At 67.2% G+C, this 67,294-nt stretch overlaps 2 protein-coding genes across 2 annotated transcripts; both read left to right on the top strand.

Moving 5' to 3' along the window:
* Positions 1 to 16,170: 16,170 nt before the first annotated feature.
* Positions 16,171 to 33,689, top strand: SIGLEC1 (sialic acid binding Ig like lectin 1). Its single transcript, XM_086464880.1, has 22 exons — positions 16,171 to 16,306; positions 17,051 to 17,407; positions 17,494 to 17,790; positions 18,223 to 18,486; positions 19,282 to 19,536; positions 20,060 to 20,359; positions 21,057 to 21,311; positions 22,085 to 22,387; positions 23,005 to 23,259; positions 23,622 to 23,915; positions 24,621 to 24,875; positions 25,976 to 26,278; positions 26,823 to 27,077; positions 27,782 to 28,087; positions 29,378 to 29,629; positions 29,928 to 30,272; positions 30,397 to 30,651; positions 31,247 to 31,543; positions 32,326 to 32,425; positions 32,530 to 32,676; positions 33,043 to 33,242; positions 33,367 to 33,689. The coding sequence occupies exons 1-22, from the start codon at positions 16,171 to 16,173 to the stop codon at positions 33,687 to 33,689; spliced, it is 5,754 nt and encodes a 1,917-aa protein (XP_086321006.1).
* Positions 33,690 to 44,577: 10,888 nt separating this feature from the next.
* Positions 44,578 to 66,221, top strand: VAX2 (ventral anterior homeobox 2). The gene is made up of 3 exons (XM_086464595.1): positions 44,578 to 44,890; positions 49,673 to 49,860; positions 65,730 to 66,221. The coding sequence occupies exons 1-3, from the start codon at positions 44,578 to 44,580 to the stop codon at positions 66,219 to 66,221; spliced, it is 993 nt and encodes a 330-aa protein (XP_086320721.1).
* The last annotated feature ends 1,073 nt before the right edge of the window (positions 66,222 to 67,294 follow it).

The following is a 67,294-nucleotide window of genomic DNA, read 5'->3' as shown; positions in this document are numbered from 1 at the left end:
AGCATGCACCCCCTCGGCACCGGCCAGGCTCTGGCGCAGCCGCCGGCACGGGGTCTGCGGGAGGGGGGGACGGGGCTCCTTCGCTGACGCGGGTGGGCCAGCTGCGCGAGGGGCAGGCGTGGGGTGCAGAACGCCCTTCCGCCCGCGTGGGGTCCACGCTGCAGATTTTCGGGCTCGATGGGAGAAATAAACCGGGGGCAGGCGACCATCTAAAGCCATTTTCTTCATCAGGGCAGCCGCTGCCCAGGGCCAGCGCGGTGGCCACACTGGTAGGAGCAGGAATGGCCGAAGGGGTCCCTGCCCGTCCTAGGGGCTGAGACCCAGCACCGACCAGTTCCAGAGCTGCTTCCTCAGCTCATCCACCGGCTCCTGGCTCTCTGCCTGACGGGAGAGCATCCCACCGCCTCCGAGGCTGCCGGCCCCGCACCGGCCGCGTTCACCCCGCGGAGCTGCGGGCTCAGGACAAGGCTGAGCTCATCGGGGAGAGGCTTTGCCCCGAGCCAAACCCACCCCCGCGCTGCCGGCCAGACCCTGCTCTCCAGCCTCCCGAGAAGAAGCCTTGTGCTAAAAATGGCCGGTGGGGAGCCTTTCCCTTCCCCTTCCCTTCTGCCCCGGCCACCCCGGCGGAGGGGACGGCGAGGGGCTGAGCGAGGAGGGGCTGCGGCCGGCGCACGCTGTGGGGCAAACCGCGGGGGTGCTGGTGGTGCCGGGGGGTACCCGGCAGGCTGAGGCTCTCAGAGGAGCTTCTCCACCAAAACGGGGCTTTCTCCGCGGTGGCGAGAGCGCCCTGCAAGGACGTGCCCAGGGGATGGCCCCTCCAGCGCTGGGAACGCGCGTCTCCTTCGGCACAAGCTCTGCCCGGGGCTTCAACCTGCATTTTTGGTGGCCGTTTGTCCCGGCTGCGGGTCGGACACCCCCCCGTGCTGCTCCGGGGCGAGGTGGGGGGTAACCCCGAGTCTGTCACCCTGGCATCCAGCCCGATGGGGGCTGTGCAGGGACGTCCTCTGCATCCCGGTCCCTGGGGTCTGAGCTCCCGGGGGGGCAGGCTGCCCCCATCCCGGAGCTGTCGGCCTGAGCAGGAGGGACAAGCAAGACCTTGGGCTCTGGGGACTCAGCGGTGTCGTTCCCTGCCCCTCCGTGGCCGTGCGGCGAGCGGGGTGGTCGGCCCAGAGCCTGTGCAGACCCTCGGGCTCCGGGTGGATGAAATCCTCCGTCTCAGCCGACCGAACGGACAGCAGGTCTCGCCGGGGCAGGGCGGGGGGTCGTCTGGCGGTCCCCTTTGTCCCCAAACCCCTACCTGGGGTCCCGGCGAGGAAGGTGGGTGGGCTCAACCCACCCTGGCTGCTGACGGTGGCAGCCCAAGGGCCCGAGGTGCCCTCCAGCCCCCCGAGGGGGTTGGTCCGGCCGTGCCTCCCCTCGTGCAGCGCTGGACCCCCAACCTCTGCACCCCTGAGGGTTTAGGGCACCCAGCGAGCCCGGCACCCCCACAATCCCATCTGGGGGACGCCAGCGGATCCCCCCCTTCCCTCGCACATGCGTGTGAGCGGGGCACACACCCGTGTCGAGCGCAGCCGTGCGGGGACCTCGCGTCCTCCAGCGCCGTCCCCGTGCGGACCCCAGGCCATGGCCACCCTGCCTGCACACGGAGCTGCACCCACGCCCCCTCCCAGGGACACGGGCTGAAGCCCCCGGCGCTGGGGGGACCCTGCCGGGACCCACGGCGAGGCTCCCGGCAGCTCCCGGTGCTCGCTCCGGCGGCTCGGGCAGGAGCAGTGTTTTTGAGGATTTTCCACCATTTCCGCCTCCGCCCGGGAAATGGGGAGAGGAAACGGGTTTGGGACGGCGTCGGGGCGGCCGAGGCGGGCAGGCGGCCGGGCAGGGCACCGGGCCCTCGGCACGGCATCGCCGAGCGTGCCACGGGGACGCCGGCTGCGCTGGGCACGGTGCCCCCGCGGCTCAGGCTGCCCCAGCCGGGGGTAAGGGGGGGTTTGGGGCAGCTGTGGGGCTGGGCTCCAGATGTGCGGGGAGCAGGGGGTGGTGTTTGTCCCCACAAGCCTCTTGTGGTGGGAGCGAGCGCGTCGGCGGAGCCCCCAAACCCTCGGGGTTCCGTGGCCGTTTGTGGGAGCGCTCCCCTTCCCGCCGCCGTCGCTCGGCCGTGGCTGGGACGGGGCAGCCGGCGGGATGTCCCCGGCACGGCTTGCCCCAGCGTGGCGGTGCTGGCACCTGGTTCACGGGGGTATCACCGCCGGTCACAGCGGTCTCCCCCCAGGATGGGGTGTGGGGAGGACGGCGCCCACAGAATCTCAGGAGGGGCTCAACGCAGCCATCCCCACTCCCACCCCTGCCCGCAGCCCGCACCCTCACTGGGGAGAGGCCCCGGGAGTCCTGACACCCCCCCAGTGCCAGTGTGCTCGTTCACCAGTGCCCCCAAACTGGGGAGACACCCCAGATGCCCCATCCGGCTGGGGAGGCGACACCCTCGCCCTGGCCGAGGGAAGAGCCGGGCGACGCCGCGTCCCCGCTGTCCCCACGCCTCGGGTAGAGCCTGTGCTGGTCTCCCACGAAGCCCCGCGGCCGCTTACCTCTGCGGGGTGGGACACAGCTTGGGGACCCCTCCGGCCAGCCAACGCCTTCTCGCTCCAGCTGTGCCACCACCGGCGATGCCCCCCTGCCCGCGGCTGCCGGCGATGGCCAGCGGCTCCGGCCCCCGCCTGCCCGCGCAGCCCCCTGCTCTCCGGCTTCCTCTGGCTTCCCCCAGCGCCTTCCTCCCACTCCCACTCCCGGCCGGCGCCCAGCCCAGCCAGCGCCTCAAATTGCAATTCCAGCTGCAGATGTGGGAGCGGGAGGAGGAGGAGGCAGGGCCAGCGCCTCCGGGAATGAAACCTAAACTCCCCGCTCGGCCCCGGGGCTCGCCGCAGCCTCCCCAAGCTGGGGGTCCACGGGCTGACGAGGGGGGGACACGGACACCCGAGGGGCACGAGGTTCCCAAACCAGCCAGGGATGGGGTTGCTGGGGGGAAGGACAGCAGCGATCCCCCACCTCCGCTGGCGCTGCCGCCCCGTTAATTTGTCTTTTCTCTGTCCCCACGCGCGTTTCTCGCCCAGTTTTTGTCGCTCTGCTCGTCCTGGCTGACACATCAGACGGAGCCCCACGGCTCTCTGCCCCCGTCCTGCCCGTCTGTCCATCTGTCCAGACACCCAGCCACCTCCTGACTTCCGAGCCCCGTTTCCCCCAGCCCCGCAGCCCCCCCGAGCCGTGCTGCTCTCCAGAGGGGGCTGCTGGCTGGGGCTGGGCGGTCCCGAGAGCAGGAGGCCGGCGAGGGCTCCGTCCTGCGGCTCCTGAAGGTCTCTGGGCCAAGAAGAAATCATTTATGGAGGACTCGCAGGCACAGGCAGACTGTTGGGATCGTTGAGGTGGTTGGGGTTGTTGAGACCATTGGGATCATTGGGATTACTGGGATCATTGGGACCATTGGGATCATTGGGGTCATGGAGACCATTGAGATCATTGCGACTGTTGGGATCATTGGGAGTGTGGAGATCATTGGGATCATTGAGGTGGTGGAGATCACTGGGATCACGGAGATCATTGGGATCATGGAGATAACTGGGATCATGGAGATCATTGGGACCACTGAGATGGTTGAGATCACTGGGGTCACTGGGATAACTGGGATCGTGGAGTTCATTGGGATCATTGGGATCACGCATGGAGACCAAGAAGCCCCTGACCTGCAGATCACCGCGGGGTGGAGGGGTGCTCTTATTAACACCCTGCGAAGGTATATAGAATTAAGGGATCCAGAACTAACACAGTCCAGGTAAACTGGATCCCAAAGGGATTATCCAGCGGGTCCTGGACTGTCCCAGGGGACACCCGGGCGGGAGCAGGGGGGCCACCGCGGCAGCACCGCCCTGTGCCAGCGCCTGCCCTGCCGCGGGGACGTCCAACGCTCTCTGCGCCCAGCCCGGGTCCCTCCCGGGTCTCCGAAGCGGAGGTGAAGCCGCTGGGCCGTTGCTCTCCTCCCTGGGCAGCCCAGACGCCCCGGTGACGGGCCCGGCGGGGTGAGGGCAGCCCGAGGGCCACGCTCCCCGCTTGCCTCCCCCGAGCGACCAGGGGACTCTTCCTCGTGGGTGTGGAAGAGGGCTGGCGTGCCGGGGGGTGCCCGCGATGAGCTGGCTGTCCGTCCATCCCCCGGCTCGCGGCACCTCCTGCCCGCACACACGCGCGTTTACCTGCCCGTTTGCTGCCCGCCTCTTGCTGTAGCAGTCTCTGAGTCACTGGTCCCAGTTGGGGAACTGGGAAGCGCCTAGAAGGGCGTGCAGGGCGTGCAGGCCCCCAGCTGCTGCACTGGGGGGGTCGAGGTGGCGGGGTGGGTGGCAGTAGCCGGGTGGTCTCAGTGTGTCCCCCCCCGCCCTGCGTGGCAGCCCCGGAGCTGGGGAAGCTTCTGGAGGGAGAGGAGGAGGAGGAGGAGGGGAAGCGAGGGGCGGAGGGGGCTACGCCTGTGTTTTCTTCCCTGGCGCCCGGTCAGGGGATGAGGTAGCGCTTTCCGGTAATTGAGGCAAGGCCCGTGGAAATGCCGCGGTGCCGCAGGAAGCCCGGCAGGAGAACGGGGAACCGGAGCTGGGAAGTGAGCGCTGGAGTCCGACCGGGACGCGGAGCCCCTGCTCTGCTGGGGAGGGGGGAAAACAAACCAGGGGCCAGGCCAGGCTGGCATGTCCCCCCCCCCCATGCCAGCACCCCATGCTGCTCCCGGGGGCATCGGTGCCCCCTCCCCGGGAGCTGGGGTGGCTGCCAGCCGGGCACAGCCCTGCGGGTGTACGGGCAGCCGCTCCCCTCCTTCCCAGTTGACCCAGTTGGCTCCTCCAAAGGCAGGAGGCATCTCCCAGTGCGAGCAAAGCAGAGCGGGTCCTTCCTGCGCCGGGACCTGCAGCGTGGGGAGGGCAATCTCCGCCATCGTCACCGCCACCACCATCCTCATCCTCTCCCATCGCCGGGCGTCCCGGCGTGGGGCTGGGATGGAGAAGCAGGCGATGGTGGGGGCTGGTGCAAACTGGGGTGAAGGAAGGCGCCGCCAACCAGACCAAGGTCCTTGTGACCTTGATGCCACCAAGGTGCCACCAACCAGACCAAGGAACCAGAGACCTTGATGCCAGGGGGATCCCACGGGGAGGGGGTGCTGTCGCTTGCAGCCCCCCCTGTCCCCACGCCGGGCGCAGGGGGGAGCACGGCCACCCTGGGGAGGGCCAGCTCGCCTCCCTCGCACGGCAGCCCCCGCTGCAGCCGCCCTGGTGGGTACCGGCCCCGGGTGGGTACCGGCCCCGGGTGGGTACCGGCCCCGTTACGACATTTCCCGCCGCTGGCCGTCCCGCCCGTCCCCGCTGCTCCTCTTTCGGGTCCCTCTGAGGTCCTGCCCCGGCCGGTGTCCCCCCCCCCTGCACCCCAGCTCACCACACGCTCGGGGGGTTTGGGGTTGGCGACCACGGGCTCCGGCTTCCCGGGGAAACCGCGGGGACAGAAAGCACCGGGGCGCGGGGCCACCTGCGGGTGTGTCACACGCGGCGTGGGACGGGCCATCGGCAAAGGGCCCCTGCCTCAGTTTCCCCCTGCCCTGTCCCACGCTGGAGGTGTCGGGGGGCTGCGCTGGGTGGGGGGCAGAGACCTGGGGCCCAGTCGGCTGAGCCTGCGGGTGCCCCCGGCGCCTCCCTGCCCGCGGGGACCCTCGGCGCTGCCGAGCGGGGCCGGGGCGCGGCGGGGACCCGGCGGTGGGTGGCGGGGGCGCCTGGCTGGGGGCACGCACAGGGGCTCTTGCACGCGCGCGCACACATGATTTTACACACACACACACACGGGCTCTTGCATTCATGCACACGCATGCTCTTGCACACACACACACGCTCTTACACACCCACACACAGAGGTTCTTGCACACGCACACACACATGCTCTTACACACACACGTCCTTGCACACACGCGCGCACACGCTTTTACACACATGGGCTCTTGCACACGTGCACACACATGCTCTTACACACACACGTGCTCTTGCATTCACGCACACACATGATCTGACACACACACACATGGGCTCTTGCACACGTGCACACACATATGCTCTTGCACACACACACACATGCTCCTTCACACACACACACGTGTTCTTGCATACACACATGCTGTCACACACATATGACCTTGCACACACACGTTCTTGAACACATGCTCTTGCACACACATATGTTCTTACACACGTATGCTCTTGCATACACACATACGCAAATATATGCTCTTGCACACACGTACATGATCCTTCACACACATATATATTCTTGCACACACACATGCTCCTGCACACACGCATGCTCTTGCACACACACATCCACCCCCACCAAGTGAGCCCCCGCTGCGGGCAGCCCTGCACCCCCGCCCTGCCCTGCCAGACGTGCCCCGCACACACCCACGCACACACCCGCGCACACACCCACACACACCCCCACGCACACACGCGTGTGCACCCGCGGCCCCGACTTCCCCAGCGCACGGCGGCAGCTCTCGGCGCCTCGGCGGGGCTCCCCGGGCCTTCCGCGCCCCCCGGGCTCCGGCCACGCCAGCTCCCGTCCCAGCCTCTCCCCTTCCCCTGCCCAGCCCCGGCTCGGGGGGTCAGGGCTCCTGGGCCCCCTCCCGGTGCCCAGCTGTGCCCTCGCCTCCGCCTCCGTCACTCTCTAGTGACAGTCCCCATCTCCGTGGCCCTAATTCGCTGGTAAAGTCACCATGGACGGTGTGTTCGGCCCCCAGGGACCCCCACCCAAGAGCCAGTGGCCGCGGGCGCGTGGGGACGAAGGAGCCAGGACGGCCGCCGTGCAGTGGGGCTGCATCAGGGAGCTGCTATATCCCGGGGGTTTTGCCACCCCTTGGGGCTCCGGGGGCTTAAACCCAGAAAAATCCCATCACATGGTCGTGTCCGTGGAGGAAACGTTTCTCCCTCCGTGTTTCCAGGACCTGCCTAGAGCCCCACCACGGCATCGCGCCACCACGGCACCACCTTCCATGGCATCGCCTTCCATGGCATCCCTCCACCGCGGCATCCCTCCACCGTGGCATCGCCCCACCGTGGCATCACCCCACCGTGGCATCACCCCACCGTGGCATCACCCCACCATGGCATTGCCCCACCAGGGCATCACCTTCCTTGGCATCACCCCACCAGGGCATCACCCCATGGCATCGCCCATGCCACGGCCGCTGCCCAGATTTCCCAGCTCTCCGATGTCCCGGGGAAGACCCCGTCCCCCACCAACCCACCCTGCACTTGAGTGCTGTGCCGTGCCCCATGGCAGGGCTGGAAACCGGGGCAGAGCCGACGGCTGGGGCTGGGGCTGGCAGACCCTTCCCCGGGAAGGGAAACGGAGAATTCGAAATGAAAATGAGTTTTTCCACCCTCTTGCACCCCGGGGACCCCGCGACCCTGCCCTGCTCAGCACAGACCCAGCAGCCGCGGCAGCGCGGTGGGAAGACGGGTGAGGGGGTGTGTGTGTGGGGGGGTCCCGCAGACCAACTCCAGCTCCCGAGGTTGATGTTTCAGGTCCTGATAACCGTGAGCGGTGAAAATCGGGTGAGCAAAATGCAAAACGATGTAGCAAAGCGGCTGCAGCCAGGAACAAGGGAGCCGAGCGGCGCAGGGAGGATCCTTCGCCTGTTCGCCGCCGTCTCGGCCGCTGTTCGGAACGCGACGCAGGCGAGAGCCGTGTTGGGGACATCGCCTTGACAGCCGCCGTCCCCGAGCGCCCTTCAACACGTCCTGAGCTTCGGGCTCAGCGTCCTGCCCGGGCGCGGTGGGAGGGAGGGGCGGCCGGGAGAGGGTCGGGAGCCTCTCGTACCCCTGCGGCGGCCAAATGCGGCCCCCACCAGTTCAGCTTCAAGAGGGGGCTTGGGCGAGGGGGGATGGTGCCTAGATGGGGGGTCCCCATCTCCCGGGTGGTGACAGCCCGGGGGTGTCAGGCCCCTGGCCCCCCCCGGGGGATGGGCAGCATTGGGAGGAGGGGAGCCTTAGCGGGAAAAACCCTCTCGTGGGAGGACGCCTCAAAAATTCCCCGTGAAGCTGCTTTCTCTTAACTCCCCCTGCAAATGTTTGAATTTTCAAGCCGGTGTTTTACTGCCAGCAGTTTTTGGCAGAAACTGCTTTTTCCCTGCCAGAAAGCTGAGCAGAAACCCCGAATCAGAGTATTTCCACCCAAAGCTGCTGCTGCTGCTCTTCACAAAACCTCTCGCGAATGGGAAAGCCGTGTCTTGCCCCGCGGTGTCTCTCTCGGCAGGCACCGCTCTGTCCCTCGGCCGCCGGCACCGCCGGCAGCAGCATCTCCTGGCGCTGAGGGGCTCACCCCGCAGCTCCCGGGGGTCCGGTGAGGGGACGGGAGGCAGGGACACCCCCACAGCCCTGGGGGAAACAGGTCCCGTGGCAGGTCCGGCTCGTGGTGCGATGGCTCCTGAAAAGCGATGGCTCACGCCAGGCTGGAGAGCCGAGTGTAACGTTCACCTTGAAAAGGGGTGTAAGGGGGGGACTTGGGGGGCACAATGCCAGGGGGGAGCTGCGGCCTCGGGAATTGCTCCGGGAGAGGAGGGCAGGAGCAGGGCTGGCGCTCCCCTCGTCATTCCTGATCCTGCCCGGCTGCCGTCTGCTCGTGTCCCCCCCTCCCCAGCCCCGTGTCCCCCCCTCCCCAGCCCCGTGTCCCCCAGGAGCGGTGCCCTCCGTCCCCCCGCCGCCTTACAGCCCTTCAGAAGTGCAGCGGCTCCGGTGCTGACAGCGAGCAGGGCGCCTCGTCCGCCGCTGACAAGAAAGCTTTTAGCCCGGGACGTGGGGGCTGCGGGGACATTAGCGGGGACGTGTCCCCCCCCGCCCCGGCCGGGGGCAGGCGAGGCTTCGGCTGGCGGCAGTGAAACCCTCCCCGGGTCTGACACCGGGCAGACGCTCTCAGCCCGTCCCAGCATCGCCGCGGGTGGGAGCGAGGGGGTATTCTGTACGTGCCAGGGGTGCCAGGCAGCCTCTGGGCGTGGGAAGGTGGTCCCAGCGTGGGGGCACGGCTGCCTGCGGCTGGAGGAGCCGAGGAGCGAGGGTTTGACCCCTCTCCTCATCGCTGGCTCAGCCCAGTGCTGGTCTGTGTCTTGTGGAGCCCCCAGACCCGGAGCTGGGCTGGCCCCCGTGGCCGGGAAGGCAAAAGCAACCTCAGGGTCCTGGTCAGGATGGGGCGAGGGTGGCCGGGCCCCTCTGTGGCTTTGCACCGTCCTGGGGGACGCTCGAGCATCCGTGTGCCCTCATCTCATTGTGCTCGAGCATCCCCCGTGGCCAGGGGGACGCTCGAGTGGTTGGGAAGAGGGAGGGGAGGCGAGAGCCGAGCTGGACCTGGGCTGCCCACGGCGGGGGGCCGCGGCAGCGTGGGCACAGTCGAGCCCCCCAGCAGCACCCCCGGGGGCTTGAAAGGCGGCTTCTGCCTCCACGGAGGAGCTCTGCAGCCTGCCCCCTGCCCGGCCCTGCAGCAAAGGGGTGCCGGGGGGGTCCCTCTCCCCGCCACCAGCCCTGCGGGAGCGATGCCGCGGGTGACCCGCGGTCCCCAGGGCGCCCCTCACCCGGCCTCGGGGCTGCGGCGGCTCGCGGCCCACCTCGCCGGGCGGGCACCGCCGTGGCGAGCGCTGCCGTGCCATATCACGTTGCATCGCACTTTATTGCTCATTGTGTCGCAGGAATAATTTAAGTCGCTTTTCTCGTCTGGGACTGCAGCAAACGCTGTCTCGCTCCCGAACTAATGAAGCGGCTGGGATCAGTGACTCGAAATGCTTAAAACACTTCAGCCCAGCGTTTCCTAAATTTAAAAGTCAGATTTGTGCATTCGAAATTGATTTTTCACTTGAAAGCTTACTTTGCTTCTACATATGTGAACGTTAAAATCTCCCGGAGATGTTGAGTCTGACCCAACACATTTCCTTCGAGTCGAGCAACAGCTCAGCCTGAAACTTCTGCTCTCACGAGCACCGACACCAGCACAGACACCAGCACCGACACCAGCACCAACACCAGCCGTACCTTCCAGGGCCACCCCGAGCCGGGCTTCTCAGTCTAGCTGGGTGCTCGTGCACACCGGGACCCACGGGGGGCCGGGCGGGTGGGCAATGCTCTGCCCGTAGGCACGAGCAGAGGTCGGAACCGGCGGGGCAGCCCCGGTGCTCAGTCCCGCAGCGGCCCCTCGCCCCGGCAGGTCACTCCTGCCCTTCCTGCGCTGCCCCCCCGGCTCCTGCCCCCGCCTCTGCCTGAGCCCCGCGGCCCCTGGCTCTGCACCTCGCCAGCAGCCCCATGCCGTGCCATGCCATGCCATGCCATCCATCTCACCATGCCATGCCATTCCATCCCATCCATCTCACCATGCCATGCCATTCCATCCCATCCATCTCACCATGCCATGCCATGCCATCCTATCCAATCCCATCCTATCTATCTCATGCCAGGCCATCTCGTCCCATCCCATCCATCTCATGCCATCCCATCCAATCCCATCCCACCTATCTCATGCCATGCCATGTCATCCCATCCATCTTATGCCATCCCATCCCATGCCATGCCATCCATCTCATGTCATGCCATGCCATGCCATGCCATCTATCTCATGCCATGCCATCCCATCCCATCCCATCCACCCCAGGGCCCCCTAAACCAGCCCCTGGGTAATGGATTATCACCCCTTCCATGTTCCATCCACGCGGTTGGGGTGAGGACAAGCCACCCCAGATCCGGAGGGGGACCCCCCACCAGCGGGGCTGGGGCAGCCCCCGGGCCGGGCTGCCGTGCCGCAGACCCCCTTACCAGCGCCCCCCCCGCTCCCGCCGCAGTCCCCCCCCAACCCCACCGGCTCCGCCGAGCCCAGCCCGCAGCCAGAGCCCGGGGGGAGCCGGGGGGAACCCGGGGGCCTCGCACCTCCCCGCCTGCCAAAGAAAATATTTACCCAGCGCTGAAGTGAGCTGGGACGGGTTCCCAGGGCTGGGTGACCCTTGGCAGCCCGCCGGCACTGGGGACCGGGGAGGGGGGACAGTGGGAAGCTGGCTCTCGCTGCTAAATCCCCGCCAGCCCCCCTCGGCACCCCCAGCACGGTGCAGATGGAGGGGATCCACGTGTGCCTGGCTCTGCCGACGCCGGCGGGGTGTGCTGCTGCTGCCGGGGGTGTCTGGGCTCGGGGCGACGCCGGGGGGGCTCGGAGAGGTGCGAGGTGTGCGCCCGGCCCACCGTGCAGGAGGTCCCCAACGTCCGTCCGACCCCGAGCAAGGGGGAACAGGGTCCCGGGGGCAGCCCCGGTGCTCCCGGAGCAGCCCCAGCTGGACCACAGACCCCCGGGAGCCCCCCTGGCTGGGACAGGACTTCCCAGTCTCCCCTCCCAAAGAAAAATAGTCTCTGTTGACTCAGGTGCCAGCGCTGAGCGTGGTGACGCCGGGGCTTGGCCGCGGTTTTACAGCCCGCCTGCCAGCGGAGCGGCTATTTATTTTATTTGTCCTTTTCTTGCAGCCTTTCACCCCAGGAAGCTTAAGGTGAGGCTTTGGGGCGGGGGAGCTGCAGGGAGATTTGGCCCCTTATTCCAGTGTGGCCGCCTCTCCCAGTAAGAGAAAGCCAAAAGGCAAATTTCGCGGGGAGGGGTGCAGGGTTCTGCCCCAATTCCCACTGCGGGGCTGGGCTTTGGGGGTGCTCGCTGCGGGGAGCTGGGGGAGGACCCCTGGGACAGCCCCGCCAGCCAGGGCGGGACGGCTGATTTATGCTCGCTCTTCCCACTGATGTTTTCCTCTCCCCTCCCTCCCACAGCCCACACCTCGAATTCCTGGGATGCCCCCTTTCCCCCCCCGGCAGCCCCTTATCGCTCCAGCACGCCGGGCCAGCCCGCATTCCTCCCGGGCAAGGAGCAAGCTGCCTCCCACTGACCTCCCCACGCCTCCCCTTGGCTTTTGCCATCCCTCCGCCAGCCCTGGCCACGCGGTGTGCTCAGGACCCCGCCAGCAGACACGATGGGGAGCAGGGGGAGCCCCACGGGACAAGGTGGGGAGAGCTTTGTCCCCAAGAAGACGCTCGTCCCAGGCTGCAGCTGCGGCCACCCCTCCGTCCCGGGGCGCGGGGCACGGGTTGAGGTTGGCGTGTTGCACACTTTCACTGATTTCCCCCGTTTTCTGCACGTGTTTCGGCTTCCCCAGAAGGTTCCCCTTCGCAGATGGCCACCACCCGGGGGGAACGTGTCTTGGGACCTGGAAAGAGGAACTGGACGGGGCTCAGCTCTGGATGCTGCCCAGGGCCTCGATGAAGGCGGGGGGCGAAGGGCTAGGGGGCAGGCACCTCTGCTGCTGCCCCTGTCACTGGTTTGGGGGTCCCTGAGGCTTGGCTGGCTGGGGGCGGGGGGGGACGAGCAGATGGGGATGCTGAGCGGGCGAGGGAGTCCCTGCCAACACCTCGCTTCGGACCCGTCTGCCGAGCTCCTGGGCTTCTGCGGGGCTTGGGGACCTGGGGACAAGGCTCTTGACGCCGAGGACATGCCCAGAGGGTGGGACGAGGCCCCGCGGGGGCTGCCCCAGCCTGGCTGTCCTGGAGATGGGAGCGGGATTCCAATGGCTCTTTGAAAGGGACTGGACAAGACCCATCGTCTCGGGCACTGGCAAGCCTGGGCTGGGTCTGCCCCCCGCGCTTGAGGAGAGCTTCTGGGCTCTGCTCGCAAGCCCGACCTGACTCTGTCCTTCCCGAGACCCCCGGGCAAGAAGCCCACCCCATCCTGGCAGGAGCAGGCTCCGCTCCGGCGGAGGGCTCGCCACGCTGTGGAGCTGGGGTGCCGCTCTACCCCCGACTCCCCACCTTTGGGCTCACGCTGCTGCCCACCGTGGGGACACATTCCCACCAGCGCCGCAGAGGGGGTCCCTGCACAGCGAAGGGCCACCTCCAGGCTCGGCAGCCCCCAAACCTGGAGCGGGGACGGCGGCACCCAGCACCGTGCTGTGCAAGGGCGCTGCGGAGGCGGCGCCCGCTCCGGCAAAAGTGGCGCAAAGGGACCGAAAGGGAAGAGGAAGCTGAGGAAGCTGATGCAGAACCAGGGCTGGAGCTGGGTCGAGCTGCCTCAGGCTTTCCTGCCTCGGGGCCAGATGGCCGCTCCGGCCCTTTGCAGAAGCCCTGGCACGGGCCACGCTGAGCCCAGATGCCGTACGGCCGCGTTTGCCAAAGTCAGGGTTTCCTCACTCGGCGCAGTGTCGGGAAACGCAGCTCAGCAGCTTCCCAAATCGAGCTGGCAACGCGCGGTGCCCCCGCCGCAGGCTTGGCACAGCCTCCCCGCACCGGCAGCCCGGTTCCCCGCTCACCAGCAGCCCGGTTCCCCGCTCACCGGCGGGGGTCTGGGACCAGTCTTCCACCAGAGCTGCTTGGCGGCGGGCGGCACAGCCCGAGGGGCTCGCCGGGGCTGCCGGCAGCTGCCGCTCCTGCCTTGCTGGCTCAGCACCCGACGCGGCTGAGTCAAGCCTGGCACGGACACGGAGCAGCTGGGGGGGGGGACGGTGGGACGCGGCGCAGCTGCGCCAGGTCCCGGAGGGCAGTTTCCCACGCTCGGACACGCGGTGGAGCGTTGACCCCGGGGCATCGAATCCGAGCTGCCGGCGCTGCCCAGGGCACAGCCGGGCTCGTGCCACGGCGCCGGGTCCCTTTCCTTCAGACACAGGCCCCGGCGGCAGAGGCTGGGTCTGGATCCTGCCCCAAACCGGCCACCGATCAGCTCAGCCCCTGCCCCATGGCCACGCCGCAGGGCCAGGCTCGGGGCAGCCAAGCTCCTGGGATGGTTTTGCTCCTGGTTGCTCCTCGTGTGGGTTCTCCCAGGCCCCTCTGGGTCCTCCTCCTGAAAACCCAGGCGGATGGTGCCCCAGGCTCCGTGCAAACCCCCTGGGCTCGGCCAGGCGGCCCCCGCAGCCCCTGCATCCCCCCGGAGCTGGGAAGCCCCTTCGGGAGGGCTAGAGGAGACCTCTCCTCACTTTGAGCAGAAAAAACACGCAGAATGACCCGCGAGAATGAAGTCTGCGGGTGACGGGTGGCCCCAGGGAGGACTTGGGTAGGTGGCACGGCGGCTGCAGTGGCATCGCCATCCCCACAGGCACCTGCACCCCATTGCGGGCTCAGCAGCCCTGGGCAGGGGGATCCCAGCAGAGCCCTAAGCCCGGAGACCCTCTGGGGGTGCTGGGTGGGTGGGTGGGTGGCCCTGGGGCTGGGGTATTGCCCCGCTCTGGCACAGCACGGGGCCGAGGATGCCCCGAGGGGCTCTGGGGTGCTGGGAGAGCGATGCTGCTCGGGCATCCCCATGGCCCTCGCATCCTGGGGTGCTGGGGTGTGCAAAAAGCCTTCCTGGGGGTACCCTGCCCCAAAACTGCCCCAAATCAGTCAAAGGCAAGAAATAACCGATGATGTCAGCCACTTCCCAAAAAGCAGCGTCAGGGACAAACCCCTGAACGGGGAAGTGATGAGGTTTTGGGCTCCTCACCCCCCGCAACTGGATAAATAGCCGTCCCTGGGCCAGCCCCGATGCCACGGCTCGGGAGCCCGCACCGCCGGAGGCACAGGCACCCCCAGGTAACGCCACTGCTCCCCGGGGACACCCTGGGATGGGGACACCCGGGGCAGAGGCTGGGACGAGGCGCCCGCGGGACGCTGTGCGGGGCTGGCAGGGTGGCACCAGCTCCTCCCGGGCACCTCGCCGTGGGGCGGGTGGCCGCGGAGGGGAGGGCAGCCGGGGGCAAAAGCACCGCGGTGGGGTGGCTGCCGCGCACGGGAGCCCTCGCGGGGACCTCGCTGGCTGTCCCGCGCACCGGCCGGCGGCAGCTCAGGCCGTGGGTGCGGAGGAGGGTGTTACAGGGTCCTTCCCTGCGTAACTGCCCCTTCCCCCCCCTGTTTCCCAGTGCGTGACATCTAAATAGTCTCGCCTGGGCGCTGTGAGGTGACAACGCATCCCACGTCCTGCTCTGGCGCGGGCAGCGTGCCGGGCCCAGCCCGCCGCCGCCTCGCGCACGTGCGCGCGCATGCAGAGGCTGTCGCACGTGTTTTTGGGGAGAAATCTTAGCAAATGCTCTCATTCCCGTGAGCTGACCAGCAGCGGGGCGCTGGCGTGTTCCCCGGCCGCAGCACGGGGCGGGTGGGAGCTGAGGTCCCCGTCCTACAGTGAGGGTCCCCATCCTGCAATGAGGGTCCCCATCCTGCACTGAGGGTCCCCATCCTGCACCGAGGGTCCCCATCCTGCAATGAGGGTCCCCATCCTGCACCGAGGGTCCCCATCCTGCACCGAGGGTCCCCATCCTGCACCGAGGGTCCCCGTCCTGCAGTGAGGGTCCCCACCAAGGATGGGGCACCCAGAAACCGAAACCCGGGGAAGTGGCAGAAGAAACGAAACTCGGTGTCGGCGCCCGCCGGGGAGCTGGGGAGTGGACCCCGGTGCTGAGCCGATGTTTCCTTCCTCCTTCGCCCCCATCCCACGGTTATTTCTGTCTCCTGCAGGGTCCCCAGCTCCCCCCCTGCAGCCCTGCCACACCGGGGGGGCCGGGGCAGTGGTACCCGCCACGTGCATGGTCACCCAGGGGCCATTCCGTTTGCTCTGGGTGCTTTGGTTTGGCCAGGAAAGATCCCAGGCAAAACTGAAGTGCTTTGGAGTCTGAAATACCTCCCCAAGCCGAATCAGCAGCGAGGAAATTCAAAGCATGTGTTGGAGGGAAAGGTGTCAGCAAAGCGACAGAGCCCTGAAGGAGGCGAAGGTTGGCTCAGGGAGGGAAGAGCTGCCTCGCTCAGGCTGGAAGGGTTGCGAGGTTGTTCGATAAAGATCTGAACTGAAATCAAGCAATTAATTCATTTCCATCATAATGAAAAAAAAATGGAGAAAAGGTCTTGTTCATCACAGAATAATTTTTAAAATGTAAAAATAATTTCGTCAGTTTGCTTCGCAAAAAGCCATTAAGCCTACCAAAAGCGGACAACCCCCTCGTTAAAGCCGTCCCAATCCCACCCAAAAGCGGAGGCAGACGCTGGGGAGGGGTCCTGTCGCTGCCGGCAGGATTTACCCTCCGTGGAGGTGTGAAGCGTTTCAAAGCCTTTGGCCACCGTTTCTCCTTGTCAGGGTCCCCTCTGCCGAACGCCGACCATGAGAAGGGGCCACCTCCCGCCCTCGTGGCCTCAGCCCGCCCTGCCTCTGCCCCCAGGGACCCCCGGCAGCGCCCGGGGTGCTGCCACACACCGGCCCCTGTGGCTCGTCCTCTTGGCCGGCCTCGTCACCCCAGGTACGGTGTCACCGAGAGACCCGCCGCCTCCTGCCCCCTGCGGGGGGCTGGTGGCCTGGATTTGCACCAGGATGGGTGGGAGCGGGAGCGCTGATGGCCTGGTCCTGCCAGGACACCCGAGGGACGGGCAGGATGGGTGCTGGGGACCCGCTCCTGGCTTTCCCGCAGGCCGTGGTGCAGCAGATGCTCGGGGTGGGGTGGGATTTGCCGGCACGTGCCGAATCGTGCCGTGCTCAGCTCTGCCCGCGCCCCCCCCTCCCGACGGGCAGGTCCCCATGGGCAGGGATGGGGTGGGCACGGGGTGGCAGGGGGACAGCCAGGGCGTGACAGAAAGGACAAGGAGCCAGAGGTGGTGGTGGGGGAACAAGGAAATAATCTTTTGGAGGGCCAGGAGGCCAAATGTTCTTGGGTTTAGTAGTCATCGAGGTTTTGGTTTTCGAACCCAGCCGGTGCCCAAGAGCACCGCCCGCAGAGCCGGCTTTCCCCCGCCATCTCCCCCTTCTCCACCTCGAAATTGTCTCCTGGGGGGGGGGTTGCCTCCCCCCCCTCATTCTCCCACCCCCCAGAGTCCCTCCCTGCCTGCCACGACCCCTTCAGGCAGCTGAGGGGATGGGGGGCAGCCCCGGTGGGTCCCAGGAGGGGAGCAGGGGGCTGCGGACCACGCGGCTGGGCCAGCCGGCAGCGGCCCACCGGCACGGCTGGCACCCTGACCCCCTCCTTCCCGCTGCCTCCCCTCCCACCCAGCCCTCAGCTCGTGGGGGGTCACCTACCCCGAGTCCCTGCGGGGCGTCACGGGCTCCTGCGTGGTGGTTCCCTGCGCCCTGAGCTACCCCGAGGACGTGACGGCCGCCGACGGCATCGTGGCCATCTGGTACAAGGACTACGACAGCGCCAAGACGCTGGTGTACCACTCGGCAGCCCAGGAGGGGGATGCTCGGTTCAGGGGCCGTGCCCAGCTCCTGGGGGACCCCGCCGCTCGCAACTGCACCCTGCTGCTGCGGGGGGTGACGCCGGAGGACAGCGGGCCCTACAGGTTCCGCTTCGAGATCGTCAACGGCGACCGGTGGTCTGCGGCGCGGGACGTGATGCTGAGCGTTTCGGGTGGGTACGGCGGTGAGATATCCCCACCCCCCCGCCCCGCCCCTAGCTCCCTGCCTGCCTGCCCACCCTCTGCTTCCCATCCCCAGACGACCTGGAGCACCCGAGCACTGCCACCAGCGAGGAGCACGCCGAGGGGCAAACGTCCACCCTGGAGTGCTCCACACCCTACGTCTGCCCGCTGGGCACCGTCACCCTGCGCTGGGCGGGCTACGACCCCCAGGTCTCGACGGTGTCCGGCCGGGTCCAGCTGGACACGAGCGGGGTCGGCCACCGCCTGACCCTCACCACCACCTTCTCCTGGAAGGACCACTCCAAAAAGCTGCTCTGCGAAGTTTCTGACGGCTCCAGGAAGGCGACCGGGGAGGTTGTCCTGCGGGTGAGACGTACGTGGGGCGGCTCTGCACGGCGGCTGGCTGAGCGGTGCGGGGAGGGGAGGGGACACACACACACAGAGGCACCTCTGCCACGGCCACACCACCCAGGTCCCCATCCTGCCACCCATCGTGCCTCCTCCCTTGCCTCCTTCCCGGGGCCCCTTGCAAAAACCCAGAGCAGAGTTTCCCCCTGCTTCTCCGTCCCTCTCCTCGCCCCCCACGACTCTCCACGGCCAGAGCCAGCGCCGGTGCCACAAACGCTGCTCAAGCGCCAGCTCCAGCCCCGTGGCACGCCCTGGCAAGCCCACCGCAGCTTTGCCCCCCCCTTTCCAGCTCCCCCTTTTCCCCACGCCTGACCCACGTGTATAAACAGCAGGACGGGCTACGGCAGCGTCCCCTGGGTCCTGCCCAGCCGTGTCTGTCTGTCTGTCCTCCCCGCAGACGCCCCTAAGGACACCCAGGTGTCGGTCAACCCCTCCGTGCAGAACATCCGCGTGGGCGACACGGTGTCCCTCGCCTGCGAGGCGAGCAGCAGCTACCCCCCCATCTCGGGGTACCGCTGGTACAAGGACGGGGTGGCCGTGGGCACCGAGCGGATCCTGACGCTCCGGGGCGTTCGCCGCGAGGACTACGGGCAGTACCGCTGCGAGGCCGAGAACGCCGCCGGGGCTGGTGCCGCGCCCGCCGTGACGCTCTACGTCTTCTGTAAGTGCCAGGGGAGCTTCCCCGAGGCTGGGGCACTGCTGGAGGAGGAGTGGGGCCGTGGGAGGGGGTTTATCCAGTAAGTCCAGGCTCAGGGGGGCAGGGGCGAGGTGACCAGTACTGGTGAGAGGTCCAGGAGCTGGGGGGTCCATGGTGGAGGACGGCGATGCCTCCATCGTGCCACACCTGCACCCTTCACCCCTCACGGCGAGCCCCAAAGACGGGGCAGGGAGGGATTTCCAGCCAAGCCTGGGGAGCGGAGCTGGCTGCGAGGCTTCGCTGCCGCTGCTGGGACGGAGGTGGTCAGAGCTCGTGGGGATTCGGAGCCGGGGTGGTCTGCGGGGAGGGGGAGCCAGGACCCTCCCTCAGATCCCGCAGTAGAGACAAGCCCCAGATCACCGCGTCACCCAGGAGGAGCCTGCCCCTGTCAGACCCCCCCCGGGGAGCATCGCCCCACTGGGGGAGCATCACCCCCCCCGCCCCAGGCTGGAGCTGGTGGGGCCGGTCTGCTCCCCCCCGAGCCCCCCCGTGCAGACCGTGAGAGGCGAAGGACGCCGCTGCGCCCCCCAGGAGTCCTGCCCCTGGGGCTTCGCACGGAAGCCAGGACTTGAGCCCCAGCTGGCAAGTCGGTGGCCAAGAGCAAGCCCAAACGCCTCCATCGCTGCCCCTGGGGGGAGGCCAGCGGGGCTCCTGCCCGTCCCCAGCCTCCACGCTGCGCTGCAGGGGTGGGGGGCTGGGTGGTGGGGGGCTGCTCTCCCGCCCCTGAGGCCGTCCCGAACGTGGTCCCGTCTCCATCAGCTGCAGAGATCTCGGTGAGCCCCGCGGCCGAGGTGCGGGAGGGGACGGCCACCACCTTGTCCTGCGACGTCCCTGGCGGGGAGGGCCTGGAGCTCAACTACACCTGGTACAAGAACAGCGCCTGGCTCGGGGAGGGCGCGGCGCACACCCTGCTCTTCCACCGCGTGGCCACCGGCGACGCCGGCTCTTACTCCTGCAAAGTGACCAACGACCGGGGCAGCGACACGTCCCGGGCCGTCGGCCTGAGCGTGACATGTGAGTGCCCACGGCTCCTGCCAGGGTCCCTGCCAGGCGAGGGTCCCTTCGTGCCAGGGGCTGTGCAAATCCCCCCGAAGCCAAAGCAAAGTCTTTGCCCCAAACACCCCGGGTCCGGTTGAAAGGAGGGTTCCAGCCCTCCTGGGTGGAAGCTCCTGCGAATGCAACCGCTCCCGCTCACGCCCCGCATTTGGAGGCACCGTGAAGTGCTCTTTGCAGCAGCAGGGACCCGTCCGGTCGCTGCAGCGTCTCCCACTCCCCCACTAATCCGTCACGTCAGCTGCTGGGAGGTTACTAACCGAGGAGCCAGCTATGATAATAACAGCTCAGGAGCTTTTTCTGCAAGTCAAGGGAAAAATGAAACAGCCCTGGGTTTGGCTTTGACGTTTCTGTGAGTAAATATAACCCGCTGACGGGAGGGGGGAAGCAGCTCGGAGGAGCAGCCGCGCGGGTCGGGGCTGGCCGTGCCCCGTGTGCCGGTAACGGGACCTCCCGAGCTGCAGCATCCTCTCTCCTCCCGCAGACCCCCCCCGGACCCCCACCATCACCCTCCTCCAGGAGACGCAGGGCGGCAGGCTGGCCATCGTCCGCTGCGCCGTGGACAGCCACCCCCCGGCCACCATGGCCCTTTACCGCGACGGCGCCTTGGTGGCGGCCAGCGGGTCGCAAGCGGCCCCGCGCCAGCGGCTGGGGGTCACCGCCTCCCGCAACGCCCTGCGGCTGGAGATCCGCGGCGCGGGGCCGCAGGACAGCGGGGAGTACCGCTGCGTGGCCAGCAACCCCTACGGCAACGCCAGCGCCGCCAAGCCCTTCGTCGCCCGCGGTGAGCTTGTCCAAACTCTTTCTTCCCCGTCCCCGCAAGAGCCCAGCGGTGGCCGGCGCCCGGGCAGGCGGCGGGGACCGGCTCCTCCTGCTCGATCCCCGAACCCCCTGCACCCTGCGGCTCCCCCAGCCTTGATGGTTTGGGGTGACCGAGGCAGCAGCTACGGAAAAGGAGGAGAGAAAAGCCCCCCAAAACCACGTCCAGGAGGAACCTCACCCTCAGGGTGCCCAAGGAAACCAAAGCGGACCTCAGGGTCCAATTCCAGAGAAACCAAACCCGAGTTTGGGTGCCACAGTGCTCAGCCAGGGCCCATTTCAGGTTGGCTGCGGTGGCCGCCCGGCGGTGCCGGGCAGAGGGGACCGAGCCTGTCCTGGGAGCAGCTCTCCCGGCCGAGCGCGGGCACTCGGAGAGAGCAGGCGAAGGCTCGGGAAAGGCCCCGTTTGTCTCCACTGGTGGCCGAGAGCCGGGGCGAACAGCTCGGGCGGAGACAGCCCAGCTGATGGCCAGTGTCCCCAGGGAACGTCACCCACCGAAGACGCAGCCGCCGGGGGCTCCTGCGCGGGAGGGGGCTGCGGGGGTCCTGCCTTAGAGGCAAGGCGAGCGCGGGGCCTTGGCCGGACGGAGCCAGGGGAAGGGCGAAGGCTTGGGCAGAGGTTTCCTCTCCTTCCCTGACGTCCCTCTCCCATCCCTCCTCCAGCGACGGAGGTCCTGATCCAGCCCGCGGCGGAGGTGCGGGAAGGGGCGGCCGTGACCCTGACGTGCCTGGGGGCTGGGGGGGCGGCGGGGGAGACCCTCTACACCTGGTACAGGAACAGCAGGCGGCTGCGGGAGAGCTCGGCCCCGACGCTGCGCTTCCCCTCCGTCCGCGGCGAGGACGCAGGAGCTTTCCAGTGCAGAGTCCGGAGCAGCAATGGCAGCGACGTGTCAGCGGCCGTCCCGCTCCGTGTGCTCTGTAAGTGCTGCCGGGGGGGGGGGGGGGGCTGCCCCCCTGCTCACACCCCAGCCAGCGAGGGGGGTGCTGGGGCTGGGCTGGGTGGTCCTGCTGGGAAGCCCCTGACTGCTCCCACCCCACCGCCAAGCACGGCCAAGGAGGTCTTGGGCAGAAATGTGGAGAGGGTGGAAAATTCCCTTTTGCAGGGAAAATCCGCGAGTTTGGGGGAGGAGAAATTTGGAGGGTCTCAAGATTCCCGAGAACCAAAGAGTTTTAAAACGTCCCACAAAATTAAATTTGTTTTCTCAGAACAATAAATGATCCCAGTGAAAATTATTTCCCAGTTGGATTTTGCCCTCCAAATATTTTCTGTGCCGTAAAATAAAAATCTTCCCTGATACCAACCCAGAAAAAGTACAATTAGGATGTTTCAGTCCTGACAAAACGGCATTTTTCTGTAGTCGCGGTAGGAGGTGTGGGTCACAACTGGACCCCAGGTGCCCGAACCACTGGGGTCTCTGCAGATCTGCCGCAGGGTTTGGGGCAGGGCTGGACACCCGGACCCCGAGCTCAAGCCAGGTGACAGCAGAGGTGCCATCAGAGGCGCCCGGCGCACGCAGGTCCCTTGCAGGGAGCTGGCAGATGCGGGACCCTGGGGTCTGGCAGCTGGAGGGAGGGTGGGATGCCCAAGAGCTGCTGGGGTGGCACTGGAAAGCAGCGATCCCTCAGGCCCCTGGGCTTCTCCCGGCCTCCGGAACCCGTAATATCCTCACCGGAGTGTTCTAACCCTGCAGTCCCACCGAGGCAACCGGCGATGAGCTCCTTCCTGGAGACCCAAGGCGGGAGCCTGGGCATCATCCAGTGCACCGTCGAGAGCGACCCAGAGGCCAACCTGACCCTGTGGAGAGGAGAAGAAGCGATAGCCTGCACGTGGGGCTGCCCCACAGCCCCCAACCCCAGGGTCCACGCCACCTTGTCCTACAACAGCTTGAAGGTGGAGATCCGGGAGGTGGTGCTGGAGGACGAGGGGACCTACGTGTGCCGGGCCGGGAACACGCAGGGCAACGCCAGCGCTGCCGTGGACTTCAGGGCTGAGAGTGAGTGTGGTGGCGGTGGTGGGGGTGGTGGGTAGGACAGAGCCAGCTGCCACACGTCCCCGCGGTGTCTGGGAAAATCCTGGGAGAGGGGAGGGAATGGCAGGGAAGGAGACAAGCTCAGGAGACCAAGGGTGACGGTGGCAGAAGGACAGAAGGAGCAGGAATAGGCCACATACCTGAGAAATCCAGGGTATCGGCAGCATCCACCCCGGAAGAGCTGGGGTGCACAAGTCACCCGTGCCAGCCCCTCCAGCTAATCCTGGGGGTTTCGGAGGGTTCCCCCAGGGCCATAGCGAGGGCTCCAGCTCCTGGCGGGGATTCACTGCTGAGCCCTGCCTGTGTGCGACCGGGGATGCTGAGCAAAGCGCTGCTGGGCGAGTCCCCACGGGTCCCCTCCTGCCGGGACATCATCTCTGGGCTGACATGGCCCCGGGTGGCCGGTACCTCACCCCAGAGGGTGCTGCTCCAGCTCGGCATTGCAGGATTAACCATCCCTTCCATCTCCTGGAAGAGCTGCAAAGCCACTCGCCGGGCTCTGGAGGGGTTGTGCACCCTGACGCCGGCCGTCGCGGCTGACTTCGTGCCTGTTTGCCTCCTGCCCCTGCCCCTGCCCGCAGCTGCCAGCATCGCAGTGGCTCCATCCTCCCGCGTGCTGGAAGGCCACGCCGCCAACCTGACCTGCCGGCTGAGCAGCCTCTCCCCGGCTCTGCCCAACTTCACCTGGTACCGAAACGGGCAGCGGCTCGCCGAGGCCTCGGCCGCCTCCCTGGTGTTTCGGCAAGTGGCCAGCACGGACGCGGGTCTCTACCGCTGCCAGGCCACCACCGGCGGCAGCAGCCGGAGCTCGCCCGCCGTCGCCCTGGACGTGCTGTGTACGTACGGGCTGCTGGGGGACGCTTGTGCCGGTGCTGGGCAGAGGTGGGAGCGCGTGGGGGTCTTTGAGCACGTCCTGGGGCGTCCTCCCGCCGGCGTCCGCCCTCCCGTGCCACCGGCTGCCGCGTCCTTACCGTCCCGCTGAGCGCGGGCGCGCGGCCCTGCGGGTGCAAAGCTCGGGTGGTGCAGCGCAGCCCCCAAAACCACCCGTGAGGGCGGCTGCTGGGCGTGGGGACAGCGTGGTCACCCTGGGGGTGGTGCGGTCCCCGCTGGGTCCTGTGCCAGCAGAGACCTTCCCCTTCCCAGAGATCTGGTGGTGGGGAGCGATAGCTGCTCAGCCGCCCTTCTCCGTCCTGCCCAGACCCGCCGCGGGACCCCCGCCTGACGGCATTCCTGGAGACGGAGAGGGGCCGCCTGGCCATCTTCCAGTGCTCGGTGGCAAGCAACCCTCCCGCCCGGCTGGCCCTGCACCGGGGCGAGGAGCTGGTGGCCACCAGCGAGGCAGGGAGCAGCCCGCGGGTCAGCGTCTCGGCCGCCCCCAACACCCTCAGGGTGGAGATCCGGGAGGTGACGCCGGCGGACGAAGGCAGCTACCGCTGCACGGCCACCACCGCGCACGGCACCGCGGCCCGGCGCCTGTACTTCCGCGTGCAGAGTGAGTACCGCGTGCCGGCCGACCCGAAACCACCGGGCCGCGGTGGCCGGCTGTGGTCCTGCCCGTCCCCGGGCCACCGCAGGGACACGGCTTTGGGCTAAGCCACGGCAGACGTGGCAGCGGCCGGCACCGGCTGCGCCGCGGGGAGGTTTCTTCAGCCGCTCCTCCGCCCGCCTCCCCAGCAGCTCGCCAGCGGGGGGGATGGGGTGGCGCCATCCCTGCTGGGGGCTTGGGGGGTGTCCCCGGGCAGGGGCTGGGGTGTGATGAGCGGGGACCCGGTGGTGCCCAACCAGCACCCAGATCCCCTCGCCTCTGCACCCAGACGCCGGCGTGAGGCGGCACCCCGGTTACCCGGGGGGTCAGCGGGGATCCTGGGCTGAATCCATTTCTTGGGTTGGGATCCGGCCCTTTGACCGAGCGATCCAAACGTGATCCGCAGGGGAGCTGGTGTCTGCGCTCCCGCTCGGTGCCACTGGATCCCACCCAGTGCTGCTGGATCCCACCCAGTGCCGCTGGATCCCACCCAGGCTCCGGCTGCCGCTCCGGAGGTGCCGGCTCACAGCCCGCCCCCGGCGCCAGGCACCTGAATTCAAACCCTTGGGCACCGCCAGTGACGGAGCTGGGTGGGGGTCAGCTAACGGGGACAGGGAGCCACAAATTCTCTCCAGCATGGATACCCAGTGCCGTTGTCTCTCCGTGCTCCAGCCGCCCGAGTCGTCGTCTCGCCGGCGGCGGAGGTGCGGGAAGGAGACGACGTCTCCCTGACGTGCCAAGTGGCGGGTGAGCCCCAGGACGACACCTTCTACTCCTGGTACAAGAACAGCGAGCGGCTCCAGGAGAGCCCCGACAACCTCCTCGCGTTGCCCAGCGTCACCAGCGCCGCCGCCGGCTCCTACCACTGCCGGGCCCGCAGCCCCTCGGGGACCAGCGTCTCGCCGGCTGTCGCCCTGCGCGTCTCCTGTGAGTGGGACCCTCCTGGGAACAGAGGCGGGGGGAGCGGGGTGCTGGGCGTGGGGTGGTGCTGGTGGTGGGATGGTACCAGGGATGAGATGGTGCCTGGGATGGTGCTGGCAGCGGGACGGTGCTGGTGGTGGGATCGTGCTGGTGGTGGGATGGTGCCAGAGATGGGATTGTGCCAGGGGTGGGATGGTGCTGGGGATGGGATGATGCCTAGGATGCTGCCGGTGCTGGGATGATGCTGGTGGTGGGACGGTGTTGAGGATGGGATAGTGCCTGGAATGGTGCTGGGCGCGGGAAGGTGCTGGGTGTGGGATGGTGCCAGGGGTGGGATGGTGCCAGGGGTGGGATGGTGCCGGGGGTGGGACGGTGCCAGGGGTGGGATGGTGCTGGGGGTGGGATGGTGCCGGGGGTGGGATGCTGAGCAGGGCCGCTGGGCCGCGCAGGGCTGCGGCTGGCACACAGCAGGCGCCTCGCACGGCCCTGGCTGCCGGCACCGTCCCCAAACGCTGCGTGTCCCACGCGCAGGGGGCGGCTGGGTTTGAGCGAGAGCGCCGCACGCTTCGTAGCGAAACACCCTCTGCCCTTAGTAAATACCAAAGAGCTAAAGGTGGGAAGTTTGTGGGGGCGTAGCTCCTCAATAAACCCCCGGTCTGAATCAAAACCAGTCGAACACGGCCCCTTTCAAGCCGCACTTCCCGATGAGAAGCACTGTGGCCGCCCCAGCTCTCACCTGCCTGCTGCGTCACAGAAAAAGGGGGGAAAAAAATGCAGTGAGAAGTATTTTGGTTCTGTTGAAACAACATGTTTCAACCGACCTGAAGTCACCCAAGTTTTTCAAGCCTTCAGCTGAGGAGAAATGTCTTTCTGGGCTGGAGGGGAAAACCGTGGGAAGAGAAAGGGTTTTGCTTTGCTGCAAGTGTGGGTGCTGCTGCCCCAGGAGCTGCTGCAAACCCCTCGGGGTGTCCGAGGAGCCTGGGGGAGGCGACGCCACCCAGGACCTGGGAGGGACGGGACCCCTCCCGGGCCGGAGCTGGAGCCAAGCAGCCCAGCCTCGGGGGGCCGTGGGGACAGACTCAGGCTTCGCTCACCCTCCTGGGCAGATCCTCCGCGGGTGCCGGTGCTGACCTCCTTCCTGGAGACCCCCGAGGGGCAGCGGGGGGTCCTGCAGTGCACGGTGGACAGCAGCCCGCGGGCAGAGCTGGCTCTCTACAAGGACCAGGCGCTGGTGGCCGCCACGGCGCTGCCCCAGCCCACCGCCCTGCCGCGGCTCGGCGTCGCCTCGGCCTTCAACGCGCTGCGGGTCAGCATCCACCCCGTGCTGCTGGAGGACGAGGGGGAGTACGTGTGCTCTGCCAGCAACGCCTACGGCAACGCCAGCGCGGCGGCCAACTTCACGGCGGGCAGTGAGTCCCGGGACCGGGGCGGGATGGGGCCCCTGGAACTGGGGAGCGATGGAGGCAGCGGGTTGTGGCGAGGAGGTGAAGGCAGGCGCTGCTGGAGGGTGCTGGTGGGGAAGGGAGGGCAGAGAGGAGCTGGTCTGGGACGGGCAGCACAGAACCAGAGAGGAAAGGGAGGAAGATGAGTGTTAATGGGGACGGGGGCTATGCCAGGGGTGTTCCCAGAGAGCTGCCTGTATCCCCCTCCCCGCCCACGGCGCAGGAGCTGCAGCTCCTCTCGGAGGCGAGGCAGAGGGCCGGCTTTGCCGTACCCACCATGGCACCGTCCTGGCAGAGCTGGCGTCACCCCAGGCTGTCCTACGGCCACCGCAGCGGCCGGGAGGGGCTGCCAGGGAGGGAGGGGGCTGCGGGGTCTTCACCACTTCTTGCCTGGAATGACGGGGAACGAGCCCCAAGCAACCTGGACCGGACCAGCTCTCCCACCAAGCACCCCGCCACCCTCCGCCCTCCAGCCCCCTCCGAGCATCCCCTCCTTCCCCTTCCGCCGCAGCCACCAGGGTCTGGATCTCCCCTTCCCCGGACGTTCGGGAAGGCGACGCCGTCAACCTGACGTGCGCGGTGGAGCGCGGCGGCGAGGAGGTGCTGAGCTACGCCTGGTACAAGAACAAGGTCTGGCTCAGCACCGGCTCGGCCCCGGCCATCGCCTTCCCCAGCGTCGCTGCCGCCGACGCCGCCTCCTACCACTGCGCCGTGCGGACCCCGGCGCGGACCCGCAGCTCTGCCCCCGCCACCCTCAACGTCCTCTGTGAGTCCCCGCGGGCAGGGGGGCTTCACGCTGCCACGGGGGGCAAGGGGGGGTGTTGCTGGTGCCCAGATGGGGCAGGGACCCGGCCGCACTGCAGGCAGGTCCCTTGGGGGGATACTTGTCCCTCGGCTGGGGGCATGGTCTGGAGGGGCTGGGGGGTAGCAAGGCCTGGCTTAGTTTGGGGGCCTCAAAACCCCCCTAGCTTTCATCCCAGGTGATAACTAAGCCGAGCTTTATACCCAAGTCCTGTGTCCAGCCCACGGGGAGCAGACCTGGGCCAACAGCCCCGTGGCGTCTGCAGACGGTTTCGGTGAAGCTTCTCCACACGCCCCCAAGTTTGTCCTTACGCTTTGGACCAAACTGGGACGGAAAAATCTTTGGCTTTTGAGAAATGTTGCAGGATTATAAGTTGTTTCTTTTTTTTTTCCTGATTTGGAAAACGAAAACCAGGCTTTGTTTAAAAAAAGACATAAAAAAATAGCGTAGTTGCAAGTCAGAATGTAAGATATTTTTCCTTTTTATTAGGAAAAGATGGCTTTAATTTATAAATCTGCTGTGTGGAGGGGCACTCCTGGAAATGTCCTCCGGAGAGCCTGAGACCCCGGCAACAAATCCATTGCCCCTCTCCCTCCTCCCGATCTCGGATGGATGCTGCTAGAAGTATCTCAGCATGACAGACCCTGATGTGCTTTGTCCCCCCCCAGACCCCCCCCGGAACCTGCAGCTGAAGGCCTTCATGGAGAGCGACGAGGGGACCGCAGTCATCCTCATCTGCGCCGTGGAGAGCAACCCCCCGTCCGAGATCACCCTGCTCAAGGGGGGGCAGCCGGTGGCCTCCAGCCCCCCCACGGGAGGTGACCACCCCAGGCAGAGCCCCCACGTCTCCCCCTCACCCAACACCCTGAAGCTGGAGCTGCGGGAGGCCTCCGAGGAGGATGAGGGCGAGTACGAGTGCCGGGCAAGCAGCCCCCTCGGCAGCGCCCGCACATCCCTGCCCCTCCGTGTGCGGGGTGAGTCCGGCCTCGCCGCGGGTCGGGGAGGGGGGGACACACAGGGGCTGGGGTTGGCGTCAGCATCGAGGGGTACGGCCCAAATCAGCGGTGCCGTTGGGCGGCGGAGGGCGTCGAGGGGGGTGTGGGGCTGGAGGGAGGGCAGGGAGGGGCTGCTGCCCACCGGGCTGGGCACGGGCAAGGGGGACGGTGGCTTCGGAGCCGGGAATGGCTTTATCCGGCAGCCGTCGAGGAGGGCAAACCGCGTGCCAGCGATGGCCAACTGTGTGCCAACGAGGGCAAACCTTGTGCCAATGAGGGGAAACCATGTGCCAACAAGGGCAAACCATGTGCCATCGAGGGCCAATCGTGTGCCAACGAGGGCCAACCTCGTGCCAATGAGGGCCAATCATGTGCCAATGAGGGCAAACCTCATGCCAACGAGGACAAACCTCGTGCCAATGAGGGCCAACCTCGTGCCAACGAGGGCCAATCGTGTGCCAACGAGGGCCAACCTCGTGCCAACGAGGGCCAATCATGTGCCAATGAGGGCAAACCTCGTGCCAACGAGGGCAAACTTCGTGCCAACGAGGGCAAACCATGTGCCATCGAGGGCAAACCTCGTGCCAACGAGGGCAAACCTCGTGCCAATGAGGGCCAACCTCGTGCCAACGAGGGCCAATCGTGTGCCAACGAGGGCCAACCTCGTGCCAACGAGGGCCAATCGTGTGCCAACAAGGGCAAACCTCATGCCAACGAGGGCAAACTTCGTGCCAACGAGGGCAAACCATGTGCCATCGAGGGCAAACCTCGTGCCAACGAGGGTAAACCTCGTGCCAATGAGGGCCAACCTCGTGCCAACGAGGGCCAATCGTGTGCCAACGAGGGCCAACCTCGTGCCAACGAGGGCCAATCGTGTGCCAACAAGGGCAAACCTCATGCCAACGAGGGCAAACTTCGTGCCAACGAGGGCCAACCTCGTGCCAACGAGGGCCAATCGTGTGCCAACGAGGGCCAACCTCGTGCCAACGAGGGCCAATCGTGTGCCAACAAGGGCAAACCTCATGCCAACGAGGGCAAACTTCGTGCCAACGAGGGCAAACCATGTGCCATCGAGGGCAAACCTCGTGCCAACGAGGGCCAACCTCGTGCCAACGAGGGCCAATCGTGTGCCAACAAGGGCAAACCTCATGCCAACAAGGGCAAACCTCATGCCAACGAGGGCAGACTTCGTGCCAACGAGGGCAAACCATGTGCCATCGAGGGCCAACCGTGTGCCAACGAGGGCCATCCCCGCTCCGCTCTCCCCAGCCGTCAGGGTGGTGGTGCGACCCTCCGCCGAGGTCCCCGAGGGGACCGACGTGACGTTGACCTGCCGGGACGCGGGTGCCCACCCGGGGACCCTCTACAGCTGGTACAAGAACGGGCGGTGGCTGGCGGAGGGGCTCGCCGCCTCCCTCGCCCTCCCCGCCGCCCGGCGCTCCGATGCCGGCGCCTACTCCTGCCGGGCGGGCAGGGGGCTGCGGGGCCGCCGCGCCCCCCCCGCCGCCCTCCGGGTGCTCTGTGAGTGAGGGGCGGCCGCGCTGGGGGGGGGGGGAAACACCCACCCGGGGTCCTCCAGGCCAAGGGGGGAGCAGGGCAGCGCGGGAGGGATGGCGCTGCGGTTGGGAGGACGGTCTGTGTCGCCACCTGGTGACATCCCGCGATACGCCCGCGACAGCCCCCCCCCCCACGCCGCCCCTTCTCTAACCCCCCCGCCGGCCCCTTCAGCCAGCATTAAACCTGCCCCCCACCCTCCCAGTCCCCCTGGCACCTTTTTGGGGGCGAGGCGTGGGGGGAAAAGCCGCCCTTCGCCTTGCAGATGCCCCGCAGGAGCCAACCTTCACCTCCCTGGTGGAGCCCCGGGGGGGGCGACAGGCCGTCCTGCTCTGCACCGTCGACAGCTTCCCACCCTCCGACCTCATCCTGCACCGGGGTCCCGGCTACGCACCGCTGGCCTCCACGCGGGGACCAGCCGACCCCCGCTTTACCGTCCAGGCGTCCCCCAACTCCCTGCGGGTGGGGATGGAGGGGCTGGAGCTGGGGGACGCGGGGGTCTACGTCTGCTCAGCCAACAACAGCTACGGCACCGTGTCCTCGTCCCTGCGCCTGGATGTGGGAGGTGAGCATGGCCCCGAGCCACGGGGAGCCCCGTGTCGGGGTCTCGGTGGGCCCTCCCGTGGCAGCGTGGCTCTGGGGAGCCTTTTTGGGGGGGGTTGGGGATGGTGTCATCCTCTACAAACCCAAGCGGGCAACAGAGACTTCCCAGCCTTCCTCCTCCTCCTCCTCAGGGGTCACAGTCACGGTTGAGCCCTCGGCAGAAGTCCCCGAAGGCACCGCAGCCACCATGACCTGCTCGGCCGTCCCTTGGGTGGGCGAAGAGGCCAACTACACCTGGTACAAGAACAACCGGTGGCTGCGGGAGGGACCGACCGGCTCCTTCGTCCTCGCCCGCGTCTCCAGCACCGACACCGGCTCCTACCGCTGCCGGGCGAGCGGGACACGGGGCAGCGCCGCCTCGGCCCCGCTCAGCCTCAGCGTCCTCTGTGAGTGTCCCCCAGCCCCGCGGGGACGGGCCGCCGTGCAGAGCCCTCGACGCGCTGGGTGCACCCAGCCCAGCATCACACGCGTCCTGCTGCGGCAAGGGGGCCTTCATCCTCTTCTTCCTCCCCTCCTTGCCCTGATCCTCTCCCTTTGCACCCAGGGAAGAGAACGCTGGGGTTTTCTCTAGCAGTGGCTGCATCCAGCCGTGGCTGCCCCCTCCCTGGCAGGGCTCAAGGCCAGGCTGGATGGGGCTGGGAGCAGCCAGGTCTGGTGGGAGGTGTCCCTGCCCGTGGCAGGGGGGGTGGGAACCAGATGGTCTTTACGGTCCCTTCCGACCCAAACCGTGCTGTGATTCTGTGACGCCCCTCAAAAGTCAGATTTGGAGCTACCCCGGGGGGGACCCTCCAGATGGGAACGGGCGCGAAGGGCTGGGAGAGGGTGTGAAACCACCAGCCCCGAGCTGGGTGCGCTGGAGCTGCTCCGGCCCGGAGGAGGGATGCGTTAAGCAGCCCTTGGCGAGCACCCAGACCAGCGTGGGAGGGGGGGTCCCACACCACGGCCCACCGCCAGCCCCATCTCTTCCCCCCACACACACAGACCCCCCCCGGGACGTGTCGGTCAGCACCTTCCTGGAGAACCGCAGCGGGCGGGTGGGCATCGTGCTGTGCACGGCCGACAGCCACCCGCCCTCCGCCATCGCCCTGTACCGCCGCGGCCGGCTCCTGGCCTCCAGCCTGGCCCCAGCCACGGCGCCGGGGGTCCGCGCCTCCCCCTCCCACAACGCCCTCCGCCTGGAGCTGGGGGCCGTGGGGCCGGAGGATTCGGGGGAGTACACCTGCGTGGCCGGCAACCCCCTGGGCAACGCCACGGCCGGCGCCTACTTCGACGTGCGCAGTGAGTGGGGCTGGCCCCGACCCCGGGGTGCTGAGCCGGGGGGCTCGGTGGGGGCTCGGTGGGGAGCGGGGGACCCTGCCAGAAAGATGCCTTTGGAGCGGTGGGGGTGACCGGCAGCAGCAGAAATGGGTCAGACTGGCCACGAGCCTTTAGACAGGGAGGGGTTTACCGTGAGAATTGGGTGTTCCCTTTCTCCCGAAGCACCCCAGGCTGGGGCTGGGGGCTGGTGTTCATGAAAGGGCTGAAAAAGCCCACGGGAGCCGAAAATGGACTTGAACGCTGCAGAATGACCAAAAAAAACCCCCCAAGTGTGGAGGAATTGGCTCGGCTTCGACAAACAGCAAAACACGGTGCTGCTGCTTGTCGCTGTGCTGGGTGACACCCCCCCCCCCACCCCCCGCCCGTCCCTGGGTGCTGGCAGGGGACAGGACACTGTCCAGCGCAGGGTGACACACAGAAATATCCCAGTCTCCTTGTCCCTTTGCTGCAGGGGATGGGCACGTGGGCAGGGGCAGTGAGTGTCCCTGTGGGGTCCCAGCATGGTGCTGTTCTACACCCCCCCCCCCCCCCCGCAGTGTGTCCTGTCCCACTAACCATCTGTCCCAGCCCCAGGGACCTGGCACTGGTGACAAGGGGTGTCCCCTGCCTCTGGCCAGCTGTCACAGCCACCTCCCTGGGGTCCCCTTCACCCCTCATGGGGCACCCCAAGGCCCCCTGAGGTCTTGCCAAGCCGGCACCCCCGGCACCGGTGAGGCTCTGCCCTGGCTCCCCTCTGCCCACAGCTCTCACCCACCTCCTGGCCTTCACCGTGGCGGCTGGGCTGCTCGTGGCCATCATCTGCGTGGCCGCCCTGGCCCTCCTGGCTGTGAAGCTGTGGCCCAGGTAACGTCCCCGGCTGGGATGGGGGGGGGAACAGGGACCCTGGGTGGAGCTGGCCCGGGGCAGGGGGGACACCAGGGGTGTCATCTCCTTCTCCTCCCTTCCAGGCTGAGGAAGTTTTGGGGCTGGTCCGGCACTGAGGACACCTTCGAGCTGAGGAGCAAACAGGAGCAGGCGCAGGTAGGGACCTCGGTGGGGCCAGCTGTGACGACCCCCCACCCCACCCCGAGCTGCCAGGGGATCCCCATGGCAAGGTGGGGCGTGGGTGGTCCGGGGGGGTGCGCTGTGCTGCAGAGCATCTCAGCACTGGCTCGGCGCGGGGCTGGGGGATGCGGGTCCCAGCCAGGATCTGGCCCAGCCAGGGGGCTACGTGCCACCGCCGCCACCGCGGCTGCCATTGCCGGAGCCGGGGAAAGGGCAGGAGGGGCCGAACCTCCCGAGGACCAGAACTGCCCCTCGCAGGCTCATCCCAGAGGGGCTTCCCAGCGCTCGGGGGTGCTGACCCCTCTGGGCGATGCTCTGGGTGCTCCCCTGGCCCCTCCGTGGGCAGCCGTGCCCCAACCAGCCCCAACCTTTTCCAGGTGGATGCAGCTTCCTAAGCCGGGGGCTCTTTGGCCCAGGAGCAACTGTAGCAGCCGGCGCTGGATGCCCACGGCCCTGGCCTGGCTGGATCCAGGCAGCCACCACCCTGGGGATACACCCAGCCCCGGCTCCATCCCCTCCCAGCCCCCTCTGCCCCTCTCCTGTCCCGCCGTGGATGTTGTTCTCACGCCGGGCACGGTTCGGGCTCGCCACCGCGTGTGCCAGGCACCGGCAGGCTGTGACGGCTCAGAGCTGCTCTCCAGCAGCGAAATCCCAGAAAACACACACACACAAAAAAAAAAAAGGTGCAAGCCTGGGGACAGCCTCTCCATCGCCACCGTCCTCCTGTCCCACCGCCCCAGGGTGCTGGCTGCTGTGGTGCTGTGCAGCCCTGGTGGGCTGGGGGCCTCGCTGTGTGCTGTTCCCTGGAATTAAACCCCGGAGCAAGGAGCAGCCGGTGTCTGAGGGGGCTGAGCTGGGAAGGGGTTCGTGGCCCCGCTTTGGGAAGGGTGGGGGGCTGCAGGCGGCCACGGGGCTGGGCAGGGCTGGTTTCCCTGGGGACCCCCCCGTGTCGGCGTGTGACCCTTCCCCCGCTCTCCTTTCCACGTCGTCCCCCAAAGCCGGTCTGGGGCCGCTGCGGAGCGACGGCTCGGTCTGCGGGGCAGGTGGGCGATCGGGGACGTGATGCTCGGAGACAGCCCACCGTCACAGCACCCCCATTTTCCTGGCGTCTGCCTCGTCAGCCCGTCGGACAGGAGGGCAGAGGTGTCCCCAAGCCAAAGGTGTCCCCTCGGTGCCCGGGAAGAGGCAGGAGGCGAGGAGGAGCCCTGTCCGGTCAGCTCTGTGCTGCCAGAGGGGAGCTGGGGGCTGCGGGAGGGCTGTGCTTGCAGCCCCCAGAGAGGAAGGGGGCCGCTGGACTGTGTCCCCTCCTGGACCGCTGACGTTAGATGTCACTCTGTGGCCACCTCGCCGCCAGACACCGCCGGACAGGGGCTCAGCCGCGGGCGCGCAGCCGGCCGGGGCTTCGGAGGATGGAGCTGGAGCCTGCCGAGGGCAGGCTGGGGGCTTGGGGGTGATGCTCCGCTCCCAGGGGTGCTTCATCCCCCCTTATCCTCCTGCTCATGCACCAAAGCAGCCTGCTGCAGTTCCAGCGGGCCGTGGGAGAGCCAGCCAGCACCCACGCCAGCCGGCACCCACGCCAGCCAGCACCCACACCAGCCAGCACCCACGCCAGCCGGCACCCACGCCAGCCAGCACCCACACCAGCCAGCACCCACGCCAGCCGGCACCCACGCCAGCCAGCACCCACGCCAGCCAGCACCCACGCCAGCCGGCACCCACGCCAGCCGGCACCCACGCCAGCCGGCACCCACGCCAGCCAACACCCACGCCAGCCAGCACCCACACCAGCCGGCACCCACGCCAGCCAGCCACCCCCTCCACCCCTCCAGCTCCCCACGCTCAACCCTGCTGAGCTACCAGCCCCATTTCTAGCTAATCTCGCCCTCACTCAGCTCCCAGGGTTGCCCAGACCCTCATCCTCCTCGGGTGCATCCTCCCGGTGTCGTGTCCTACCGGCGGTGCAGCCTCTTCCCCTGTGTGAGCGCGGCCAGCCGGGCAGGATGGTCCCACTGGTGTGGGACTGGTGGAACAGCAGCATTCCCGGGAAGGAGTTTCACCAGGAGATGTGGGATGTCCCCCTGTGGCTGTGCCCAGAGTGAGAGCAAGGCCCCACTCAGCACATGGAAGGGCTGGGCACAGGGAGGCTGTCCTTGTCCTCATCCCTGTCCCCATCCCCATCCCTGTCCCCATCCCTATCTCTGTCCCCATCCCTGTCCCTGTTGCCATCCCCATCCCTGTCCCCGTCCCATCGCTGTCCCCTTCCCATCCCATCCCATCCCCATCCCAACCCCATCCTCATCCCTGTCCCCATCCCCATCCCAACCCCATCCCCATCCCTATCTCTGTCCCCATCCCTATCTCTATTCCAAACCCCATCCCATCCCCATCCCCATCCCTCCCACAGTCCCCAGGCGGGGTGGCAGGACCAGGGCTGGTGGCACCCAGACACGATGCAGAGGGGAAGGGGTGAGGGACCCCCCCCTCCAGCATCCCCCCCCCTCTCCATGGGTGCTCGCTGGGGTGGTTCAGGGGGGGAAGGCCGAGGTTGGGGCGCGGGGCCGGGTGCCCCACGTGCACGCAGGGCGGTGATGCCTCCCCCTGCCCAGCCCTGGGGCTGGCCCCACCACTCCCTGTCTTATGGGGGGGCTCCCAGCCCTGGAGAAACACCCACAAAGTGGGGCGAGGCGGTGGAGGGGCTGGGAGAGGGGGGCTGAGCGGCGATGGGGACAGTTGGGGACCTCGCTGCCACCCACAGGTGGGGGAAGGGGGGGTTAGGGAGGAGATGGAGCCAAGCCCTTCCCTGGGGAGCGCAGTCCGGGGGGGCAAAGGACACGAGCTGCAAAAATCAAGAGGTTGGTTTGATAAAGGAAAATTAACCCGTCACAGCGGGCGGGAGGGACTCCAGAGAACTGCTCCCGCTCGCACCACTGGGGTGGGGAGCTGAGGGACTGGTGCTGGCTGGTGGCTCGGTCATGGCTGAGGGGGACGATGCTGGGGGCTCAGGTGGTGACCAGGTCCCCTGGCTTCGGAGCGGCCCTTTGGATTTATTCCTGGCAGCATTTGGCACAAGCTTTCCCAAAGGGATTCCTGCCAGCAGGTATCTGCTCCCCAGTTTACACCAGTCGGGGGCTCGTGCAGTGGATTTCCTGCACTGGGAGATGGAGACACCAGTCTGGGGAGGGGGGGGGGGGGTTAGCCCCATACGGTGACCCCCCTGAACACCCCACAAGGTCTGTGCTCTCCGGGCGAGGGGTTGGCTTTGCTCCCGCGGCTTCAGATGGTGTCTGTGCGTGCTCTGGGGATGGGATGGGACGGGATGGGATGGATGGGATGGGATGGGATGGGATGGGATGGGATGGGATGGAATGGGATGGGATGGGACGGGATGGGATGGGACGGGACGGGACGGGATGGGATGGGATGGGATGGGATGGGATGGGACGGGATGGGATGGGATGGGATGGGATGGGATGGGATGGGATGGGATGGATGGGATGGGATGGGATGGGACAGGATGGGATGGGACAGGATGGGTTGGGACAGGATGGGATGGGATGGAACAGGATGGGTTGGGAGGGGACGGGAGAGGCGCTGAGCCCACGGGTGGCGGGCAGGGTGGCAGCAGGCACCCCCCTCCCCAGCCCCTCGCAGCAGCCGCTGCTCCTCGCTGAGACCCCTCCGAGCACCTGGCGGCAGCGAGGTTAAACCTCCGCCGTCTGCTAAACCGCGAGCCCAGACAGGCGAGTTCGGATGGAGCCGGGGTGACCTGGGCAGGTCCGTCCCTCCGGCTGCAAATCACCTTTTCACGGTACTGCCGTGGCAGAGCCCTCCAAACCCCACCGCGGCCGAACCCTCCTCCTCCTCCTCCGCCACCTGCGCCCACGCCGCTCGCCGCCTCCCAACTGAGCCCCCGGGCTTCGGCGAAGGCTCCTTGTGCGCATCCCTTCCCTCCCTCCCACATCCCCCCAGCCTGGAGTTAATGAATTCTTGCCCGAACCCCCCCCTGGGCAGCCGGGATGCTCCAGCTGGCCCCTCCTGCCCCCCCTGCCCAGCCGCTTGCTGGGGGGGCCGGGGCAGATGTTGCCGGCTGGCGTGCACACGTCGGGCCCCGTGAGCCGCCGCCGGCCTGCCGTGCCAGATGCCGGCTCTTCCCAGCACCGCAACTGGTGCAGCCGGGTCCTGGGGATGCAGAGAAAAGGGTGCGGGGAGGGTCCCACCAGGACCTCCAGCCAGCCCGGAGCATGGAGCTGTGGGCAGGATGGGGCGGGCAGCACCGGGGGCGAGCGGAGGGGTCGCCTCTGGAAGGCCAAACCTCTGCAAACCCGCACGAAGGGGCTCGGAGGGGTGGGGAGCGGCGGGCAGCGGGGCTTGGCAGAGGACCGGGGGGGGCGCACGCCTGCCTCCATCCAGCCCCAGGGCTGCAGGAAGGCTCCTGCGCCCCCATCACCTCCGGGCCCTCTGAGCTCCTTCTCCTCCTTCCCTTCTGGAGCGACACACACACACTCACACACGCACACACTCACACACGCACACACTCACACACACACACACACACACACACACACACTCACACACGCACACACACACACACACACGTTAAGCCAAATCCCCCCGTCACATGGTGTAAAGGCAGAGCGAGGGAATAAGGGCAGGTCAGGAGGTGAACTGGAGGCCGCGGATTTGCCACCGGGCGCAGGACCTGGCAGCAACGTGCGAGGCGTTTCTCCTCGGATCAATCCGTGCGCGCGTGGATTTGCTGCCGGCGGTAATCCCGGCGACGGCTGGGACGCGCCCGGCGCTGGCGGCAAGGGGGGACCTCGGGGCACACGCGGGGCCGGGCTCGCCGCCCTCGCCTTGGGCTGGCGGAGCCATCCCCGAGCGCGCTCCCGCCCGGCCTCAGCACGCCAGCGATGCCGGTGGCTCTTGCCATCGTTCTTGCCGGCCCCGTTGGGTCAGGACACGAGCCCACCCGCTCCGTGGCGTGACGTCCCTGCGCAGATGTGACCCTCAGCCCTGCCCTGGGCCCCGGTCCCTGCGCTGGGATCAGCTCCGACCAGCGGCGGGTGGGTGCCGGCGGTGCAGAATGAGGGGGTGCCACCGCTACGCCAAGAGGTGTGGGGCCACGCCGTGTTTCCCTGCCTTGTGGTGCCGCCGTATTTCCCAGGATTTACCCCCAAACCCAAACCGGTGGCAGCCAAATACCTCCCCAGCCCACCCGTGACCCCGGCCAGCGCCACCTCTCCTCCGTCCCAGCGCTGGAGCTTCTCACGTCCTCCCTCCCCGCGGTTTTGCACCCTCAGCAACACCCACTGAGTCCATCCCTCTTCTTCCTCACCATCGACATCCCTTATCTGGAGGTTGGGCTGGTGGCGGCAAGGTGCGGTGGCTGCGGTGACACCCTGGCCTCTGCCGCCCCCTTAACCCACAGCAAACACCTGCCAAAACCAGGAGGGAGGGCTGCTCTCTGCCCTCCCGTGGCTGTCAGGGTCCTGGCCAGCCCCCCAGGACCCCCCTCCCTTCTTCTCTGCCTGGGCTCTCGTCACCCCATGAACCCACGGGACTCTGGGAGCGCCTGTCCCACGGAGGCTGCCGGAGCGTCCCCGGTCCCAGCCGCAGAGCCCCAGTGCTGTTGTCCCCCCGCTGCCCCTCCTGACAGCAGCTGAGGTTTCTCGGGGTCCCTTGGACCCCCCCTTCGTCTGCCGGGATCATCAGCTCAGCCGGGGCCACTGCGGGAACCCGCACCCCGGACCAAGGTCCCCAGCTCCGTTAATTTGATGCTCATTAACTGGAATCTCCTGGGGGCCGCGGTGGAGGGTGCCTGAGGGGTGAACGCTGGTTTGGAGCTGATTCCCCCCTCCCGGGAACCAGCTGGCCCTGCAGGGGGGCACAGCAGATGCGGGGCCCCGGGAATGTCCTGGGGGACCCTGGGGGTCTGGGGGGGGGGGGGGGGAGGGAGGTTTCCAGCAGAGCAGGAGCTGGGGGGACTGGAAAGGTCAAGGTTATCAAAAGACGGTAGCAGGTCCCCAGGGCTGTGATCACACCCTCCTCCACACACCTGGTGGCACGCGGCGTGCCAACAGTGCTGACACCTTGTCACCCGCGTGTCCCCACAGCCCCCCTCGCTGTGTCCCTGCCTCGGCCGGGCAGGCGAGACCCCCGGTTGGGAGCAGTCGGAGGGCAGGGAGTCTAAGGTGGGTTCATCCTCCTCCTCCTCGCCTCCTCTTTCAGGTGCCATCCCAGTGCCTGGGTGGCTCTTCACAGCTTGTGGCTCCACGTCCCTTGTTGGTCTGGGCTCTGCTGGGGACGTTTCCAGTGAAGACACTGGTCTGTGGACATCTGTGTGCCTCCAGCCTCCGTGGGGGGGACGGCACCGTCCGGGCCAGGATCCCCAGTGGTGGGATCCAGACAGATCCAAGGGCTGGGAGGGGACACCTGCAGCCACACCGCCTTCCCCACGGGTCCTGTGCACACCCGGGGAGGGTAAACTGAGGCACCAACAACAGCCTCTGCATGTGGTGGAGCTGGGGCGGGGGGAGGGCACAGCCCAGCCATCACGTCCCCGTCCCCCAGGCCATGGTCTGGGGGTCCACCCTGCCCCGTGGGGCTGGGGACTGTGGGGACCTGGGGGGGATGTGGGCGGGGGGGGCGGCCCTGTGTCCCTCTGAGCTCTCCACTTTCCCCCGCTCAGGGATTAATTTGGTTTTAATTATCCAGAGCTGGAGCTGGCAGGATGCTCGGGGCTGGGGCTCCGCGGGGCCAGGCCTCTGCCGGGACCACCGCATCACCACGCCAAGAGCAGGATTGCCTGGAGAAGGGATTCTGGGAACAGGGATCCTGGGGCAGAGATCCCAGGGTGAAGGTCTCTGGAGCTGGGATCCCCGAAGTGGACACCCCAGGAGCCAGGATCGCAGAGATGAGATGGGAGAGGGGATCCCAGAAATCAGGATGCTGGGGGACAGGATGCCAGGAGCAGGGTCCCAGGAGCAGGGATGGTAAAAGAGGAGACCCCAGGAGTGAGATCCCAGGAGCAGGGATGGTAAAGGAGGGGATCCCAGGAGTGGGATCCCAGGAGCGGGGATGCCAGGGGAGGAGATCCCAGGAGCGGGACCCCAGGAGTGGGGAAGGAACTGGGGTGCCCGGACCCCGCCGCTCCCCGTGTCGAGGTGGCCCCGCTGCTGCGGACTCGTTTGGGGTGGGGACCCTCGGGGCAGGCGGTGCTGCGGGCCGGGCCGGGGTGCTGGACGGGGCCCCCCCCATTCCCGGCAGGTTCGGCCACTGCCGGGGTGTCGGAGCAGCCGTACCGGGGGGGCTGCGGTACCGGCCCTCCCGGATTTCGTTTGATTTCGTTGGATTTCGTTGGATTTCGTTGGATCCCGCTTCATCCGAACGGGCGCGGCGGGGCCGGGCGGGCCGGGGGCAGCGCACCCACCCACGGGGGAGCCCGGCAGGGCGTGGGGGTGGCAGCGACCCCGGGACGAGGGGGTGTCCCCCACCCGGGGAAGGGTGTCCCCCGCCCGGGGAAGGGTGTCCCCCGCCCGCCCCCTCCCGGGGCCGCCCTGGGCTCCCCGGGACAGCCGGCTCCGCTAACGAAATCAGCGCTGCCAGGGGCCCGGGGCGGCGGGGGGCACGTCGGGGCTGGGCACCCCCGGCAGGGCCCCGGGACGAGGGGGTGTCCCCGGGACCCCAGAGTGCTTTCCCCCACCCCGTCCTCTGCCCTCGGCGGGGCCCCTGGAGCAGCCGCTGCAGCCTGTGCACGGTTACACCGTGTCCGTGCACACCCCCCCCCCCCCCCGTGTCCGTGCACGGTTCCGCTGCAGCCCTGCCCACGGCTGTGCACGCTTGCACACGCACCGGCGATGAATAAATGAATCTGTGCACGGGTACGGTGCATCCCTGCACACCCACACCGTCACCCGTGCACGGGTCCAACGGGGGCTGTGCGCACCCACCCGTGTCCGCGCATGGTTACACCGTGTCCCTGCACACCCACCCGTGTCTGGGCATCGTTACGATGAGCCCGTGCACACCCACCCGTGTCTGTGCGCCCTCACCATGTGGCCGTGCACGCTCACCCGTGTCTGTGCACCGTTATGGTGACTCCACGCACACCCACCCGTGTCTGTGCACGGCTATATCGGGTAATTGGATGGATCAGCCGCTTTAAAAGCACAAAAAAAAACAACCGAACAACCGCCCCCCCCCCCCCACGGAAGGGCGCGGTGCGGGGTTACACCGTGTCCGTGTGTCCGTGCACACCGTGCGCCTGCGGCCCCCGAGCCCCTGCAGCCCCCCGGGGCCCTGCAGAGCCGTGCACACCCGCACCGGGTCTGTGCACACCCACACTGCCCGTGCACGCCCACGTCGGGTCTGTGCACACTCACACTGGGGCCGTGCACGCCCGCACCGGGTCTGTGCACACTTGCACCGGGGCCGTGCACGCCCGCACTGGGGCCGTGCCCACCCACACTGCCCGTGCCCACCCACACCGGGTCCGTGCACACTCACACTGCTTGTGCACACTCACAGCATGTCCCCGCGCACTCACGCCCGGTCCGTGCACACCCACGCTGTGTCCCCGCACACTCAGTGTCCGTGCACAGTTACGCTGCAGCTGTGTGCATCTCTCCCGTCTCCTTGCACGCTTCCCCCGTGCCCTTGCACAAACCCCGTGTTCCCCCCGCGCCCCCGGCAGACACCCCCCTCCCGCATCCCCGGCCCACGGGCCCGCAAGGCCGCCGGCGTGAGCCGTGGGCCCGGGGAAACACGGCCGCCCCGAGCCGTGACCAGCCAAGCCGAGCCGGGCCAAGCCGGGCCGAGCCGGGCCAAGCTGGGCCGAGCCCAGCCGAGCCAAGCCAAGCCAAGCCAAGCCAAGCCAAGCCGAGCCGAGCCGAGCCGAGCCGAGCCGAGCCGAGCCGAGCCGAGCCGAGCCGAGCCGAGCCCAGCCCAGCCCAGCCCAGCCCAGCCCAGCCCAGCCAAGCGAAGCCGAGCCGAGTCGAGCCGAGCCGAGCCGAGTCGAGCCGAGCCGAGCCGAGCCGAGCCGAGCCGGGCCGAACCGGGCGGGCCCTCCCTTACCCTCCGTTCCAGCCAGCCGGGGATGCCGGGCCCGGGGCGGCAGGTCGGGTCCCTTCGCCGGAAATAAAACGGGGAAATGAAGGAAAATTGGGGGGGTTTGCGCCCCTTCACCGCCCCCGGAGCGAAGGGGGGGCGGAGGGAAGCGGGGAGGGGGCTCGGGAGGGTTCCGGGGGGCTCGGCGGGGGCGGCAGCGGGCGAGCGGTGGGGCCGGGAGCCGCTGAAATCGGGGCCGCTGCGGACACCCGGGCCAGGCTTCCCCGGGCTGGTTCTGCTCCACACGGCCCGAGCGAGAGAGGAAAAATAGCAATAATAATAATATTGATAATAATGATAAATAATAGTAACAACAGTAATGGTAATAATAGTAACAGTAACAATAATGATAACAACAACGGTTAGAACAGCGCTAAACCAAACTCAACAACAATAATAATGATAAAATAACAAGCATCATAAATTAAAATTATTATTATTACTGCTATTATTATTTATCAGGACGAGGCAGGCCAGGCGCAGGCTGCCGCGGCTCCGCTCCACTCTGCGCAGCCCGCGGAGGAGCGCGGATCCTCTCGCCTTCGCTTCCCGGGAGCGGCGGAGCGGCGGCACCGGGTATTTCCCTTCCTCTGCTCCCCCTCAAGCTCGGACCCACCCGGAGCAAAAATCCCCGGTCGTTATTTTTAACGCAAACCACAGCGAGAACGAGCCGAACAGCGGGAAGAGCGCAGCAGCCGGGGGGGCGCGGCGGGGTCTGGGTGCTCCCGGCCTCGCCGCAGCTCCAGGAAACGGGAACGGGGAACCCGGGAACGGGGAACCGGTTGCTCCTACCGCGAACCGGCGGCTCCGTCCCTCCGCCGCGCCCCACTCGCCCTCCCGGGCCCCGCAAGGCCGAGGGCACCGGCACTCCGCGGAGCCGGCTCGGCCCCTGCTCCGGCCGCGTCCCGGCTCCCCGCTCTCCTCCTGCGCTGCCTTTTTCGTTTGTTTTATTTTCTTTTCTATTTCCTTTTATTTGATTATTTTCCTTCTATTTTTTCCTTTCATTTTTTGCTTTTATTATTTTTTTTCCTTTTATTTTCCCCCCCCCTTAATCTATTTTTATTTCCTCTGCGCTCTCTCGGTTATTTCGCGGCCGCCGCAAACACGGACGCTCGCGGCCCACCTCAGCTCAAGGGCAAATTTAGAGGCCTTGAACTCCTCGACCCCGAGCCGGGCTCCTCCTGCCTCAACCCTCCGGGGGAACCGGGCCGGACTGAGACCCCTCCGGGACACCCCAGATCCGGCCGAGCCCGCCGCAGCCCCGGGCAGCCCCGGGCAGCGGCCGCGGCGGAACCCGGCTGGGTGTCGGGGAAAGGTTTGGAGCCCCGGGAAGTCTTTTTGCCCCGTTGCGGGGAGCGGCGGAACGGAGCCCCCCGAGGCGGCGGGGGGAGCTGCCCGGGACCCCCGGCTGGAGCCGCTCCCCTCGCTCCCGCTGCCGCAACCGGCCCGGGGGAGGCCGCGGCTGCCGGTAGCCGCTGTGAAGGAGCGCGGGGGGTGTTCGGGGCTCCCCCGCTGCCCGGTCCAAGGGAGGCGGTGGGGTAACTCCGGTAGCAGCGGGGACCCCTCGGAGTACCGGGCTGCGGGGCAACGTGGGGAAGAGGGACCGGAGCCCGACACATCACCCCCCCGCCCGGCCCGGAGGGGCTCGGGCAGCCCCGGGGAGGGAGGTGGGTAGAACCGGGCCGGGGCCGCGTTATTTCTTCATTCGTTCCTATTTCGGCTGGCCCTTCTCCGCCGAGGCGGGGGTCCCCGCCGCTGAGCCCCCCTCCCCTCCCGGGGAAGAGGGCACCCCCGCCGCGGGAGCGGGAGCCGGAGCCGCCGCCCCCGGCCCTGCCCGTACTCCCGGGGCCGGGCAGCGGCCACCGAGGGGCTCTTTGTTTACCAATCGGTATCACGGACCGGGAGAGCAGGAAATTGCGTCTGTGCCGGGCCGTTAATTTAAAATCGCTCCTTTCCCACCCCCTAACACACACCCCCCACCCCCCCCCCCGCTTCTCCATCCGAGTCGCTCCCCGCCGCGGCCGGCGCTCGGCCGCCCGCTCCCGGCTCCCGGCGGCGGCCGGGGGATGCGCAGAGGAGAGCGGCGGCGCGGGGGAGGGCCGGACCGGAGGAATAAGGACCCCGGCTTCTTCCCCAGTCCCACCCCCGGCCGCTTCCTCCGCAGCTCCCTCCCCTCGGCCTCCCCTTCCCCCCCCCCCCGCCCCTAAAAATCATCCCCTCCCTCCTCTCCCCATCTCCCGGTATTGATTTCTCCGCACGCGAATCCCAGCGCAGCGCGGCCAGCCCGGTTACCGGCGGCTCCTTCGCCCGCCTCCCCGCCGGCACCGGCACCGGCACCGGCTCTCCATGGAAGGGCAGCGGCTGCGGCCGGAGCGCCTGAAGTTTGCCCGGAGCGAGGTGCCGACGGAGGGGGAGTTTGGGGGGGCGGGGGGGGGGGGGTGTCGCTGGGAGGGGGGGCTCAGCCGCCTGTCAAAGTTTTTAACTCCTTTTTACCCCACTCGGGACGGGTCCCGCCGTCCCCCGGCACCACCCCCGGCCGGTGGAACGGGGAGGGTGTGTGTGGGGGGGTACGCTTTAAATGCCAGCCCCCCATCCTCCCCGGCGTGGGAGAAGGTCGGTTCTGCCGCGGGAGAGCGACGGGCCCCCGGCGGGTCTCCGGCCATGGGGGTGAGCTGGGGCGCGGTGCCCCCGGCTCTACCAGGGCGCTGAGCCCCCCCCTCCCCCCCGGGGGGGGTGTCGGGGAGGGGCGGGGAGGGGAAGGGGTCTGGGGAAGGTGGGGGGGCCTCCCCTCCCCCCCCCGCCTAGTCTTGCCTCCTCTCTCCCTCTCTCTCCCTCTCTCCCTCCTGATGTTTGATCCCGCCGCGGCGCCCGCAGGGATGAGCGATGGAGGGGCCGAGGCTGGCAGGAGCCCCCTGCTGCTGGCCGAGCCCGCGGCCACCGGGCGGGCCCGGGAGAAGGCACCGACCCGGGCGGAGCTGGAGAGCGCCCTGCGCGGCGGCGGCGGCGGAGGCGGAGGAGGAGGAGGCGGCGGCGGCGGGTTCAAGGACATCCCGGGAACGTCGGCAGTCAGCCCCGGTTCCTCTAAGGAGTGCGCCCCGGACAGCGAGAGCCCGTCGGGAACCGGCGAAGCGGACTACTGCCGCCGCATCCTGGTGCGAGGTACGGGCAGGGTCCCCGGGCCCCGTTCTCCGCTTCCCTCCCCCCCCCCCCCCCCCCCGCCATATCGGGACACTTCTCGGCTGCGCTCACCCCCGCCGCTCGGGTCCCCGGGGGTCCCGGTGGCAGCGGGATGGGGCGTATCGTGTGCGTGTGTGGGTGCGTGTGTCCCCCCGTCTCCTCCGCCCCGACCCCGGCACCGCTTCTAGCGCATCCCCGGCGCTGCCCGCCTGCGAGCTCCGGCCTCCCGGCCCCGCCGCCGCCCCGGCGGCTTCCCCCGGCTCCGTGCGGCGGGGACCGGGCCCGGTTCCCCAACCCGCTCCGCCGTGCGGCTGCCGGGAGCGGGGCCGGGCTCGCCGTGCGTGTCCGCCTCGGTTTGCGGCCGAGGGAGCGGGCTCGGCCGGGCTCAGAACGGGGGGACCGGGGGAGCAGCCGAGGGGCTACGGACCCCCCGGCCCGGCCGAGCCCCGCCGGGGGGACGCGGAGGCAGCGGGAATGGGGGAAAAGCATCAGCTTTGCTTTTAAAGCGTTGTCGCAGGAGAAAAGCGTCATGGAGCGGCGGCGAGTTAGAGGCTATTTTTTTTTTTTTTTTTCTTTTCCCCCTCTTTATAATATCCCTCGCTCGCCCGGGGATGGGGGGATGCGGGGGGCACGGCGGGACCCGGAGCCGGCGCATCCCTCCCCGCCGCCCGCGCTCAGCCCACCGCCGGCCCGGGGCTGGCCGGGACCAGCCCCGGCTTGTGGCGAACCCCCAAAGTTTGGGGTGCCTCGGTGGGGATGCGGCAGGTACCGAGAGCGCCCCGGCTCCCGGGGCGGCAGCGCTGGGGATGCTCAGCATCCCCCCCCCCCCCACCCCCCTCCGCCCTTCCCTCCGCCGCTCCCCAAACCGGAGCCCGGAGAAGCTCCGCCGCCGCTCGGTGAGCACGGCCGAGGCCACCCGGTTCCCCGCCCGTTCGCGGGGCCTGGCACGGCACGGCACGGCTCGGCTCGGGCATCCCGACCCGCCCGGAGGCTGCGGAGCGGTTGACGGCCCGGTTGCAAGCAGCCCCTCCGCTCCCCCCAGCTTCTTTCCCGGCTGTCGCGATAAGCGCTTGTCGCCGACAGCCCCGTTGTCGCATCGCATCCCGAGTCCTCCCCGGGCGCATCGGCCGGGGGGGCGGGGGGGGGGGGGGGGGGGAGAAGGGGCAGCGCTCGGGAGCGGGCCCCGGGGTCCCGTCCGGTCCTCGGTGGCCGCCGCAGCCTCCGCCGGGGTCAGGCCGGGGTCAGGCCTCTCCTCCGCCCGGTTTCGGTCCTACCGGGGCCGCCCCGACGGGCCCGGGGCTGGGAGCGGGGTGGGGAGCCGGTGCCCAACCCCAGGGTAGGGTCCCCCCTTCTCCCGACCCCGGGGACCCTCGCCCGGGAGCGCCCGGTCTCACCATCTTGCTGCAGCCGTCGCGGTGCGGACAAAATGGTGGCGGGGAGAAACGCCGCCGATCCACGGGAACGGGACCGAAATGGAGCGGGGGGATGCGGGGGGGAGACCCCGGTTGGCGGGGCCACGGGGCCGGCGCGGCTCCCAGCCCTCCCCCAGCCCGGGGCCCGCTCCCGGGGAAGGGCTCGGTGCCAGCCAGGGAAGCGCCTCCAGGTTGATTTTTCTCCAAGGTGGCTTGTTTGGTTGTTTGGTTGTTTTTTAAATTATTATTTTTTTAATATATGTTTTAAAATATTTTTAACTCCCCCCTCGGCAGCGGGTGCCGCAGGGCCCGTGTTTCCCCCCGCTTTCCCCTTCCAGCTGCCGCCACTCCGGTGGTTTCGGTGGGGATGGAACCTCCTTGGTCAACGGGAGCCGGCTGGGAAGCAGCAGGGTCCTCCGTGCCCTGGGACCACCGGGACTGGAGGGTTGGGGGGGGGATGTTTTCCCCTGTCGCTGTGCTCTCCCGGGGTCCCCGGTACCGGACGGAGCCTCCAGCCGCTGCGGTGGGGTGGCTTTGCCCATGGAGGTGGCCCTGGTCTCGTCGGGGTGGCCAGGCTGGCGGGAGCTGTTGGACCCGGGCACGGCCCCGGGGGGGTTGTACAGGCCGGTCCTTAGCGGGGATTAACGGGACACGGCCTCGCCGGAGGAGCGGGGCTGCGCTGGAAGGGGAGTGGGGGGCAGATCCCAGGGTGCTGCCCCCCCTCCTCCTCCCGGGGGTGCCCCAACGCTGTGCCTGGGGGGTGCAGGTGGATGCGGGGAGCTCTGGGGGGGGACACACACACTCGGGTGCTGTTTGGGGTGCACTGAGAAGGGCTGAGGGCTCCTGTGCCCCCCAAGTGTGTCCTGAGGTGTGTGTGTGCCACCAAGGCCCTGGCCTGGGGAGGGGTGGGTGGACGTGTTTGGGGCTGGCAGGGCGGGGGTGCGCCCCAGAAACGTCCCGTGACGGTGCAGAAACCCCCGTATAACCGGCTGCGCGGCCTCTGCCTGTCCTGCCTCGTCATATTTAGCTGCTAAGGCAGAGGAGACATTGATCCCCTTGGTCCCAGGCTTTTTTTTTTCGGAGGGATTTCAACCCCTGACCTTGTCCTGGATGTGCTGCCATCGGGTGCGGCCTGGTCCCCAAGAGCAGGACCCGTCCGTCCCCACGGCCCCACCACGGGCTGCTGGAAAACCCCGAGGCAGCCACGGCAGGAGCCGGTGGGTGTTGGGGGTCTGGGATCCAGCGGCCGACAGGGGAAAGCTCTCAGGAGGGGGTTCCGCAGGCAGGATGGTGCTGTGCCTTTCCCGGCACGGCGAGGGGGATGGCCACCGGCCCCTCCCCCCCCCCCCCCAAAACCCGCAGCGGGGAAGGTCTGAGGTGTGCAATAGGGCTGCGACCTGCCCGTGCCGCAGGGGCCGGGGCGAGGGGTTTTGCCTCTGCCCTGCCGAGCTGGCACCACGGGCTGTGCCCCCTTCCCTCCGGGGCTGTGCCCAGCCCGCTCCCCCCGGCCCCGCGCCCCAGCTGCCGGGGGGATATAACAATAAATAATACCCGCCGTCGTGCCGGCAGCGCGGCGAGGGCGGCGGGGCAGAGCCTTGCAGCTGCGGCCGGGCAGCACGAGCGTCTCTGCTCGCCGCCCCTCGCTGCCGATTGTGGTGTCGGGGGGGGACACACACACACACACACACACGACCCCGCGGCGTGGACGTGCGGACGTGGCCCGAGCATCATCCCTGCAAACGTTCTGCTCCTCGCAAAATGGTGCCCAGGCTGGCGTCCCCATCCCCTGCCACAGGCCCCCCCCCCAACCCGCCTGCAACCCTTCGCCTTCCCGACAGCCCCGCGCCCACCTGTGGAGTTTGGGGGTGCGGAGCGGACCCCATGCTCCTGCTCCCACCGGACCCTCTCCCACCCCGGCCCTCCCCAAGCGCTCTGTGGCCCCGCTGCCTCCCGCAGGGCCGTGCTCCAGCCTGGAGCGGGCTGGCCGTGCCGGGACGGCTCCTCTGCCACGTACCACAACGCCGCCGTGGGAAACCAGCTTTGGGGTTGGAGTCCCCCACCCGGGTCTGGGCTTGCTCCCCGCTCCCACCGTCCCCGGGCCGGCTCCGCCGTCCCCAGGCCAGCCCCATCACCCCTTCCCACGCCGCTCCTCACTCTTTTCCCCCCTTCCTGCCCCAGCAATTTTATAATCCTTTCATGCCTGAGTCAGCCAGAAAGAGAGAAAGGAACTTCCCTCCAGCCAGGGCTGCCCGGGTCCCTCCGGGCTCGGGGCTGCTCGCCCCGTGTGGCTCCTGGGGCTGGTTTTTATCCTGCGGGAAAGACGCCGGGTAGAGCCCTGCAGCCAGGGCTCACCCAAACTGGGCTCTCCACTGGTGTGACTGGTGCTTAGGGAAGGCCACCCCAAGGGACAGGGAGCACGAGGGGTTTGGGGTCTGGTAGGGACCCAGCGGGCAATTTCCAAGGCTCCTGGTTTTTCTGACGCGGTGCCGCAGCCGGCACGCAGCCCCGAGGGGCACGGCCCAGCCCGCGGAGCTGGGAGAGGCGTCCCGGGGCTCCGGGGTTTTTCAGGGGGACCTCCTCCTTTTCGGCAGCGGAACGTAAAGCCGAGGCTCCTTCGCCCTTGGCGAGGAAGGGGCCAACGCGGGAGCGAACGCCTCCGGGTTTTGTCTCCCCACGTCCAGCCGTGGGCAGCGATAGTCCCGGCCGCCTGAAATCCGCTGCCGGGAGCGGCTCGGGGTGTGCGGCGCTGCCGAAACTTGTCCTTTAGCAGAGAACTGCCCCAAAGCGGGAGCTGCTGCTTTTCAAGAAATATTCCTTCAGCGAGAATAATTCTGGAAAGCAGGGAATGGTAACAGAGGGAAATTTTTTCCAGTATTCCCAAGGAAGGGCAGAAATAAGAATTAAAATGTATCTTTAATTAAAAAAAAATCTTAAATTTGAACTCTTTCTTGGTATAGAGCTATTTTTGGCTTCTGGCTTTCAGGAATTATTATTTCTGTGATTAAACGCTCCGTTTTCCTGAAAGACTTTTTTGTTTCTATTTAGCTCTTGAAAAATAAAATAAAATTATGAAGAGCTGTTACCGATTCCTGGAGGTTTATAAACGTGCAGCATTTGGGGCCAGAGGGGACAGCTATGGGATGTCGCCTGTTTTAGCCCCAGCTTGGGGGACTCCTTACTGTTACTCCAGCAGCGAGCCCAGGCGCTCACACCAGCCCTGACGGTGCAGCCAGTTCCTCCCCCAATGCTGTCCATTTCGGACCAGTTCCCCCAGTCCCTTTCCTCCCCAGCTCTCCCCAGAGACGTCTTTTTTTCCCTGACAGCCCTTCTGCCCTGTTTCCCCAACCCCCAGATGCCAAAGGGACGATCCGGGAGATCGTGCTCCCCAAGGGCCTGGACCTGGACCGACCCAAACGGACGCGGACGTCCTTCACGGCGGAGCAGCTCTACCGCCTGGAGCTGGAGTTCCAGCGCTGCCAGTACGTGGTGGGCAGGGAGAGGACGGAGCTAGCGCGGCAGCTCAACCTCTCCGAGACCCAGGTAAGGCTCGCGGGGGCTCCGTTGTGGCGTGGCCATCCCCGTGGCCTCGTGGCGTGTCTGTGCCGGCCGCCAGCGCGGCGAGGGCGGTAAAGGGGAGGTGGGGGCAGGCAGAGCGGGCAGAAAGCAGGGCTGGGGTGGGCGAGAGCTGTCCTGGGGGAGAGCCGGGGCTGAGCAGAGCCCGTGGCTACGAACCCGGGGCTGGGGGCTCGCTGGGGCGGAGGGGTGCCGGCCGGTGTTGCGGTGGGGAGCCGGGGCCGAGCGCGGCCGGGGGAAGCGTGCGTGGTGCTGCGGGCGGTGGTTCTCCCCCCACCCCTTCGTCTTTGAGCCCAAGGAGCTGGGGTTAGGGCGGGCGAGGAGCAGCCCCGAGCGGGGTCCGTAGGGACCCCCCTGGCCGCCGTGGTGCTCCCCGCGGCCCCCAGGAGCGTCCGGCAGAGCGGGGAAGAGACAAGAGAAGGGACCCCGGGGCAGCACCCACGGCGCAGGGTGGGCGAGCGGGGTCGGGCATCGCCCTGGGTGCCGTCGGGATGGGGCTGCGGACGGATCCGGCACGGATCCTGCCCCCCGCCGCTCCCCGCAGCCTCCGTGGCTCCGCTCCAGCGGCGTGGGGGTGCCGCTGGGGTCCATCCCTGCAGACCCCGAGCTGCGGCGTGGCCGGGGGGGGGTCTCTTCTCCATCACCCCCCACCCCCGAGGAGCTTTGCTGGTGGGGAGGGACTTTTCATCCCAGCTCTCCTGTGCCGAGGCTCAGCCTGGTGCGGGGAGAGCTGGGCTGGGCGGCCCAGCCTGGGCGAGCTGCGGCGGGAGAGGCTGCGCCTTGCTCGGGCGCTGGTGTCGATGGCTGCTAAGCAAAGGGTGCATCTGCTGGGGCTGCGAGGGTTTCGGCTTGAAAATGTACACGGAAAGAGTAATTGTAGTAGTAATAGTCAAGTGAACGGAGGCCGCGGTGCAAAGCAGCCCAGCTGGGAACTACAGAAAAACCCGTCAACCCAGTCTGCCCCTTCCCTGGCCAGTAAGAGGCACGTTTGGTGACAACGACGTGGTTTCATCGAGCCGGATAGGGAATGATTTCCATTTTTCCACACCGCTTGCGGAACGAACCCGTCCCGGCTGTCAGCAGCCAGGCCCCCGCCTCCGGCGTGCCGAGGTGGGTCTGGTTTTGGGGAGACCCTGTTGCTCCGTGGTGCTGCGGCACGCGCTGTGCGAGGGGGAGCGGAGCCCCGGCGCGCACGAAAAGCGCTGCTTTTGGCTCTTTCGGTGGCAGAGCGGGTGGGGGTTTTTTGGCAAGGAGCAGGTTTCGGGCTGGGGGGTACGAGCGAGGAGGCGCTGGCGGCTGGCACGGCCGTGCCGCCGTTGGGAGCGAAGCCCCCCGGTGAGCCGGGCGCTGCACGGGGGTCCCTCTTCCCTGGGGAAGCCCCGGTCCCAGTGTCACTCCCTCGGAGCCGGGAGGGACACGGGGGGGCCGTGCCGTGCCGCGCTGGGGGACAAGCTTCGGCGGGCGCGTGGGGCGGAGGGCTGTGCCGTGCGGGGTGCCGGCTGCCGCAGCCTGGGGCTGGGAGGGCGCAGCCTCTCCGTGGGGACTGATGTCCCCTTGTTTACCGCTCGCTTGGCGCCTCATTGCTGCCTTCGTCACCCGGCGAGAAAATTCGCACCCTGTAGGCCACGGCTGTCTCTTCTCCTCTTCTCCTTCCCGCATCCTCTTTTTTTCCCCATCTCTCTCCTTCATCTCTGTCTTTTTCAATCCCTTTCGGTGCTTTTCACAGCATTTCCTTCCCTGCAGCAAACTCCCAGTTGTACCTTCCCGGTTCCCCCCGCCGCTGCCCGTCCCTCCCCAGCCACCACCGTGCCCGGGGATGGCGGTGCCAGGCTCAGTGCCCGGCTTCTTGCTCCCGTTAGCAGGGTGTGGGTCCCCTTGGGTCGTGGTTTCAGGCTCTCTGCACACTCAGGCATCGCCCCCCGGCCCAGTCCCTCTCCGTGTTCGTGACTGGGAGGTTTCCTCGGCCGTTTACAAGACCCCTTAGACCTGGAAGGTGTTGCGTGGCTCCATGCGGCGTGCTGGTCCGCTCTGGATGTGGCCTGGGGACCTGGATGGTCACCACCAGCCACTCCTGTCCCACCGGGCTCCTCTGTGCCCCTCAGCTCCGGCAGGGACAAATCCAGCGTTAGCAACGAGCATAGAATTTGGGATAACTTTGGTGATTTTCCTCCCGTTGTTACCCAGGAGCAGCTCGTGGTATAACCAGCCGCTCCATCTAACGTCTCACTGGTGGGTTCCCAACCAGCAGCACCTTGTGGCTCGCTCTTGGTTGACATTTGCGTCGTGCTGGTGGCTGGGATGGTGGGGCGGATCCTTTCCGTCCCCTCACGGAATGATATCCTGGTTTCAGGATCAGGGAGCCTCCCCCCCCCCCCAGCTTCTCCCGACTTTGCTCTCTGCTGGGACCCCCCCGGCGTCCCACCACGGGAGGGGAGAGCAGGGGTGGGGGGGGGCATGAAGGAAGGGGCCGCCGAGGAGGGTTTGTTTGTGGCTGTGAATGTTCGGGAGGAGGAGGAGGAGGTGGGGGGGGGGGGAATGATTCATCTCCGCTGCTCTGCGAGAAGAGAGTGGTGCAAACGGCGTGATGAGATCGGAAGAGACGCGATGTCATCGCAGCTGGAGAGCTGCAGCCAAGCGTCCCCCGCGAGCGGGTCCGCGGAGCCGGCTGCGCCCCCGAGAAACCCCGCCGGAGCAAAGAGAAAGGCCTCTCGGAGGCTCTTCTTTTACTTCCCCGGCGTCTGATCCTGCTTTTTTTGGCAGACTGTGGAGGGGAAGCCGGAACAGCCCACCTCCGTGTTGGGGCGCCAGGATCTTCTGGCTTCCTCGTCTCTGCCCCTGCCCTGGGCAGGGGGGATCACCCAGGATAAAGGGGGGGATTGCCCGGGGGAGAGGGCGGCTCAGCCAGGCCTGCTGCACTGAAGGGACCCGGGGGGGAGTTTCGGAGCTACCCCTGCTCCGGCGAGGATGAGGAGGGGGCTTCCACCGGCCCTTGGCTCTCTCCAGCCCGGGGCATTCACCTTCTCCCCGCAAGGAGCCACGTACCCGCTCTGCCTCGCCGGGAGCTGCTCGGGCTCCAGCCCAGCGCCGTTGGTGCTTTTATTTCTAATTAATCCACAGGCGTGGTTAGCGTTAGGCGAGTTTAATTAGCCCGTCGAATATTTTCACCCACTTGCCGAGCAGCAGCCTGGGGATGCGGCTGTGCCGGCTGCTGCATCCCAGGTGAGCTCTCCCCTTCCCGGCGTGCGGAGCTGCGGAGGGGCTGCCCGAGCCCACCCCGGCACAACCCACCCAGGATCCGGCCCCGTGCCCTGAGCGGGGAGTACCCCGTGCCGGCGCATCGGGCTTTCTCCAGGCAACGCATCCCGAGGCGTCTGGGGAAACGTGTCCCTCCTTAGTGTCCTTAAGGGGTGGAAAATGCCAGGCAGAAGGACCACGGGGGGATGGCGGAGGGAGGATAATTCCCACAAATCCCCTGGCAGGAGGAGAGGCGGGATGGGCTGGCCGAGGGGATTTGCCCGGCCCAGGAGGCTTTGCTTTCTGGGTCAGGAGTTCAATGCCAGGCTCAGGTTCAAGTGACCCGGCGGATTTTGCCAACTCTCCCAGCCCTCCTGGAGAAGTGGCGCTCGTGTCCAGCCAGGGCTCCTTTGGAGGAGGTCAGGACGGGGCCGCTCCCCACGCAGCCCCGAGCCTTGTCCCTCCGCTGAGAGGTGGCTCGTCCCCTCCCAAGGCCAGGAGCTTTGGGGGACGGGGATGTCCTCGCTCGAGGAGGCCGTGGCCAAGAGCTCTCGGACCCGTGCACCTCCTGGAAGATGCTGGCGAGCTTCTGGGCTCCCGTGTGGCATCTGAAGACCCTTTGTAGAGGGGCGGTGGGGGCAGGGGGTGGAGAGCGGTCTTAGCGTCGTGCTCCCTGCCGGAGAGTCCGTAGGATCTCCTGGTGGCCCCCTCGCCGCCACGGGCTCCATCACAGCCAGTCTGGCAGATCTTGGGACAAACTCCTGGGCCGTCCGCAGTGGAGGTTGGGCTCCTACGGCGCCGGCGCCGCACCCTGCGCGGCGTGGGGGTGGTGCTCGCGGCGCGGAGCTGTCAGGGCTGCGACACCCCCCCAACGTGGAGCCAAACATGTGTGAGAAAGCAGCTGAGCCAGAGGAGGGGTGGGAAGGGCTATTTATAGCCCGGCAATTAGGAGGACGCCGTTAAAAATTAATCGCACCTCCAGTCATTAACAACTATCAGTCCCTGCAGCGGGAGAACAACAAAACAGCGGTCGGTGCCAGCACAAGTTGTCCCCTCACGGGGAGCGCGGCGGGAAAGCTGCGGGCTGGAGGAGGCGGGAGTCGCCCGGAGGTGGGCGGCAGCGGGAGGTGCGGGAGGGCCGCAGGCGCACGAGGCGGGTGGGACCGTCACGCCGGGCTGCTCGCCGCGAAGCCCCCCTCGTCCTGCCGTCCGCCGGCCTCGGGGTGTGGGGAAGCTGCATTCCCAAAGCTCTGCTGGAAACCCCTTTTCCAGACCGTGCAGGGAATGTAGGTGTCCTAGCCACGGGTGTTCTTCTCTAAGGAGGCCTCCATCCATCCATCCATCCATCCATCCATCCATCCGCCCACCCACCCTCCCACCCACCATGCTCTGCGATGTATAGGAAAATAGTCTCTGACATCTTCTGTGGTTCGTGTTGCCTCCACTCGGATGCTTTTGAGCCGTCCCTGTCTCGTGCCGTGGGTGCTGCGACCGTCCTCCCGTGGGGAATTGCCCAGCGGGGAATGTTTCCTCCCCTCTGCTTGGGGAAGCTGCTGGTCCCAGCTGGGTGCTCCTGTCCTTCCCCCTTGGGCCACGTCTGGTGGAGCTTTTCCTGGTCAGGCTGAGCTAACCAACCCAGCGGAAGGGTGCCCTGTTTTCCTGGCGCAGTTCGCTGCCGGACTGGGTCTGACCCACCTCCTCAAGGGACCTGGGGCGCTCCGGGGCTGGCCCTGGGGACGTGGGGACAGCGGGATGGGGAGCTGGGGAAAGCGTCACGTCCAACCGCGGTGGCCTGCAGCCGGCTCCTGCTGCTAAACCCGGGGGTGGGTGGCTGTGGGGGCGTCAGCCTGAGCCATCCCGTGTTTAATGACTCCCAGGTCAGACTCGGACGCTGAAGGCATCTGGCTTCCACGGGAAGGGGGGGTCCTGGGTCCCCTTGCGGGAGGTGGCCGCTGGAGATGCCCAGGGTCACCCTGGAAGAAGGTGGGCATCTCCGGTAGCTTCTGGGTCCCCTTCCCACATGCCAGCCCGTGTCAGAGCACACTTGTGGAGTAAACCTGCTCACATGGACGAGCTAATCCCGTCCTCTCCCCGTGGCGGGGGCACGTGGTGGGGTTTACCCTGCAGCCGCGGGGCCCTGGGCTGGTGGCAATAAATCTGTGTCAGAACCAGGTACCACGTAGCGGCAGGACCCGGCTGGCACAGCCCGGCCCCGGCCCCTCGGGTTCCTCCAAAATTCGCCTTTTTGGCATTTCGTTTCCCAAAGCGCGTCAGGGAGCGGGGGCAGCGGGATCGGGCGACGGGCACCGGCTTCCCGGAGGGGGATGGACGACATTTCTAAAGAGGGGAAAGGAGCAGCTCTCAAGGGGGAGCAAGGGCACCCTCTGGAAATGGGGCTCTTCTCCAGGGCAGCTGCTCCTGCCATGAATCAGATAACCCGAAATGTCTGGGTGCCCCTGCAGCTGGCACTAGGCAAAACGGGAAAGCATTCCTTGAGATTTTTGTCGCTAAGCATTTACAATCGGAAACGCCGGCGGCGTGAAAAACAGTTCCAGAATTTGTGATTGAAAATTTCAGTTCTAAATGTTGCGAGCGGGCTGGGTGTTCCAGAGCCGTCTCCAAGGCTTCCTCGGTGCACCCTGTACGGGAAATTTGTTGCCTAAAACTGACAGTTTCCGATGGAAATCGGTTTTGGTGACAGTTTTGGATCCGGCGTCGATGCTGGGGCAGGAACCCCAAACGCGATGGCCCCAACCCCAGCCACCGCCTGGGGTCCCACCATCCGGGTGCTCCCACCTCCTCAGCTACATTTTGTTTTCCACTGGGAGAAAAGCCATACTGGTTTGCCCTGTGCGTGGAAAACGGGAGGAAACACCACCAGGATACTTTCTGCTGGGTCCTGGTGCCGTGGGAGGAGACGTGACCATGGGGACAGCCATCGGTAAAGGGCTGGGACGCACAAAATACCCTGAATTTTGGAGCAAAAGCGGGCCGAGGGCGTGCTCCTCAGAGTTCTGGACCAGCGGTGGGGCACGGGGCTGCTCTGGGAACGGGCTCCCAGCCGAGGGCACGGCCAGGTCCCAGCAGGTCGGGGCCGGTTGCCACCTCGGCTGTCCCCGGCACGCTGCCCGGCCGCGGGCTGGAGCTCGGCGTGGCTGGGAGCGGGGCCCCGAGCGCGTCCGTCCTGGGCTGTGGCAGAGGGTTTGGGGTGGGTGGCAGTGCCAGGGGGGCCCCAGGCGCTGCCGGGGCGCAGAAGGGCTGGAGGAGAAGCCGAGGGATGAGCCCATCCCTGCTCGGCACCGGCTCCCCGTTCCCACCATGGCTGGGGAGCGGCAGACGGGTCACGCAGCCGCCGCGCCGTTACGAAACCTCTGACCGAGGCGGCTTTGGGCAGCGAGCCCACTGGCTTACACAACGCCGGGGGCCCGAGCCTCCGCCGGCCCCCGCCTCCACAGCTCCACCGTTGGGATGGAGGGAGGAGGAGGAGGAGGAGGAGGAGGACGGGTGGCCAGGGTGCCGCTGCGGGGAGATGGCGGTGCGGCGGGCTGGCTCCCACCTTCCCCCGCGCCACGGCGGGGAGCTAATCCTGGCGAGGAAAATGGCGTCGGCCGGGAATAGTCCCGGATGGCCGGCGTGATGGAGGTGCGCACGGCGTGGGGCGCGTGATGGCGCCGGGGTCAGCCCCGGGGCAGGGCTGCCACGTAATAAACACCGTCCAAACCCAATAACGCACGCCCCGGGCCTGCCCGCGCTGGGGCCGGGGTTCGGGGCGATGCTCAGGGGAGGGCGAAGACCATCGCGTTTGGCCGCCCAGCACGGGGACGGCGAGGGGCTCGGGCGTTCTGGGCGGCGGCGGGGGACGCTGGCGTGCGGGAGGGTCTGTGCTGGTGCAAGCAGACACGGCGTGCCCGCTGCCTGGGGCTGGGGTGGGATGGGACGGGGGCTTCGGGCTCCCACCGGCGGAGCGTGATGGCTCGGGAGCGACGTCCCACCGCCGCTCAGCCGCGAGTCGGCAAAGCGCGTCGGTGAAGTGCCGAGTGGTATAAAAAACGAGCCGAAGAGAGGGGAGGGCACTGCCCGGTGCTGGGCTGGCCAGCAGGGCCGCATCCTGCTCTGCAGGCACCGGAGCGGGGAGGGGAGAGCGCTTTGGGCGGCGTGCGGGGACGGACGAGCGGAGCAGGGGCAGAGGGAGGCGGGTACCGGACCGAAACGCTCCGCAGACCCCCGGATCGCCGTGGGGCCGTGGGCGCTCCCACCCTTCCCACCCTCGGGTGGAGCGCGCGCGGGGAGCTCGGCCTGCTGCCGGCGGGGGGTCTCCGTCGGGATTAACCGCTCGGAAATAATTCCCTTTGTAGCTCGGAGGTGTTAGAGGGATCCGAGCAGCGGCCCAGCTCCCGGGTCCGGCTCCGCGGCCAGAGGAGGGGCTGGGGGAGGCGAAGCCGGGGCTCCGGCACTCCCCGAGTTCGTGGCACAGGGCGCCGGGGACCCAACCCCTCGTGCGCTCCATGCCGGTGCCGCCGCGCTGCTGACGGCCACGCTCTCGGCACACGCTGCCCCACGGCTGCTCCTGGCGCTGCCGGCACCGGGAGCTCCCGCCGTGCCGTGTGCCACCGCGCCTGGCGCTGGGGTCCGGCGGGTGGGGAGACGCCGTGTCCCCCTTCCCCGCGTGGATTCCCTTGCCCGGATCTCTGCCTGCCCTCCTCCGGTTTGGGGGGGTCTGTGGGCGGGTCTGGCCCCCCCCCCCCCCAACGCCAGGCACACGTGGCGGGGCACGTGCGGGCACAGGCGTGTGCGCCCCCACGGTGCCTGCCGTGGGGGCGATGGCTTGGAGCCCTCGGCGCGGGAGGCGTCGGGCGCAGGAGCGGGCGGCTGGGCCGGCCGCGTGTCCGTCCTGCGGCTCGGCGGGCGGGCGGGCGGACGGACGGACGGACGGACGGTGCCTTCGCCGAACGCCCCCGCAGCGGCGCCCCGAGAAGTTCAGATGCTCGGTGACATTTCGAAGCGCTTTTCCTTTGCCCCCCCGCCCTTGCGAGGGGAGCAGGTGAAGCAAAGGTCTCCCGCTTTCCTCCCAGGCGGGGAGCGGCGGCGGCGGGGAGGGGTGGGGAGAGGGTGGGCTGCGGGGGGAGAGGGCTGCGGGGGCGCCTCGGTGGCCCTCGGCAGCGCGCTCCGTTCAGCAGGCACTAGGGGGGTGCGTGCGTGTAAACAGAAAAGAAAAACGATGTGAAGTTAGAAAAATAAAGCAGCAAAACAAAATGAAATAATAGAACAAACCAGAATGAAATAATAAAATGGAATAAAATGGAATAAAATAGAATGAAATAGAATGAAATGGAAGGAAACAGAAAAGAGTAGGATAGGATAGGATAGGATAGGATAGGATAGGATAGGATAGGATAGGATAGGATAGGATAGGATAGGATAGAATGGAATAGAATAGAATAGAATAGAATAGAATAGGAATGGGCCAAAATTTAAAAAAAAAAAAAACAACTTAAATTTAAAATTTAAAAAATGAAATAAACCAAAATAAAATAGAATAGAATAAACCAAACCAAACCAAAATAACGTAACGAATCGTAACAGAATGTAACGTAACATCAAATGACCCCCGAGCTGCCCGAGTCCGACAGACGGGGGACCCGGAGGCAGCAGGGCCAGGGGCACACTGGCACCTCCGTTGGGGCTCCCCGAGGGCTCCTCGCCGCCGGTCGCGCGGTTCCCGAGCCGGCCGGTGGCCCCGCGGCCGCTCTGGCTGCGGCAGGAGCTGCCGGGGAGCGGAGGGAATTGGGAATTGCCGTCGTGCTTTCCCGGCGGCGGCCGGGGCTGTTTCTGCACTTTCCTCGCCCTTCTCCTTGGAGGCTCGTGACGTGTTTGGGCAGCGAGCCGGGGGCGGGGCGGGGGGGGGGAACGGGCCAGGGGGAAGCTTTTTTGGGGAGCTGGGAAGGGAAATCGATCCGGCCTTTGCTGAGTGCGTTGCTGCAGAGCACGGCCAGCTCCCCCGAGAGCCTCTCCCGGCAGTTTGGGATTTGTTTGCTGCGGTTCCTCCTTGCTTTACTCCCGGTAAATACGGATGTGAGGGGAGGCACGTAGCCTGCGATGGATGAACTTGCAACCCGAGGTCCTCGGGGGGTCGAGCCCTCTCCGGCGCTGCCGGGTGAGAGCAGGGCTCGCCAGGAGAAGGAGGGAGAGGGGCGGGGCGAGAGGCTCCGCGGTGCCAGGGGGGAAGGTGATTGGGGATGGATGCTGGCTGGCTTTCGCACCACGCACGAGGAAGCGCCTCCTGGAACGATCAGGCAGCAGGTTTCAATCTCCCGCGTTGCTTTTCCACCCCGCGCGCAGCTGAGGTGTCGTCCTCTTGGTCGTTGCCAGCCGGGCGCCACGTCCAGCCTCTCCACCAGCAAGGGGAGGGTTGACCTTGCTCCAAGCGATCAGAACCTTCGGCTCCTGATGTGGTGAAAAGAGCAGGGAAAGGGGGGAGAGGGAAAGGGTGTCTGGGACCTGCGGCTGTGGGTGGGTCGGTGAGATGGTGGTGGTGTTTTGCAGAACCACAGAACCATTAGGCTGGAACAGACCTCCAAGGTCATCAAGTCCAACCGTTGACCTAATTATTGTACGCTGAAGGCTGTTGTAATGGGTGCTGAAGGCTTTGGGTGACTCTGCCAGCCCGGGACAGACTGGACAGGTCTGGGGTCTTCACCTTCCCTCTCTGCTGGTTGTTATTGCAGTTGGTGCTCTGGTAGCACCTACAGGTCCTGGGGGAGGTGAGGACCCACCACGCTCAATCCTCAGACACCGTTGCTGTCCCCAAGCAGCACGTCTCCATGCAGGGTTGAGCAGAAAAAGAAGGGTGAGAGGTGCCAGCGTCCCGTTTGGATGGCGTCAGAGATGGGAATGGCATGCCCGTGTCCCAGCTGGGTATCTTTGGACCTTCCCTGGTGCCTACAACACGGCAGGCTTAGGCCTGGATAAGTCTTGTAGGCAGAAACATGCTTTTTTACCCCTCTGGTTAGAGTCTCTGCTGTGGTAGCCACCTCACCTCCAGAACAACCACGTTGCTGTGTTTAGACACCTCGTGCTGGCCAAGCGCCACCTCTTCAGGTCTCGATACGTTCGTGCTGTTACCAGCCGCGGGGTGACGTGACCACGTCTGTCGCGTGTGGCCCAGAACCTGCAAGTCAACGTGGGCGGTTGATGCCGGGAGCGCCGCGGCTGCCTTGTGCCTCCCTGGTGAGCGCCCGCGCGGCTGGTGGCTGTCCTGATGGACAGGCGGAGATCTCTGCCCTGAATTTTTTATGGAAACAGCCAGCCCAGGACAGAGCAGGTTTTCCTGCTCGATTTTCGTGCCGCAGGACCTAGGAAAGTCGTACGCTTCCGAGCTCTAAAGGAGGCGGAAGGCGGATGGACCTTTCTGATCCCCTGGTAGGGTTTTCCTCCTCGCTCCAGCTGAGCCAGGGCGTCTCTCGTAGGAGAAGAGGACAGCGAGCCGGGCGGCTCGGTGCGATGGCGAGAGGGCTCCGGCCCCGGGAACGGGGCTGCAGGGGCGGTTCTCCGCAGGGTCCACCCGTAGCGTCGCTGCCGCTCGAGTCTGCCTCGCCTCAGCCCGGGGATCACGTCCTACCCCCGACAGGGCGTCCCCTGCCCTTACCAGCCTCTCTCCTGCTGCAGGCACCACGCAAAGCAGAATTTCCAGATCCAGACACGTGAGGGGTTGTACCCCGAGATCCCACTTGCCTCAGGGGAAGGTGGGCACCGGACCTGGTCGCAGTAACGGATCAGCTACCCTGCGCCAGGACTCCTCGTGTCGATCGATGGATCCGCGGGTCGTGCTTCTCCTCAGGCCTTCAGCGTCACGCCGGTTCTTTCATGCCGTGTCTCCCAGGGCTTTCAGAGACAGCTCCTTCCTCCACACGGCTTGCCTCCTCGCCGTCCCTCTGAGAGTCACCTTCCTTTGCTGGCGAACGCATGACCTCTCACGTCCCGCTCTCCAGGCACATCCCGATGCGTGTTGTTGTCTGTTTGTCTGTGACCTGACTGGCCTGTCACGTGTGGGCCTGGATCCCGCAGCCCCGGGCAGGGGACTCGCGCTTGCTGGAGCCGTGGACTCTTCCTGGGAATTCTCGGGAGCAGGGGGAGGCTTCTCCCCGGCTCCCCGTGCCCTCCCCGGCCAGCTGTCCTGGCTGTCCCCCAGCGTGACGCAGCTGGGAACTGGCCTTTCTCCCTGTTCCTAGGGAAAGGGTGTCCTTGCTCTCACTCTCTTCTTCACCCCTCCAGTCTGGCAGGAGAGCTGGAGGCAGCTGGTTTCTCCCCACAGCCCTTCAGTTATTGACCGTAGCTCGCCGAGCCGGTAGCTGAGAAGCAAAACATCACACCCGGGGCTGCGGTACCTCCTCCGCGGGTGCTGGAGACGCGGTACCCACCAGGGAAGTGCCAGCGTGGTCCTCCCTGCCCTTCCTCCAGGCCAAGCGGGGTGGGGTGTCATTGCCACATCGCAGGCACGCTCCAGTTCACCCAGGAGCTTGGATGAGGAAGAAAGCCTGCTTTTTTTTTTTTAGAGGAGGAATTGAAGCCAATCTCACCAAAGCAGACCTTGGCGAAGCACTCGCTATGGTGGCTGACGGGGAGCTGGGGGCGAAACCGGAGCAAAAGGTGAGTCGAGAACTTGCAGCGTGGAGGAGAAACTGGAGTGGAGGGGAGATGGTGGAAGATATTGCTGAGAGACGAAGGATCAAGGCTGGAGGGAAATTACTCATGGACTTGTCAAGGACTGCATCTGGCTGAGCTTATTTACATCTGCAGTGATGGGAACCCAGGGCTTGATCATAATGGAGGATGAAAAGGACATGGATCTACTAATTAATGACAAGCTGCATATGAACTTTAGCCACGGAGGCAAATGTGATCCTGCTCATCCGATATGTCACCAGCGCGGATGGGGAAGAGCTCGCGTCCGTCCACGAGGCACGAGGAGACCTTACTTAGCACAGCGCGTTCAGCGGGGGTTGTGGGGTTCCTGGGTGGTGGGCGCAGAGAGGGGCCGCGGGTGGAGGACAGGAGAACCTCCTGCGAGAGGGTCGGACGTAGGGTGAAGGCAGGGGGGGCTACAGAAAGCTTCTATCTGGACCTGTAAGTGGAGGTGCATCATCGCCAAGGGCATCGGCCAACCCTAGCGAAGGAGGAGTGAGAGCAGACGACATCCAGCTGGGAAGGGGCTCAGCTTCCAGCTGGGAAGCAGCCCTGGGAAGGAGGAACCCCATGAGTCCTCTTCCCCCTGAGGGAAGCTGAACCCCCAGCTGAACCCCGTGTCGGGACGTTTGAGGCCAGTGTCACCTCCACCCTTTCTCCCTCCCATCCTTTAGCGTTTCCCCTCGTGCCCCCAGCGGTTTCGGCACCAGAAATTCGTGCACCCCAATACCCACCTTGGTGATTTGCTGGACTTGCCCATCCGTACCGTTATTAATGGTCGGTATTCAGCGTCACACCCGAGCAGACGACTGCTGCCCCTGGGAAGTTCCTCCCCAGCCAACCAAGAACTCCCAGGAGAAGCAGTAGCACAGACCAAGCACGGAGCAAAAGCCAAAGCACCCAGGAAAAGTGCGCTCCCATGGGAAGCCGGAGGTGGAGAGGGAACAGACCAGACCTCTGGAGACCCTGACAAGGGCCCTTCGCTTTTGTTGAGCCATGTTTGCTTTTCCAAACCCTGCGGAAGACAACCAGAGCCGGCCTTTGGGGACACCAGGGCTGAGGATCATGTCTCTACTGGTGGCCGGTGGTGGATGAGTAGAGAAAACAGGGTGCAAAGCGGCCCTGTCCTTGCCGTGTCTTTCTACCCTTAGGGAGCGCTCGCCGCGAGGAGGGACCCAGGCCGTCGTGTCACGTCGTGACGCCTCCGTTCTCCTGCGTGGGGTTCTTTTTGAGTCCCTTCTGCAGCCCGCTTGTGTTTCGGCTTCCAGGGCTCCCTGCAGCAGGGCCTAACACCGCCTGCGCTGCCCGAAGAGGCTCTGCCTCCTCCCTTGCCGGGGTTTCCTCCCTGGGGACCCCACCTGATGCCCCCCAGTCCTCGTGTCAGGAGAAGCCCCGACTCCCCGGGGCCGTTCCCATTGCGTGCACCAGCGGCGGTGCCACGGAGCGGGAGCGTGCTCTTCCCCGGGGGCTTGGTCCTTCCTTCTGCAGACGCTCCGGTGTCTCCTTGCCCGTCTCTCACGTGCTTCTGCTCAGGCAGCTTGCTCCGAGGGCGGGAAGAGCGGAACCGACCGACAGACACCCTGCCCCGGCTAGTGCTGCTCAGCACGATGTCAGGCTAGATATAAGCAAGGAATTTTTTACATTGAGGGTGGTGAAGCGCTGGAACGGGTCGCCCCGAGAGGCGGTAGATGCTCAGACGGACGCCGGGCTGAAGGAAGCCGGGGTTGGGTTGGGCTGGCGGCAGCGGGGGGCTCTGGAGCCCTCAGGGATGGAGACGAGAGGATGGGCCCAACGCACCCCTCGATCTCCATCCTCCCCGGCGCAGCGTGGCGAGAGCGGGGCTGGGCTGCTGCACCCGGGGGGTGCTGAGCCCGATCCGTGGGGGGGTGACGGCGTTGGGTGTGGGGGAAGGGTGGGTGCTGGCGTGACGAGGTGACGAGGAGCCCCCTGCCGCCTCCGGCGGGGCACCCGGCTGGGCTGGGGAAAGCTTGTGGGCAGCTCCTGGGCGCTTCGTGCCCACCCCCAAGGCCATGATGGCGCTGACGGGGGGTTCTCTGAGCTCTCGCTCTTCTGGAGGGGGCTGGCTGGGGGGTGCTTTGAGCGGAGAGCGCTGGGGCTGGGCGTTTCTGTGGGGACTTAGACCCGACCTTCGTTAAGGGGTGGATAACGGGACTGGGGGGCTGTGGGAGTCCCGCTCAGCCCCGCCGCCTGTGCTGGGGGGGGGGGATCTGTGCTCCCCAGAATTCGGCAGCCCAAGGAGGTCCCCACCAGAAAAGCCGCCTGTTCTGGTCGGGTCACCATGCCCCGGGACCATGGGAGGACGCAGCCCTGCCCAAACCCATCCCGCTGGCCGGCATGGAGGGACCGACGGGGACAGTGGGGAGGGGACGTCAGCCCTGGGAACCCGTCCGGGCTGGGACGTGGGCCCAGCAGTCCTGGTGGCACTGAGGGATCCAGGGTCCCTGTGCCACCATGTGCACGGGCAGGGAACGTCCTCGAGAGCTTCCACGAGGGACCCTGTGGGTAAGGGGGGCAGGACGTGGGCTGGCAGCGCCCCATGGTCCCGGGAGGTTTTGGCTGTGGGATATGAGCCCAGCCCCGTGGTCCCGGTGTCCCCCCATCGCCCGGGAGCATCTCCCGCTGCTCCTCCCCGAGCATCCCCAGCCTCCCTAGACGTCGGCTCCACTATTATGTCCCCGGAAAGGGGCCGGGGGGCTGAGACCTCCCCCACCCCCACGCTCCATTAGCTCTGTACTGTGGGTCCATTGTGCTGGGGGACGCGCGGGGGCTGTGTCAGTGCGCGACTGTCCTGCCCCGGCGAGTTTCCGATGACTCGGAGGAGGCTGAGACCCGCTGGCCCCGGAGCAGACGGGGACAAAGCCTGTGCCAACGTGCTGGAGTTTACTCCCGGGGTCCCGGCCAGCGCCCGACTCGTCCGTTCCCGTCCGCCACGCTCTAACCCGAGTGTCTTCCCACCCGTCTCCTTCCCTCACCTCCATCTCCGTCCGTCTGTCTGTCCCTCATGCCTCTCTCTGTCTCTCTCTCTGCCTCTCCTACCCCTCTGCTCTGCCAGGGAGGGACGGAAGCGGGGGGCTGCCCTCCCAGGGGAGAGGTTAGGGGGTGCGGGGGCAGCCGCAGGGGTATGGGGGCTGTGGGCTGGGGACCGGGTCCACGTCCCAGCTGGGGGAGTCAGGCGCAGTTTTGGGGCAGGGGGGTCCCACGGAGGGGGGGGGGACACGCTCCTTACTTTGGCCAGAGGCAGGTTGGGGGGGGGGGGGGGATGTCCCCAGCTGGGTTCGGGCACAAAAGGGGGGTCTGTGCCCAGAGGTCTGTGCCCCCCACCAGAAGCCACCGCGTCCCCTCACATGTTCCCCTGTGCTGTAGCAAGGCGAGGGACCCTCCACCCTGCCCCGTGTCTTGGCCTGGCAAGGGGAGGACACGACACGCAGGTGGGGACACAAACTTGGGTTGGGTGACCCTTGGCAGAGGAGAACCCAGCACGTCCCCGTAGCTCAGCATCCCCGGGAGAGCCAGCGCAGGGCAGAGGTGGCTCAGCACCGGGCTGGTGGCTCCCTGGGGTCCTAGGCTGGGCTTCCATCCCCAGGATCCCGTCCCTGGGCTCCTGTCCCTGAGCTCCCGTCTTGGGGCTCCTGTCCCCAAGCTCCCGCCCAGCTCCCTCCTGGCACCCGCAGGAATCCGCCCTTTCCCTGGAAGCGGCAGGCGGGAGCGGCTTCTCCGCAGTCCCCGTGGCGGGGGATGGATGTCGCCTGGGCGTTTATTTTAATACGTCTCTCTCTCTCTCGTATCTCTCACTCTCTCCTGGTTCTCGCCTCTCTTTCCCCCCCGCGCTCTCTTTCCGTCCGTGCCTTTCTGTCCCCCCACCCCCACCCCCCCCCCATCCCTCCCCATCCCCACCCCAGGTCAAGGTCTGGTTCCAGAACCGGCGCACCAAGCAGAAGAAGGACCAAAGCAGGGACTCTGAGAAACGCTCCGCCGCCACCTCCGAGTCCTTCGCCACCTGCAACATCCTCCGGCTGCTGGAGCAAGGCCGGCTCCTCTCCGTCCCGGCCCCCCCCAGCCTCCTCTCTCCCACCTCCCACCCCATCGGCGGTCCGACGGGCAACGGATCCGGCTTGGCCACCCCGGGAACCACGTCGCCCGGGCTCGGTGGTGGGAGCAGCTCGCCGGGGCCGGGAGCCTTCAGCCTGCAGGTCCCTTCTCTCACCGCCTCCTCCTCCTCTTCTTCCTCCTCGCCCAGGCTGCCGGCCGCCCCGCTGTGTTTTGGGGGGCCGCTCCTGGGGAGCCTGCACGACCTCCCGGGCGCTTACGGACTGGGCACTTCAGCTTTTGAGCCTTACACGCGGCTGGAAAGGAAAGACAATTCTATCCCCAGCAAGAAGCCAAGCCCTTAAATCCAGAAGAGTGTCAAAAGGTCTCCCCTCGCCCCTCTCTCCCCCCCCCCCCCCCCCCGCCCCCCGCGCCCCCCCGCCCCCCGCGCCCCGCACCGGCGTTTGATTTGGCACGTGGGATGTGGAAGAGCGTTTAGCACATGGAGGGGGGTGTGTGGGGGGTGTATGTGTGCGTGTGCACACACGCGTGTGCACGCCTGGCCACCCCCCACCCCACCCCACCCCCCTCCCCAGACACACCAGTACAGCCGTGGAGGACACCCTGCAAATCCTCGTCCCGGGGCGGAGGCTGAACCGGTGGTCACGCCGGGGAGGGGGCGTCCCTGGGTGTCCCCCGTCCCTCGCCGACGCCGCTGGATCTGCCCGGGCCACGTCCCCACGTCCAGGTATCGCCCGGGCAGGGTCTGGAAGGCGATGCTGTGGTCTGGGCTGGGAGAGGAGCAGCTCCCGGGGGTGGGGGGGGGGATGCTGGGGGGGGAGGGGGTGTTTGCTGACGCCCCGGGGTCTTTCGGTGCCTCTCACAAGTGGGACCACAGAGCCCCGGTCCCTCTGGACCCAGCCCGTGCTGTTGGGGTCACCGCCGAAGCCCCGGGGAGCGGGAGGGCACCCCGAAAGGGAGAGCGCAGGGCAAGCCTCGGGCCTCAGTTTCCCCCCTGCAAAGGGATGAGGGTGTCTCCCAGCATCCCGGGGGCTGCGGGGGCCAGGACCGCTCTGCCGGCGGGGAGCCCCCGTGGCCAGGGGAGACGGGGAGGTCTCGGGGGACACACACACACACACCCCCCGATGGTGACAGTGATGCTCCAGCCCCCCGCACCGGTGGTCCCTGCGCTCAGCGGCCGCCCTGACCCGTGGGACACCCCCAGGCTCCTCCGCGCCCGCCCATGCGAAGCCAAACCACCCTCCCAGACCCCATTTTGGTGCTGTCCCCCCCCCTGGCAAACCCCCTGGGGACACTGCGGGGACACTCTGACCACCCCGGGGTGGGGGACACCGTGGTGAGCTGGGGCCACGGCACCATCCTGCCCCCCCCCCCCCCCCCCCGCGTCCCGCCGGTGGCCAAAACGAGAGGGACATGG

The sequence above is a fragment of the Leptosomus discolor genome, chromosome 4, assembly GCF_034619465.1.
Source record: "Leptosomus discolor isolate bLepDis1 chromosome 4, bLepDis1.hap2, whole genome shotgun sequence".
Classification (NCBI taxonomy): Eukaryota; Metazoa; Chordata; class Aves; order Leptosomiformes; family Leptosomidae; genus Leptosomus; species Leptosomus discolor.
This window is presented reverse-complemented; position numbering and strand designations above follow the sequence as displayed.

Coding starts and splice junctions, on each gene's coding strand:
- VAX2 (XM_086464595.1), top strand. CDS start 44,578: ATGTTTGATCCCGCCGCGGCGCCCGCAGGGATGAGCGATGGAGGGGCC. Junction 44,891..49,672: donor CCGCCGCATCCTGGTGCGAG/GTACGGGCAGGG, acceptor CCCAACCCCCAG/ATGCCAAAGGGACGATCCGG. Junction 49,861..65,729: donor TCAACCTCTCCGAGACCCAG/GTAAGGCTCGCG, acceptor TCCCCACCCCAG/GTCAAGGTCTGGTTCCAGAA.
- SIGLEC1 (XM_086464880.1), top strand. CDS start 16,171: ATGAGAAGGGGCCACCTCCCGCCCTCGTGGCCTCAGCCCGCCCTGCCT. Junction 19,537..20,059: donor CGTCGGCCTGAGCGTGACAT/GTGAGTGCCCAC, acceptor CTCCTCCCGCAG/ACCCCCCCCGGACCCCCACC. Junction 22,388..23,004: donor CGTGGACTTCAGGGCTGAGA/GTGAGTGTGGTG, acceptor CCCTGCCCGCAG/CTGCCAGCATCGCAGTGGCT.